Below are 72,089 nucleotides of genomic sequence, written 5' to 3' on the forward strand. Positions count from 1 at the left end.
TAATTCTATTACCTGTTACTCTATTTTTAATGAAAAAGAAAGTTCACAAAACTCTGATCTTTAACGTTTAAATAATAAACAGGTATATTTTATAAAGAGGAGGTTAATCTAGAGGAGGTTAAGAGTAGAAGTGGAGGAATCATTTAGGAATTAGAATAAAAGGGGGAAAGCAGATGATGAGTAGTCCTGGAAGGATAGCTAAGTAAGTTGAGACAGATATGATAAATATTTTAAAGCAAATCCTCATAATGACCATACAAAATAAGTTAATCCATGAAATTTTTGAATACTCAAATGAATTATAAGTAGTGTATTTTTAAGAAGCACAGGCCAAGCTTTATATACTAAAAATAGTAATGAGATCTATTCAATTAAAAGGGGAAGAGAAGTTTTTTTCATTAAATAATAAGATTCAGTATCATAATATTTGAGCATTTATAATAACAGAATATTTACCCTGTTTGCAAAGACATTTTGGGGAAAATAAAAAATAATGGATTTTTAAGTTTTCAAAAATCTATTAAACAAATATACACAATTCAAAAACACACTTAAATGTTTTATAATCTCCATCTTATTCTCAAATAATAAACATACATTTTTAATTAAGCCAGAATCCCAGATAGTTTAGTAGAGTTAACTGACAATATAGAATATAACTTGGAATTAGACCATGATGAATATTTACATTTAATAAATATGCTGCTATTATACAATTGTGATTTGATATTGTTTTTTAAAATTTAATAATTGATTGCTTTTTACCATGTTCAAATTTTAATAATGCATTCAAAATTTTCTTTCTGGGCTTCTCATGACTCAAGATGAGCCAAATAAATTCTATAATTTCCTTCTAGTTTTTGCTGGAAATTAAAGAGTTCTTTGCCTTCATTATAGATTTTATTCCCCTTAAGCAATTATTGTTTCTGCTTTATAATTTCTTCATGTCCTGTTTGGTCATTTACAAGGGGATACAGTCACGCTAGTATAAAATCCCATTCATTTCTTATTTTGTTTTAAAGTACATAATAGTATATATTTGTAAATAATTTTTCCTTATAAATTTTCTGGACCCATTGAATAAAATATATGTATGTATCTTGAATTTAAAAATAATATCCAAAACATTCTTTTAATCCTTGCATTAATTCACTTCTTTACATTAATTGCCCAGCTAATGGTTCAAATCTTATATGAAATGTCAATTTCCAATGTCTGAGAAAGGGATGACATGTTATATACAAAATTTAAGGTACACATAATACAGAATGGGGATATTAAGAATAATTTTCAATGTTGCCCTCAGTTATAAATGAAATATATATGGATCACACAATACATTGATTCTTTTCAATTCTGCTTTCATTATTTTTTTAAGATAGTAGGAAGCTAAATATTTAAATAGCCCTTGATTGTTCAAAAGGAAAAGTTGGAAGTTTTATATTTGAAATTTTCATATATTTTCTAATGATAATATGTAATAGTGATCTCTGATATTAAAATAATGATATTAAATATTCTTGTCTTTAAATTAAATATGAATTAGATTTCAATCATAGAAGAAATGTTCCCTTAAGAAAAAAAATATATATATATATAAAATTTACATGTCTTATTGAATTTCAGGGATTAACTTGGCTCATGTCAATTTGTTCTACACAAACATGTACAGTTCTATTATGCAATATGAATAGTCACTAAAACCTAACTTAATATATAAAGGAATTCTCAACCATTATTATTTTTCACATCAGCTACAATGTCTGAATATCCTGTCAAGTGCTGATGAGAGTAAAATTTTGTGTATATCATCTGAATTTAGATCCTGATTTAATTTTATGTATTTTTTTCTTTGCAATTCTACTACTTATTACCTTTTACCAAAATGTAACTAACTACTTGAAATTTGAAACTTTGCCAACCCAGTTTTGTACTGCATTGTCAAAATGTGTGCCATTCATGGCAGGGCTGCTTGTGGCGCTTGCAACTGTGGTAGAAATGTTTTAGATCTATGCTGTCCCAAGTGGTGATACCAGTCACAAAAGCACTTGAAACATAACTTATGAAACTGAGGAATTGAACTTTAACTAATTTAATTTTTCATACCTGCATGTGGCTAGAGGATACTATAGTGAATAATACAGGTTTAAATAGATGAATATAGCAAGGAACAAAGTAACAAAGCACTTTTCCTCAGTAAATGATGATTACAACTTGTAAAATAATATACAGACATATGGTAGATCACTCTCATTTATTAACATATATGTAACATTCTAAATAGATGTTGAGTAATAGAATCCATACGTAGTTGAAATTATAACAAAATGCTTTAAGTATAATTTGTTTTATTATAGTAAATTATAATTAATATTGGTAAGTCTGCTACCATAATTTATAACATCAACAAATTGAAAGAGAAAACAGCATATGATTTTTTTTCCTGTGTGTGTGTGGTGCTGGGGATTTTACCAAGGCCTGTGTGTGCATGGCAAGCAGTGTACTAACTGAGCTATATCCCCAGCCCTAATATATGATCTTGATGATCTTATTAATGTTTATGAATATTTCCTAAAATCTGTCAGCATTGATAATATTATTCTAGATAAAATAAAATAGAAATTAAAGTATGATATTAAAATAATTTCTCTTGAAATTAAGAGCTGAACAGAATTTTCCATTATTAAATTCATTTGCATGGTTTGTCAGTATATTGAAATTTTTATAAAATGAAACAATCACCAAACAACAGATATTTTGCTTTTTTGTTAACGATTGTTTTAATACTGGAATTAAAACTAAAGTTTTATAATGAGATTTTTATATTAATTTACTATTATAATTAAATATTATTTTCAACTTTAGTAATAAGCTCACAGGAAAGGGAAAACATATATTGCAAAGTAGTGAAAATCTTTAAATTTAGGAAATACTATAGCCTATATAAAATTTTGTTAAAAATATAAAATAAGTTCTGGGGATGTAAATAAAATCCATGTCCTTATAAACAAAAAATGTATTAATTAAAGTTAAATAATTATGAAAATAAAATATACATCTAAGAATTTCAGTTGGGATACCAACAGAGTTGTTATTGATTTTAATTTTCTATAATTATTTTAATAATTTTATGTAAGAATAAATAAATGCCTATAGTGTGGCCAGATAAAAATAGGTCTAGATATTTTTATTCCTAGGAATACAATTATATATTAAATTTATCAATTGTATTTGCTGAGGGACCAAAAATAATTGAATAGAATAAGGAATCTGAAAAGTGAATGCAATATGTATTATAATTTATTATGTGGCAACGATGGTTTGGGGTCAGTTATAAAGAGTTATATTCCTCATGGCATAGGAAAGTACAAATTTATATATTTTGAAAGAAAATAAACTTGTAGCAATAATTTCAACATATATTAAAATAACTTACCCACAGTTTAAACTTAAATGTTAAAAATGATAACTAAGGAGACTATATGAATGGTAAAGGTGATGATAAGTTGACCAAGACTAGAAACTCAAAAGCTAAAAGGGGACCTATTTGATTAAAAAAATGTGAGCAGGGCAAAAATACCAATGCTAACATAAAAATACCTGAGTAGATAATAAATTACAACAAAAAATTGCAATGCTAAAAATAGAGTTATTATCTTTAATTTATAGTAGTACTTGATAAATGACATGAAGTGTGCTAAATATTAGAAAATGTGCAAAGTACTTGGAGAGGCAATTAATACAAGAACAAATTCTAATGAAAAGATGCTTGGATTCATTAGTTTTCAGGATAATGCAAAGCAAAGAAACAATGAAGGATCACATTATAGAAATCAAATGCCACAATTTAAAAACACCTTTAACTCCTATCTTTCTGGTAGAAAAGTATGTTGAAGGACTCAGTAATATATTGCTCATGTAAATATAAATTATTACAGCTTCTTAGCAAAGCATTTGGGAAACACATAAAGACATAGATATGTCACATTCAATCCATTAACATCATTGCTCTGGTTAAGATCTGAGGTGTCCCCTAAAACCTCATGTGAGACAATGCAAGAAGGTTTAGAGGTGAGCTGATTGGATCACAGCAACCTTAATCCAATCAGTGAATCAATCTCCTGATAGAGATTAACTGGGAGTTATGGTAGACTCATTTCTAATGGCTAGAGGAGGTGGGTCATTGAACATATGCCTTTGGGGTATATATTTTGTCCCCAGTGAGGGGAGTCTCTCTTTCACTCTCCCTGCTTCCTGGTGCAATATTCTGAGCCACTTTCCTCCACCATAATCTGCTACCATGTTGTTCTGACTCCCCTGGAGCCATGAGGAATGGAGCCAGCTGTTTGTGGACTGAGACCTCTGAAAAACGTGAGCCTCACAATAAATTTTTCCCCCTCTAAAATTGCTCATCAGGTCTTTGGGTTATAGCAGGAAAAAAAAAAGCTGACTTATACATCCGTTCTTGGATGATTCATGCCACAGATACCAAAATATCAATCTAGAGAGATCTGGGAGTAATTATGCTATAACATTGTTAAGAGTTACAAAGTATCTTGAAATAAAATGAATTTATATTGATAAAGGAAAAATTGTATAAATTATAATATTATAATATATTTATACCTTGTCATATTACACATCCACCATAAATGGTGAATTAGATTTTTATTATGTGATTTGAAAGAAACCATGTTATCATTGAATTAAAAATTAAAATAAATATGTTGATTAAAGTCCCTCTACAATTTTAACCAGCTCCATAAGATATGTATAAAATCTTAAGAACATAAAGAAAGATATGAAAGGAAACATTGTTTCTTGAGTTCTTTAGTATGTGCTCATGTCTATGTGTTGAGTGTGGGTGTGGGGTTATCTGTGGGTCAGAAAAGAAGAAAAGGGAGAAAGACAGAGCCATAGAAAAGGAAAGTAAAATTCATGAAATTAAAAAAAAATACTGTGTGATATTATGCTATGAATACAGAAGTAAATTATTATGTAAGTCATGCTTTTAAAAGGAAATGAGAGAAAATGAAAATTTTATCGAGATTTGAATTGGAATAGACTAAATGTGGTTACCTTCTGATAGTCCATTAAATGCTTTCAATATGCTAAAACTGCATAAAATAAAAAAAAGGAGAAACACATATACAGACTTGAGGTTTGGAAACATTTTATGAAGACAGAAGGTATATTGCTCTTTGTGAATGAGGCAGAGTGGTGGAAGTTTCAGGCCCCTGAAGAAATGAGAATGCTTCCTACTTGCTGCTAATTATGGTGAGAAAACATGAGAACAACTCTTAGGAGTATTTGAAGAAACTGAAGATACCGATATTAGAAAATAATTCTGAGAAACAAGAATGCTGTCTTTATCTTTTTGAGCAACTGTCCTGTGGGTTAATTATTGCTTCCACATATTGATTTTACAAAAATTGTTGATATCCAAATTGAATAAGACTAGTCAAGAAACCAAGTGTCAGAGGCAGTAACCATAGAAGTAGAAATTTATGTAAGCACTTGCCATTGGAACTACATGCATTGGATTTCCCAAAACCCTACCATCTGAATCCTATGAATTACTAGAATTCCAATATTTTCTTTCATTTAGTGAAACCAAGAAACCAAATCATTTGCATATGTACTTTCAAAATATTCACATAGCCCTTCAAAAGTGATTAAGATGTTTTATTGTAAAAATAGTTGAAATCAATATTGTTAAGACTAGTATTTACAGAAACTAAATGCAATCCATGTATGAACAATCTTATATAATTGAGGTATCAAAAATTAAGGAACTGGCTAATATATGGCATTGTCATTATGGAGAAAGTAAGAGATAAGACAGTTCTCCCAAGTATATCTTAGGTATTTTAAAGTCCAGTTGGGAATCTCACATATTTAAAAGAGATTTTTTTTTATTTTTATGTAGGGACAAGAAAGAAAACAAAACAAATGAAAAACAAAATAAAACTCATGAAAAGTAGCATGCATTTCTTCACCTCTGTACTTTATATTAATGTATAAGTGATAACACTGAAAATGGTTGAGTTTCAATTATTATACTATCACAAATTCCATTTACACAGTGTGATTTCATATTTCCTAAAATGTCCAAACACGGACCATGTGGTTTTATTTTATGGCATATTGAATAAGTATTTTTAAAAAACAAATATGGTTTTACAATTTTAAAATAGATTGTCCAAGTACATGTAAAGTGATTACTGAAAAACAAGGACTTCATGGAGATAATATTTAGCATCTACATGGGTACTAAAAAGGGGAGGGAAGAAACTGTGGTTTTGCTTTGGATACAGTTGAGAGCATATTTACCTTTATGTATTTATTTGCTTTTGCTCTTAGATTACCTTTTATCTTCTCTACTAATCTGAATTCCAGAAGATAAAACCAATGTATACATTCCTTTGTGTTTTATTTTCCCCTATCAAGAACATAGGAGGCCCTAATTGATATTTAATTTAGAAATACTAAACAAATTAATTAAAGGAGTTATAATGTCAGTTTGTTCAATAGAATGGTGTGAATCTTCATTGACATTAGTTATCAGAATTAAGTGAAATATATCAGTGTTACTAGAGTCTCAATAAGTGAATATTTTAAACATGGTTACATGGTTGCTCCTTTACATTTAGTCAAATAACCAAAATGTGCAAGAAATTTCTGCATATTTAAAGTTATTTTTAAATGGAATACAGATTCAGAAAGCTAAAAATAGATGTTAAGTAGGAAAGGAATCAAACTCTGAAACTTTTGAAATCAACAAAAGTTTTAAAAGGTTTTTTAAATTCAAAAGTTTCTTAAAGTTGGCAAAAATGTGGTTATATAATAAAATAACAAGCATAAAGCTAAAGTAAAAGGGTATGAAATTGAGATTAATCATTACTAACATTTCCAGCCATAATGAGATAATTTTGCTGCATGATTATTGATAATTTATTAAAATATAAACTATGTAAGTTCAGGGATATTGATCCTCTTGTTTTTCCTTTTTCTAGAAACTACAAGAAAACCTATTATGCATTAAATACAGGATAAATATTTTTGAATCAATTAATTGCACAGTTTTGTATATATTTTAGTTCATTTCAAATTACAAAAAGAAACACAAATAAATAATATATATTTTCATATGCATACGTGGATATGTATATTTACATAAGATTTAAGTATATATAACTTTTTATATAAATATGTAGCTTAAAATTACAGCCTAATATAATTCATTTTCTTAATTATAATTTTTAAAATCAATACATTTAAATGTTATTTCTCTATTTAATCTGTGTTATACTAATTTCATGCTTTTAATGTTACAGATTTTGTTTACCACTCTATGGATAAACTATATGAGTCAATTAATTCTGTTTCAACATATATTTTTGCTCCCTTGGGCAAAGAAAAGGATTAATGATGTATACTAAGAAGATTTCAAGCTATGAATTCCAGTCAACATTACACATTAAGAAAACAAACATTAAAATCTGCATATCACGAAATATCAAATTTTATCCCATAACTATTGCTTAATAAACACAAGTAAAACAACAGAAGGGGTTTTTTTTTTTTTGAGCATATGGGTTGGTTCCATATCTTGGTTATTGTGAGTTGTGCAATAGTAAGCTTGTGCTTGAATCACTATGGTATGATGATTTTAATTCTTTAGGATAAATGCCAGGAGTGGGATGGCTGGATCATATGGTGGTTTCATTCCAAGTCTTTTGAGAAATCTTCATGTTGCTTACCCAAGGGGCTGTATGTATTTGTTCCCCTACCAACAATGTATGAATGTAATTTTTTCCCCACATCCTCACCAGTATTATTTGTATTCTTGGTAATTTTTATTGGAGTAAGATGAAATTTCAGTATAGTTTTGATTTTGATTTTAGTTTCCCTGATTGCTAAATATGTTGAACATTTTTTTCATATATTAATTGGCCATTTATATTTCTTCTTTTGAGAAATGTCTGTTCATTTGTTTTGTCATTTATTGAGTGGATATTAATCCCCTATTAGAGGAACAGTCAGCGGGTTTCTCTTCAGACTCTTGTTTCCTTTGCTGTGCAGAACTATAGAACAGTGAAGAAAGTAATTGAGGAGACCCTTAGCAGATAAAAAGACCTCCTATTTTCTTTGATAGGCAGAAATAATATTGTCAAAATAGCCATACTACAAAAAATTCTGTACAAATTCAATGTAATCTCCATCAAAATACCTTTGGCATTTTTCAAAGGAGTCCTAAAGTGATTTGGAAGACCAAGAGACCAGAATAGTCAAAACAATCCTGGGCAAGAAGGAGGAATCACAATATCTGATCTCAATTATGATGCAGAGATATAAAAATAAACAGCGTGGTATTTGCATCAAAACAGATATGAAGGCCAATGGTGTTATGGTTTAGATATTAAGTGTTCCCCTAAAAGCTTGTGTCTGAGACAATGCAAGAAAGCGTATAGGTGAAATGATTGTGTTATGAGAGCTTTTATCCAATCAGTGAATTAATACCTAATGGGCCAATGGGAATTAACCGAGTGGTAACTGAAGGCAGGTGTGACTTTAGGGTTTATATTTTGCATTTGGACAATGGAGTCTCTGCTTCTTGATTATGGTGTGAGTGGCTTCCTCCTTCACACTCTTTCACCAAGATGTTAAGCCTCACCTCACACCCACAGAAATTGTTTGCTGTCTATGGACTGAAATTTCTGAAACTGTGAGCCCCCAAATAAATTCTTTCTCTTTAAAATCGTTCTTGTCAGGTCTTTTAGTCACAGAAGTAGAAAAAAATAAAAGCTGACTAAAGCAAATAGAACAGAGACAAATCCATATTGATAGTCATCTGATTCTCAAGGTGCCCAAAACATACATTGCAGAAGATAGTCTTTTCAATTAATGATGGTGAGAAAACTGTATATCCATATACAGAAGAATGAAACTAGTTCCTTCTCATCCCACATAAAAGTCAACTCAAAATGGAACAAAGACCTGGGATTTAGACCAGAAACTTTGTGACTTACAGAAGGACACATAGGCTGAACTCACCAACATTTGGGACAGGCACAGACATCCTTAACAAGACCCCTAAAACTCAAGAAATAAAAGCAAGAATCAATAAGTGGGAAGACACCAGGCTCCTTAAGATTTCATAAACACTGAGACATTAAGGAAAAGCTTATACTAAGTTTATAGATTCTGACTCAAAGTAGATTGAGACTTAACATATTCTAAAAATTATTCTAATTATTTTTTTCTCATTTTTCATCATTTTTTCTTTTTGTCCTTTATTGCTACTGGTAGTGTTTTTGAGCAGATTTTAATCTTGAGATTACATTCTTAGGAAAGCTTATTAGCCCTATATAGCTGCTGTTTGTTCAACAACTTCTGCTGAGATGATTATAGTGATAACTCAGGATGCTACAAGTTTAAGCTCAAGTATCCTAACCCCTCAAAATGAATTCTGGCTCCAAATGAAAATTAATGGAGGCTCCTTGCTTACTTCATTTTGTTTTAGAAACACCTTCAGCTCTATTTGTATTCATTTAAAACATTTTGCTGACTTCCTGTACCAAGTACTACACAGTACTCTACCAAGTACTGTATTTAGTGTTAACTTACCAAGATGAGTAATAAAGGAAAAAGAAAACAATAAAAAACAAGTCTTAAATGCAAGAGCTTATGCACTTACAGGGGAAAACAACCAGGAAACACTCCATAATTTACTAGAGTCAGTTGTAGTCTCTTTTTCTTTTTTCTTTTTTGGTGGGGGTAATTTGTTTGTTTGACTCTAGTAGAAAGTGATGTACTTCAAGTTTTGGTCAAGAGAAGAAGAACTTAATGGGACAATAAGAAGTTTGAAATCTTGAAACCAAAGATGAATCTGAGACTTCAGAAATGAGTACGAAATAAACTGGCATAAAAAGGAGGTAGAAAGAATTTATTGGGAGAATAGATGAAAGAAGGAAAAAAATCAAAGAAAGGAAGAAAAGAAAGAAGGGCATTGTATGAGTGTATGTAGGGTAAGGATGTTAAAAAACATTCAGTTGTGTAATATTGATATATAAAACATAAAGGATTAGCAATTAGTGATTCTGAGGAAGCAAATAAACTGACACTAAAATGGTACAAATAATTAATCATTTAATATGATGCTAACTGAATTTATACATTTGTCCTATATATATATTTGTCCTTCCTTAATAGACTCATTAATTGCATTTAATACTTTAATTGCATGAAATAATTTGTTATTTCATTTATTATTAATTTCAATATTTTATTTTAGTTTATTCCCTATATGTTACCATCTCCTTTCCAATATATTGCATGATATAATTTAATTATCTGTACTGTGTCAGGTTACTATATAGAACACTTTAAGCAAATATGAAAAGTCAGTCTTGATATGACTGGTTGCCTTCATTTCACAAGACCATAGATCTTCTTTGATCTTTTCATCTCTAACACAAGTTTGCTTCATACAACATTCTTTTTTTTAAAGTTTCATAGGTGCTGAAATTCAAGAGCCAGAAACTGAGCAACTTACCATATTTATAGGAAACAAGAAAAAAAAGAAACACTTTGTTCTCTTATGTCTATTTTCTCTTTTCTCCTTTCCCTTATGATAACAATTTCTTTGCTTCTAGTGCTAAGGTATCTGAACTCCCAGACATTGTTACATCCTTACACATTTCTAAGGAACAACACCTAGTAGAAAATTCATGAAGTACAATCTAAAGTTTCCATTATTGATAATAACAATGTCTAACTTATGAAGACAACAAAACAGAAAAAAGAAGGAAATGAAAAGTTTGATGAAAGGAAATTTCAAGGCATCTAAAATGTATATTTAAAGTTCTTCTAATTAGCAATTTGGGTACACATTTCAGTGGGTTTGACAAATATGTACAACCAAAGAACCACCATCATGCATGTCCATTGTCCTAAAATGTCTCCTTGCATTCCTTCTCAGTTTTCTGCCACCCATCTCTAGTCCCTGGACACCACTGAACTGCTTTCTTTCAATAGTGTTTTGCTTGTTTTTTTTTAAAAAAAAATTCTGTAAATGAACACATGCACTATTTGTAACTGTCATTTCATTTAGCACAGAACTGTTGAGGTAGTCTCTAGTGTATTGACCTGAATGTTGACCCCAAAATACATGTCCGTGCTTATGGCAGCCCCCTGTGAATATTATCTTACATGGCTAAAGAATAGAGTAATGGGGCTAATCCTAGATTATCTATGTGATCCTGAATTGCAGTTATATATAGTCTTATAGGAGAAGGTAGAGGGGCTATAGAACTAAACACACAAAGAAGAGGGCAATTGAAGATGGAACTGAAAGGCTCCATAGCTAGAAAAGCCAAGGAATGGATTCTTCCCTATAGCATCTAGCAGGAGCAAAGCCTTGTCAACACCTTGATTTTGGACTTCTTCTTTCCAAAACTGTAAAAGAATAAATTTTTGTTGTTGTAAGCCAAAATGGTGTGGCTTAATTAATTACAAAAGTCCTAGGACATTAATACATCCACATTACATACACTACAGTTTCATTCCTTTCTACTGCCAAACAGGTTAAGACTGCATTGTGTGTGTATATAAGTTTGATGGACACATGGTTATTTTCTGTTTTGGCTATTTGAATAAAATTTGCATGAGTATAAATCTTTTATGGACACCAATTTTCATACCTCTTGGGATTATATAGTGGAATTGATGAACCATGAGATACATAAACGTTTAACTTTGTAAGAAACTACTAAAATTTCCACAATGACTAAAGAATTTCATAACCTTCTTAGCAATATAGGAGAGCTTTTGCTATTCTGAACTCCTAACAGTACTTCATATTTTCAAGGGTATTAATAGTTTTTACATTTATTTTATGTTTTCACAGTTTTATTGGGCAACAGTATCTAATGTTGGTTTTACTCTGCATTTTCTTATAAGAAATAATATGGAACACAGTGTGATGTAGCTATTCATCATTTATCTTTTCTAAAGTATGTATTTAATCTTTTGCACATATTTTAATTGAATTTGTTTATTTATTTTATCAGGAATATAGTAGCCAAATACCACACTGAGTGGCTTAAATAAGAGAAATTTGTCATCTCATAGTTCTGAGGGTTAGAAATTGGGATTTGAGTGTCAGGAAAGCTGGTCCTGTCAGAGGCTATGAAGAAAAAGTCAATCCATGCTTCTTCACTTGCTGTAATATTTATGAACAACCATTAGAGTTTCTTATCTTGTATAAGTATCACTCTGATCTCTACCTTCTTCTTCACATGACGTTTCTGTGTACATATATACCTTTAAATTTTCTCTTTGAACAAGGACACGAGTCATATAAGATTATATTCTAATGACAGTAATTACCTCATTTCAACTTGTTTACCCTGTTTATACCCTACCTCCAAATAGGTTCTGGGGGTTAGGAATTCAAGATATGATCTTGGGGAGGACACCAATAAATGTTATGCAATCAATGAGTTCCTTATCAGAGGTGTTGAGCTGGGGTTCCTCATAATGGCATAAATATGTCCAGGTGACAGTTGATTGTATATAGGCAGAAACTGAAGTAATTCAGTCAAATTTACCTTGAAAAGTTATCACATATATTTCAAAAGAGAATCTATAAAAGTGAGCAAAAAATTACCATGAGTAATGAGAGCGAGACAGGAGGCTGGTTAGATTATTTAAAGATGAACTGAGAAATACATCTGTAAATAAAACCGATAAGGACAAAGTTCAAAAAGACATAGGACAGGGCTGGGGATGTGGCTCAAGCGGTAGCGCGCTCGCCTGGCATGCTTGCGGCCCGGGTTCGATCCTCAGCACCACATACCAACAAAGATGTTGTGTCCGCCGAGAACTAAAAAATAAATATTAAAAATTCTCTCTCTCTCTCTCTCTCTCTCTGCCCCCTCTCTCACTCTCTCTTTAAAAAAAAAAAAAGACATAGGACAGCCAGGTCCTTAATCCCAGAAGCTCCGAAGGCTGAGGCAGGAGGATTATGTGTTCAAGCCAGCCTCAACAGAAGTGAAGTGCTAAGCAACTCAGTGAGACCTGTCTCTAAATTAAAAAATATATATATACAAAATAAGGCTAGGGATTGGGTTCATTGGTCAAGTGTCCCTGAGTTCACTCCCCAATACCACCCCACATACACAAAAAGACATAGGGCAAAGAAATAAAAAATTAAAGGTTCTTCCAAAGATATAGTTTATTATGGCTAACACTATTAAGAAATCAAATAAAACAAAAATGTGTCTTCTGGAGGACTTGATTGGTGAGAATGATGGAAGTACTTTCTATGGAATGGTGGGGTAGGATCCTTAGTATAATATGGTAACAAAGTTTCTTCTATGTTGGAAAACTCCTGGCATCATGAACTTAACTCTTAGAAGATAAGATATTTGCAGAACAATTAGCCCAGAGAGCTCTGGGCAAGTAAACAACTACAGGAAACCATTCCCATCCTCTGATTTTATTTTTTCCTATTTATTTACAATCATTTATGAGGAAAGAGTCAAGACTGGTTTTGGGAATACACAAAACTGTACCTCAAAAACCTGATATTAAAGTCAATGGCAAAAAACAATAATAAATTACAGACAGGATAGAATTGATGTGACTATGTTGTACCTGAAGGCTCAAACTTGCTTGGCAATATGTAGCAGGATAAATTACTTAACTGCTAGCCTACAACAACACAAATTTTCTCAGTCAATTCAACAAATAAGGAATATATAATGTAAAACTCAGCTAAGTTTCTGTTGTTCCTTTTAAAATCTGTACTATGATATTGTCTTAGCTTTATAGTTTTCCTCCCTTATCCATGAAGGTCATGCTCCAAGACCCTCAATGAATGCAAAAACCAGAGAGTCTTAACCCTTATATAAGTTATTTTATTTTTAATTTTTTTATAAACAGGTTACATTCACTTTATTTTTCTCTAAAAAACTTATATTGTAGACACAGCTGGAGTAAGGATCCGTCCATAGAGAGATTGTGATGTGAGTTTTCACAAGATGGTCAGTGAATTCCTGACAGGGAGATTTGATGAACACAGTATCTTTTCAGAGATCAGGGGTCAAGTAGCTGTATGTCTTGGAGATGGCATCAAATGTGACCTTGGCAAAATTGCCCAAGGTAGCAGTGCAGCCCCTGGTAGAAGTGAAGCAGTCATCAATACCAGCCATCAGCAACAATTTGTTGGACATAGTGGTTGAGACAATGCCAGTACCTCTTGATGAGCAACACTACCACAGAATCACAACATGCTGTCACTTTTCAAGGGACAGTGTCGGGCTTGCTAATCTTGTTCCCTCAGTAGCCTCTCTGTATAGGATCAAGGGAGAGCTTGGCCAGGATGATGGCCCCTTGGATAGCAATGGCTACCTCCTTGGAGCACTTAACTCTTAGGCCAACCAACCATTGTAATCATGGATAGCTACAAATGCCTTCAACCTGGTCCACTGACCAGTAAGAGTCTGCTTCTATACAGACATCATCTCTAAAACCTCATCTTGAGCGATGTTCCCAGGAAAAAGTCAATCATCTAAGATTCCTTGAAGTGCAAAGATAAGAAGTAGATCTCCCCCAGGGACTTGATCTTCATATTCTTGACCAGGTAGCCCAGCTTGGTGACTGATTGATCCTCATCTTTAGTATTGCCTCTATGAGCTCTATGGCCATGGCTCTGACCCCTACTACGTCTGCAACAGTGGCCTTAGAGATGGCTACTTAAGTTTCTGAGGAAGTCACCATGGCTACCCATTCCAGAGCCCCCAGGGCTTCCACACTCTTCCACTGCATCGGTGTTCTCTGCCATTTAGTGTTTTCCCAGAGAAGAAACTCTACATGTTATAGTTTTCCTGTACATGCATAATTTGATGTCTTTCCATCTCATCTAAGCACATAGCTTGTGGTGGCAACTTTTGCAGTTGGAAATGTGACTGCCTAAATAAAATGCCTTTCTTTTTCCATCTTAACTTTCATGGATAGATGATTAATTCTTACCATTAATCTTAGTAATCTCAGCACATCATTTTACCACCTTTCATTTACTAAATTAAGAACTTTTCACTTAAAGGGAGCACTTTACAGTTTATTTTTGGCATGTCTAAATTTCCACATCACTACCCTTGGGGTTTGGGGCCATTCTTCAATAAAATAAGGATTGCTTGAACACAAACATAGCAATATCATGTAGATTGAACTGAAAATTGAGGCGGCTATTAAAAGTCTAGTAAATGGGTAGCATATGCAGTGTGGACCTATTAGATAATGGAAAGATTCAGTTCTCAATATGGTCAAAGCAGGTTGATTTCATCATACTGTTCATAACAGTATGGAGTTTAAAATTTATAAATTGTTTATTTTTAAAATTTTTCATTTAATGCTTTTGGACTATGATTATTTGTGAGTTTCTAAAATCAAGGAAAGTGAACTCATGGATAAGAGAAATATTGTATTTCTCTTTAGAGTTCTTCTCTCATCTGTATCCTGATTTGCTTGTTCATATAGTCAAACCTAGATTTATTAAGTGCTGAAAATATATTTTCTTTGATATAATATGAAATACTCTTTTTAAAAATAATCTTTATGAGATGCCCTTCTCAGATTTTTTTGGTGTGGTCCAAATCAAGATTTCTTTTTAACTTTATTCTATACACAAATTCATATACCAAATAAATTACCAGTGGCTCTATATTTCACTCAGTTCAAGTCTTCTGTATTCCATGGACCATCTCCTGATTAAAACAGTCACCCATGTACTTTTTAAAGTTATTGCATAATGCAATTGTAAGGGATCTATAGCCAAAGTCATTACAACTTTAAAAAAATATCACTTATATATTACATTTGTGATTTGCATCATGTAGATATATGAATAATATATGAATCTCTTCCTTGACAACCTATTTAAGATATAAACTCAAAGTCAGCTTTTTCATTTTATAAACCATGACAAATTGCTCAGTGCTTAGGTGATCAATAGTTAATGTAAAATTATTTATTAATTTGCTAATTGAAGAAGTAGATAACAATACCTTTCATTAAAACATATTTGTTGTACAAATAATGAAGTTTGCCTTTTTTCATTCTGAGGTAAAGTGAAAGATTTTTCTTTTCAATCAAAAGATAAATATCAGGCAATTTAGTAGAGCTTATAAAATTATTCACTAATCAAATTATTATTTACAAATTCTCATGGTGGATGCACTCATTCTACACGCATTTACAGAGTGCTTACCCTGTGTCACACATTGAGCTGGCAGTATTATTAAAGCACTAAACAAGGCTGACAAGGCCCTGCCATGTTGAAGACTGCATTATAGAGAGAGTGACAGATAATACAATAAACAAGTGACTCAATCATGTTTAATGGGAGTGGAAGTTTAGATTCAGCAACACATGCTGGACCTCAGGAGCCCTGCCAAGCCAAGGTCTGAAGCTGGATATCCCAGGTATGGAAAAGGACAAACACAGCTCGTAAGGCAGCAATATTATGCATTAGCAGCAATGCCTGGGTTTTAACATGCATCAAAACCACATGGAGAGCCTGTTAAAACCTAGCTGCTTGCCCCACATCCAGAGTTTTTGAATCACTAAGTCTTGAGAGATACTTAATAATTCACATTTCTATAAATTCCCAGGTGGTATATATGCTGCTGGTTTGGGGACCAGGCTTTGAGGATGATTTTAGAAAAGACCAAAATGTTAAGTTGAAATAAGCCACAAATAGAAAGAAAAATATTATATGACATTATTTATATGTGCAATAAAAAAATCAAATATAAACTGAGACAACAAAATAGTGTTTACCTGGGGTGAGGGAAGAGGGGAGAGAGGATAGGAGAGGTATGCCTGAGGATATAAAGTAGCATGATGTAGAATAAGTGGATCTACAGGGTAAGCCTATAGATAATAAAATTCTATTGTATGTAGGATTCAAGCTCAATTAACTTTTAGCTGTCCCTTACTATTTATTTATTTATTTATTTATTTATTTTGGAGGTCCTTGGGATTGAACTCAGGGGCATTCAGCCACTGAGCCATATCCACAGCACTATTTTGTATTTTATTTAGAGACAGAGTCTCACTGAGTGCTTAGTGCCTCACTTTTGCTGAGGCTGGCTTTGAACTTGCTATCCTCCTGCCTCAGCCTCCCAAACTGCTGATATTAGAGGAGTGTACCACCGAGTCTGGCTTCCTTATTATAAAAATATAGGTAACGAGGTAAGATGATGTGTTTGTTAATTTGTTTTACTAAAACATGGTTTTCATGATCTATATTTGTCCCATAACTCCATGTTGCATATCTTAAATATAAACAATAAAATTTACTTTTTTAAAGGTATCAATGTGACTAATATATGTAGAATAAATTTATTTTCTGAAAAGAAAAGGAGTAATTGTATTTTAAAAATAAAATAAAACAACAACAACAAAAAATTCAACTTTACATGAGTGTCAGGTCATGTACACTGACCAAAATAGAAAGTTTGAATTTATTCTAAGATCAATAGGAAGATATTGAAGGATTTTTAGTATAGGAGTGTTGTGATCTGATTTACATTTAAAGTATTACTCTAGTTGCTATTAATACAATGTACTCTGGTGGTAAAAGAGAGAATATAGAAGGATTTGTATAATGTCACTGTAGTAGTCTGCATGAGAGAAAATGTTTTTTTACAAGAAACATGTCAGACAAAATTGATTTGCGGAAAGAACAAGTGTGAGTATTTAGCAAAGGGAGAAATCAAGGATGACTTCAGATTTTGGATTGAGCACCTGAGTGCCTCTTTTAATAAGGGATGAATAATAACTGAGAAGATCAACTGAAGTTGTTCTTACATTGTGGATTTTGCTGTGCCTTGTCCCATGTTTTGAATAGCACTGATGTAGAGGTTGTAAAAAGGACTGGGAAGATGATTGATATCTTTGACAGGAAGAACCTTAAGTCAGTGACATGGATAGAAGCCTGGTTTTATAGTGGTTAAGGAAAGGGATAAGAAAAGTAAGTAGTTGGAAATGACAGACAATTACAAGACTTTTCAGTAGGGAGGGCTGGTAACTAGAAGAGATTGTGAGTCCACTGTAGATTTTTACATTAAGAGTTACCATAATTAATTTCTGTATTTATGGAATGACTAGCAGAGCAAGAAAAACTGGGGATCTGGATAAAAGAGTGAATGAAATCTGTGTAAAATATTCAGTAGAAAGGAATTTAAACATAAGTAGAGAACTGACCTGTGATAGAATGAAGGTTATTATTTTCCTTGTAACTGAAAGTCAGGGAGACAATATGGTACGAATTGATGCAAGGTTTGCTGAGAAACTGAAATAAAGTTTCTATTTCTTAAGAGGAATAAAAAGCAAGGATAGGAGCTGAAAGGAGGCAAAAAAAAGTTTGAAATAAACTTGAATATTAGGTGAAATTATTTTGTAATCTTAATAGGACTTCATGATATTGACTATTTGACCAATTCATGTATGGTATCATGCATTTATTTTTTTAATCAGTATTTAACTTACCCAAATATTCAAATATTGAGATGAATTCCTACAGAGAAAAATAATTGGTTTCAAAAGGCTAAGTGTTGCCAGGCGCAGTGGCACATGCCTATAATCCCAACGGCTCAGGAGACTGGGACAGAGGGATCTCCAGTTCAAAGACAGCCTCAGCAAAAGTGAGTCACTAAGCATCTCAGTGAGACCCTGTCACTAAATAGAATACAAAATAGGGCTGGAGATGTGGTTCAGTGGTAGAGTGCTCCTGATTTCAATCCCAGGTACAAAAAAAAAAAAAAAAGGCTGTTTTGTTTATAGTACAAGAGAAGAAATAAAGGAAAGGGAGTTGAAATGTATGGAAGGAAATCATATTAACATTGTACTACAAAATATAAGCTGACAAGGTGAGAAATGATGGAAAGAATAAATAATTAATAGTACAAGAAAGGCCAATGAATGAAGGGTCTGCAGGCAGTTGAATAATTGTTACAGTACAGACAAAGTGTTAGTGATCTGGAAAGCAATTCCTTTTATACAGATAAGCTGTTCAAAAACTATATTATTTTAAAACTAATTGTTCCCTTTCTAGAAGTTTTATTGAAATGATCCAACCTGAAATTCAAAGGTAGCACACAAACAATGATGAAAGCTGATGATTATGAGAGACAGATTAGTGCTAACGAGAGAAGAAAAATAGAAAGATAGAGACAGACTTTTTGTATTCTAACACCATATTTTCATGTTTATTTTATCAATTAATATTCACTATATATTTACTATTGTACTCTAGATAAATCTTTTACCAGTTCCCGTGGTGTAGATAGGAATTAATGTCAGAATAATACTATAGATAAACATAGGTCTACTATTTATCATTTACTGTGTTTGGAATGGGGCTGAAAAGTTAACTGTGCTCATTCCATCCATAATGCAAGTTGTGATCTCAATGATCCTCCTTTCTTTTCTCTCTTAAATTCTAAGATGGTTGATTCTCTTGCATTTATTTAATATAGTTTCTGAAAAAGATTCAATACCAAAATTAAAAGGTTTGTGAGTAAACTGTTAAACATTTAATGCTAAGTGCCTTGAACCATTAAGAGTGATATTATATATTTGCAATTATTTACATAGAAATAGTTGTGATGTTTGAGAGAAAAAAAACATATCAGGTCGAAAAAATAAGGTGGCAGTATAATATCAATCTTGCAATATTGAAGCTATTACTGTGTATGAATATACATTTCATGTAGGGAATACTCTAGATGTACATACTTAAATTATGAACAGTAATTATCTTTAGGTAATGCAATGTTAATTATATTATCATCCCTTTCTTCTGCATTTTCTATTTTCTCCAGTGAATACATATTACTTAAATAATTCTGTGTTTTCTTTTAAAACAAGAAAAGAAAGCATTCTAGCATCAGCCTAGTTCTTTCCTTCACAAGAAGCATCTGTTTTCCTCCCTTCACTTTGATCTCCATCTATTAAACTGGATGTTTCTTCCCAGTTATGCTAATCAACAGTTTCTCCAACACATGGAAAAATATAATATGATTTAACATCATTAAGTAAATGTGAATATTTCTCTGTTAAGGAAAAATATATTTATTATGGGAAACACTGTTGTATACGAACACTTTCAATTCCATATTTCTTGTTTAGCTATCAAAATTGTCTTTAGTATGACTTTTTTTCTGAAACACAATGGGATCCATAGGATCAAGAAGGAGAAATACTAAGGATTGAGATGAACCAAATTATGTTTTTTGTTTTTTGAAAAGATATTATCACTAAGAAAAAATAATGGATTATACGAGAGAAAAATAGATAAAATAGAACACCAAACATCATGATCACTCCTCAAAGAATAAACATCAGGCATTCTGGTAACCACTTCTATATAAATAAAATATATTGTGCTCTGCATATTTCTTTTCCTTCATTTCACTGCATGTTTTCTGATTTTTCTCTCTTTTTGATTATATCCTATTATCACTTCATTTTCTCAAGTAATTGACACCTTATATAGAATTATTTTATAAAGAATTATGATCTACTACGGAGCTACACCCTTAGCCCTTTTTCTGTCTTGAGAGGGTCTCACTAAATTACCCAGGTTGTCTTTGAACTTGCAATCCTCCTGCCTCAGCCTCCTGAGTTACTGGGGATAATAGGTATGTGGCACCTAGCCCAGTACCAACCTCCTGTATCTTCATTCTTTTATTGGTATTTCATGGTCACAAGGGAAGGCCATATGCTGTGGGTTGTGGAAGGATCCTAAAGGGAAGAGTGGGGATTGTCTATGCTGGGGCCCTAGTATTCCAATGGTCTTCAGTTCAGCGAGGACTTGGCGGCCTGCCTGCTTAACTAAAAATCAAGTGATTATTTTTTTTAAACATCATTTTCTTATTTCCTATGAAGATGAGCAGCAGAATCTGTCCAGCTGAGATCCAGGCGGGCGCCCTGGTTGGTCTGCAGGTAACACTCCCACCCATAAATGACTGATATGCTTTGGACTTTATGATCTGCATTCAGAATATTCAAATAAAACGGCAAAGGTGGGGAAGATGCCCTAAGATGGCTAAGGGTGTAGCTCTGTGGTAGAACACCCTTGGGATCAATCCCAGTACTGCAAAACAACACAGAGAGACAGGGCTGCCAGTGAAGATCCTATGGTATATTTGATAAATCGAACGATTGTTTTCTCTTAGAGATGGTGGGTGATAAAAGATGATCTAGAGCTGGCCATGGTGGCACATACCTATAATCCCAGAGACTCAGGAGGCTAAAGCATGAAGATCACAAGTTCCAAGCTGACGTGGACAACTTAGATCCTGTCTCCAGAAAAAAAAGGACTGGAGATGTAGCTCAGTGGTAAACCCAGCTCCTTGGGTTCTTTCAGCCCCCACACAAAAACCATCTGGGAAAAGGCTGAAATAAGCATGTCAATCCTTGACAAGTTTCTGGAAATATATGTAGTCTGTGAAACAGTTGTAAGAATGCATCTATTACTCTGGGGGAACAAAAAGAATTATGATCATCCTCTATCTGCTTATTTAATACCAAAGTAACCTTATGTGATTGGCTTTATACATACAATTTCAATATAAACTATTTCAATGTCCACTTTTGGGCATGGACTCTCCTATCTTGGCTCACAAGGTAAACCAAAACGATTTGATTTTCAAAAGTCATATAACCAGTATTTGTGGCAATATTTTTAGGTAAAAATCACACCTATTGAAAAATCAATATTTTTGAAAATGTTTTTTTATTTTTAGTTATACATTATTGTGGAGTATAATTTGACTTATTTATACACACATGGAGTACATCTAACTAGGATCTGGTCTTGTGTTTACATAATATAGAAACCACTGTGGTATTTTCATATATGTACATAGAAAAGTTATGTCAGAATCATTCCTCTGTCTTTTCTATTCCTACCCCATACCTTCCCTTTATTTCCCCTTGTCTAATCTACTGAACTTCTGTTATTTCCCTCTCTCCCTTGTTGTGTGTTAGCATCCACATGTCAGAAAGAATGTTCGACCTTTGGATTTTTTTGGAGATTGGCTTATTTCACTTGGCATGATATTCTCCAGGTCCATCCAATTTCCAACAAAAGTAAAAAAGTCATTCTTTTTTATAGCTGATTAATATTCATTTGTGTATATATACACATTTTCTTTACCCATTCATTTGTTGAGGAGCATCTAGTTTGGTTCCATAGCTTAGCTATTGTGAATTGAGCTGCTATAAACATTGATGTGGCTGCATTACTGTAGTATACTGTTTTTAAGTCCTGTGTATATATCAAGGAATCAGATAACTGGGTTAAATGTTGTTTCTTTTCCAAGTTTTCTGAGGAATCTCCATACTGCTTTCCAGAGTGGTTGCCTAATTTGCAATTCTGTCAGCAATGTATGAAAGTACTCTTTTCCCACATCCTCGCCAACATTTATTGTTAATTGTATTGTGGCCATTCTGATTGGAGTGAGATGAAATATCAGTGTAGTTTTTATTTGCATTTCTCTAATTGGTAGAGATGTTGAACATTTTTTTCATATATTTGTTGACAATTCATATTACTTTTCTATTAAGTGTCTGTTCACTGTTCAATTTCTTTGCCCATTTATTGATATTTATTTTTTGGCACTATTTTTTTGAGTTGTTTTATATCCTTGAGATGAATGCTCTACCTGAGGGGCCAGTGGCAAAGAATTTCTTCCATTCTGTAAGTACTCTCTTTGAGCTCTTGATTGTTTCACTTGCTGAAAATAAGCCTTTTAGTTTGATACCATCACATTTAATCATTCTGAAAATCAATATATTTTTTAAAAATCAGTAGAACCCTTTTTCAAGCAAATTCACTAGGATTTGGAATTTTATATAAAGAACCATTTTATTCAACAAACTTCATTTTACAAGTTCATATGTATTATATATTCAGTATTTCATCATAAGATTGACCTGTGATAGTAAATTTGATTTAAATATTGTCTGTGTCTATTTATCCTTTTATTACCTATAATTTAGGTAATGAGCTTATTATTATAGTCTCATGAGCTTATTATTATAGTAACCCACAAAGTGTTCTTTCACCTAGGATAAAATTATAAGGCAAAAATAACTAAATAAATAAAACAAACAAACACACATACACATAGTATCACAAACCAATCAGTTAAAAAAAAAAGTGAATGAACTGGTGTTCCTGAATGTTTTAAAAGTTAACATACTATACGTTGTATTATTTTTTAGAGTAATTTTTAGTGAGAAATGTAAGCTTTAATGTTTACCATGAGATGATGATGGGGTTTTACATTGTATATCCCAAAATTAACAAATAAGCCAATATACCTCATTGATCCACCAGTGACTGCTCTTTCCTTATCAAATTCTCACTATTTGTCAAATATTTATTCATTCTAATTATTTGAGCATTAAGTTTGGCCTACCTTCTGCCCTCACACTTGTGTGCTTAAAAAGAAGGCCAGAAAACTCTTCACGTAAAATCTGGATAGCACATATTTCTGGTTTTGTACACTGTATGGTTCTTTTTCTAACTGTTCAACTCTGTTCTTATAGTGCAACAATGGTTGTAGAAAATTTGTAAGTAAGTGGAATAAGTGTCATTTAAGCTTTTATTTATTTATTTATTTGAGTAGGAAGAAAAGTTTATTTGGGGCTAATGCTTTCAGATGTCTCACTTCTTAGATGGCCAATTCCATAGCTCTGGGCCAAGGTGAGGCAGGACATTATGGCAAAATGGTATGCCAGAGGAAAGCAGCTCAGAACATGACAAAAGGAATCAGAAAGGTGGTGTGGGGAAGAGAGAGAGAGAACCCTGTGTTTCTTTGCCTTAACAAAAAGACCTGAGAAGAACAATGTAGAGGAGGGAATGTTAATTTGGGGCTCAAGGTTTCATAGGTCTCTGCCCATAGATGACTGACTCCATTGCTCTGGGCCTGAGGTAAGGCAAAACATCATGGAGGAAGGGTATGGCAGAGGAAATTAGCTTAGGACATGACACCAGGAAGGAGAGGAGAGATAGAGGGGGGAGAGAGAGAGAGAGAGAGAGAGAGAGAGAGAGAGAGAGAGAGAGAGAGAGAGAGAGAACGCACAAGCACTATCGCTTTTATTTAAATATACTTACAAAATCAGATGATGAATCTAGTTACAGACCAACATAGTAAAGAATCTTTTGTTTTCTCTTCTAAATACAGTTGAATACCATATAAATCATTTAACCCATAATGGCTAATATACCTTAAAAGCTGGAAAGAACAAGGATTGGCTAAGAAAATTAACCCTTAAGGAATAATAAGCAGTTTTGTTCCTTCAGTTTTCTTTTTATGCCCCAAATATCCTGAACTGCTCACTGGAGTGTTCTATAATCTGGAACCAACATTAGGAACAAAAAAGTAAATAAACAAATAAATAGATAGATATAACAAACAAGAAAGGCCTACTCTCTTTACTTAAAGGATTGGGAATGTAAAGAAACAACACCTAATTCACAAAAAAAGATATTGGTTTATTGGTTCACTTTCAGAGCAGCTTTAACAGTCCCATGTACTGAACCACAATGAAATGAGTAAAAATAGAGATGAAATGTAGCATATAGTCTTTCAAATCATCAATTTCTTTAAATTATATTTTATGACTAAAGCAAAAAGAAATTATCAAATTCTAATGTGTTCAATGTATATGGAGAAACTATTTTGACATTTAGAAGTAATGAGAGTAAAGTCACTCAAATTAAAATGAGGTTTCCTTATCAATAGTGTTATCATACTATCTAGAAAAATTGCTAAGAAAACACAAATCAACATACCAAAGTTATTATAATTGAATCAAATGAATTTGTAAAGAAAATCAAGTAACCAACCGGAATTGAAGGCATAAAAATCTGAATGTTTTTTAAAATTTTTATGCATGTGACAATGGAATGCATTACAATTCATATTACACATATAGGACACAATTTTCATATCTCTGGTTCTATACAAAGTATAGTCACATCAATTTGTATCTCCATAAACATACTTTGGATAATGATGTCCATCACATCCCACCATCATTTCTAACTCCCTGCAACCTCCCTTCTCCTCCCACCCCTCTGCCTTATTCAGAGTTCCTCTATTCCTCCCATGCTCCCCGTCCATACCCCACTATGAATCAGCCTCTAAAAATTGTAGTATTATGTTTTGGATATGTAGTGGCACCCCAAATCTCATGTATGAGACAATGCAAGAATGTTAAGAGGTGAAATGATTAGATTATGAGATGTGTAGACAGATCAACAGATTAATTGACTTGAATTGATTAACTGATTGGTAACTATGGGCACATAGAGTGTAGCAGGAGGAAGTAGATCAGTGGGGGTGTGTTTGGGGTTTACATTTCCTTGCTACCTCCTTTCAGGTTATCATGACCTAAGCTGCCTTCCTCTGCCATGCTTTTCTGCCTTGATGTACAGCTTCACATTGGGTACCGAACTATGGAGTTAACCAACAATAGATTGAACCTTGAAAACCATGAGCCAAAAACAATTTTTTTCTAACTTGCTCTTGCCAGATGTGGTGGCCCCAGTAATGCAAAGCTAACTAAAACACAAAGGAAGCTGAAGAAACAGAAAAAAAAAATAATGATAGCATTGAAGAGGTAAGTCATCAGATATCTGTCAGTATTTACTTTAAAAGTGAATGGTCTAAAGGTACCAGACAAAAGAGAGATTTTTCTGGTTAGATTCAAAGAAAACAAATAACTCTTGACAATAAGCTGTCTACAAGAAACTCATGTCAAATTTATTAACATCAATAGATTAAAACTAAATAGGTGCCAAAAATATTTATCATGCAAAAACATTTATAAAAACGATAGTAACTCTATTATTTAAAATGAAAATGGACTTCAAAGCAGAGATAATTGCTACAACAGTCATAATAACAGTCAATATATCAAGACGGTATAGCAGTCCTAAATAGTGGGTGCTAAACAAAAGAACTTTAAGCATCTTAAATAAAAACTATCATAAATGAAAAGGTAAATATACCAGTCTATGCTCACTTGGGTACTCCAGTACCCGACTCTCAGCAATTAATAAAACTACTAGACAGAAACTCAGTTAGGGGACACTCAACAACACCTTCAACTAACCAGATTGATTTGACATTTATAAAATCTATACTCAAGAACAACTGAATACACAACAATTTTCAAGTGCCTGTGAAACATTCACCAAGAGAGATAATATCCTGCATCAGAAAAGAAATGGTAGAATTAAATAATTAAAGTCATACAGAGACAGAATATGTTTCCTGACTATAATGGATTAAACTACAAATCAATAATAGAAAGCCATTAGGCAAATTTCCAAATGCTTGAAAATGAAGCAACATATTTCTAAAGAATCCAAGGGTCAAAGAGAAAACGTCAAAGAACATTTAAAAATATGTATAACAAAATGAAATGAAAACACATTCAGTATCTATGGAATGAAGCTGAAACAGTAAGAAAACTGATAAAAACAAAAAACAAAAAAAATGTTATCACTGTAAGATATCATGAAGTTTACAACTTTTACAAGAATGAAAAGAAATTACCCCAAAGAATGTACACTTAGAGATTCAACAAAATAGAAGAAGCAGATCAATTTCTTGAGTGCAACAAGCTACCAGAACTAAGATCAAATGAAATATATAAACAGAATGGCATGTAACCATTTAAGAAATGTAATTTGTATTTTAAAAGCTACTGAGAAGAGAAAAGTCGAAGACCATATGGTTTCACCGTGGATTTTACTGAACACTGTAAAATAATTAACACCAATTTTATACAAGATTATCCAGACAAGAGAGGAAAGAACACTTTTCAACTCATGATATCAGTGTAATCCCAATACCAAAATAGACCTACAGCTTTACAAAAGAAAACTAAAGACCAATATATCTAGTAAACTTGATGCCAGAATCTTAAAATATTAATTTACTAACATATAAATGTAATAATATATTATGACAAAATTTATTCCTGGAATGCAGTATATAAATATCAGTTGATGTAATCTACCATCATCAGGCTAAAGACATATAACCGTGTTAATTGATTCAGAAAAATCTCTGAAAATGCAATATCCATTCAAGATAAAGATTCTTACTATGCTGGAAATAGAGAGGGACATCCTCAGGTTGAAATATAAGATTTACTAAAAAGATAAAATGTGCAGCTATGATCATACATGATGAAAGACTGAAAGTTTGCCCTCTGAAAACTAGAAGGAGGATATGCTGCTAAAAGAAATCAAACAATACCTCAATAGTTGGAAAGTTGTGTAATGCCGACTGACTAGAAGACTCAAAATAGAAAGAGAATATATTCTCCTAAAATTTCTATCAAAATCTTAGCATGAGCTTTTGAATACATATACAAGGTTATTTTAAAACTTATAGGAAAAGGAAAAGGTCTTAAAATAACCAAAGCAGTTTTGAAAAAATAATAAACTGGGATTAGTCACTCTCCTGAATGTTTAAGGATAATATATATATGCTGTATACAGGATAGTATGGTACTAACAGAGACCACACTATAACATTAATGGAAAAAAATAACAAGCCCAGAAATAACCACAATGAATATTCCCATAATTTTTGACAAAGGAACAAAAGCAGTTCAATTGAAGAATACCAGCTTTTTCAAAACCTGGATATTCTAGGCAAAATGTCATTGGTCATTACAGAGGAGTAATTGGAAACTCACACCCTTCAAAAGATAAACCTCAACAAAAAGCTTCACATCTTATACAGAAAGTAATTCAAAATGAATTACTTAAATTTGAATATAAAGTTATACTGTCTAAGGAAAAGATGAGAAAATATTTTCTACCTAGGGCTGTGCATTGTGTTCTTAGATTGGACATAACTTGTAACTCACAAAAGAGAAAAATAATTTGTTACCTGGACTTAATCAAAATTGAAAAGTAAACTGTTAAGAAGATTACAAATAAGAAACTGGAAAAAAACATATTAGTAAATTTTGTGTCTGACAGAGACTTTACATCTGGAGTAAATACAGAATACTTAAGACTCAACAGTTAGAAATGTGCAACGGAAATGTAAAGACATTTCACGGAAGGATATAAAGAAATCAACTAAGCAGACAGAAATATATAAAATCATTAGTCACTAAGAAAATGTAAATGAAAATCATAATGGGACATTACTAAAACCATAATGATCTATTACTACACATGTATAAGACTGACTAAAATGAAACATAGTTACAATGACAAATGCTGGTGAGGATGCTGAGAAAGTCAGTCACCCATACATATATTGACACATATATTGCTGGTGAAATCATAAAATGATATAACTGCCCCCCAGAAGAATTTTGTAGTTTATTTAAAAAGTATATATACAACTACTATATAAGTCAGTATTTGCATTCTTGGGCATTTATCTCAGAGAAATGGGAATGAATGACCACACAAAATCTATACTTGATTGTTTATAGCAGTCTTATTTTCTCACAAATCCATTTCAGTTTGCATCTTGATATGTGAGTCTATGACTAATTATGAAAAACAAGGGGAAATATTTCTTTTGCAGTTTGATGATAGGTATGACAAGTATCAGGGTAAGTCACTGAAGTCTCAGAGATAATAAGTTGAACAATGGAGACTAGGAGAAATTTCTGTGCTCATTCTATTATATCCTACCCTCTTCATTGAGTGAACTATAACATAAGTAACAAGAGAAATAGCACCACATTATATCTACTTCTCTCAAGATTCAAACTAATTAGTGATTATATTGCAAAATTTGGCAAATTTTGCTAGTTCAAAAGCCTTATTTGTTTTCTGTAATATAGATACAAAAGATTGACTCACCATATGACATGAAAATGTTAAATAAAATATAATAACTCAATTGCTATAAGGTTAGAGAAAGGATAACAGCATAATAAAAAAACAGCATACTTAAAAATCATGCCAAATCATCATTTAAGTGACCTCAACTTAGCCCATCTAATGATTCCCTGACTTGACTCATATATAATTTCCCAGTGATGGTGATGAGTGTCTTATGTTTATGTAACTTTCTTTCAGAGGAGGTCAGAACTCCTTAGACTCAATCAAGTCACTCATGAGAACACATATTTACATATGCTCTAATATAGCAGGTGGCTTATCTAAAATAATATCAATTACTACAGCCCTTCCTCTTCTACCAGCTTTGACACATCTGGTAGACAAGCTGTGATTCACAGCTATAGATATGGTGTTCTTGTTATGTCACTGTTTCTTTTTGTAATTTGGGCAAAACTAGTTTTGGAGAGGAAAGCATGAGTCTCACAAAATTGAATGAATTGTGACAGTTTGCAAAAAATTTTTATCAAAGTTGTAGTTATTAAAGTTTACAGGTCACCTATCCTTGAGCCTAGGAAACTTTGTAATTAACTAATAGAAAATCCAATAAAAAAGCTTAGATTTCCCATTCTCTTCAAGAATCATAAAACCAAGTACATTCTGATACACATGCAGTGTTTCAAAACGATATTTTTTAAACAATATACTGTGGTTTCACAGTATAATATGAGCTTTTAGGAGAAACTGTGGTAAAATTTTGATAGCAACATATTATTAATGTGATTATTATACTTATTCTGAAGTCCTTAAGTAGAAGATTGAATAAAACACATCTGATGGAAAATTTACCACTCTAGCAATTTTACTGGAACACTGTGATCCCTTTACAAAGGACCTTAAAAATGGAACTTATAAAAAGATGAGTTCAAGGAAATGTCATTCCTTCAAAATACATTTCCTTAAGTTGCCATTCTGTAAGTAAATTAGTTTTACTCACTTGCTCTTTCTTCTTCCATTTTACATCAAGTACTGTAAACCTGTATGCTAATGATCACCAGTTATATAAATTATAAAATAACGAACCATTATGTGACAAACAAATAGCAGTGATGGTAGCTGGTGACTAATGTCAGCGATTATATTCTATTTGCTGTTCCCAAAGTGTGACCTCCTAACAGAACTTCTGGAAATAAGTTATCATTTGGGAGGTTAATCACACGCTAAAAGCAATCCTTGGGAGAAAACATGATTTGGGTACTACAACTTCTTATACTGCAAAAAGTCTTGGAAGTATTATAAATTCAAGTCAAAATTACACAAGGCTATGAATTACATTATCATTAGATCTACTGAATTCTAAGAGCTGACCCATTTTCAAAGTGGCAGAGGCAACAATTCTTGCATTTTCAAGATATTTTCTTGTCTGTCAATTTGCCATTAATGGTTAATTCTTAGCTTCGGTAATTTAGCCAAGAAACATAGCTTCATTTTCCTGACTATGCCTTCACAGACTGCCTTGACAATGAGCATTTAGTCCCTCTTATACACACCGTATAATTTGTGCTATCAAAAAGAAGTACTACATTCAGCAAATTATAGTAAGTTGAGCAAAAACCACATTTATTGTCTCTAATATCAGTAAATTTTATTATGTTTTGAAGTAGAAAAAAATGCAGATGATCCAAGACAAAAGAGAGAAAAATGTACACATTTTAAAAGACTGAGTACAGGGGTACAAGATGAACAAATGAGGTGTTGGTGACTTAAAAATCACAGGCATCCATTTTTGTTCAGCTTTCAGGTCAAGATTAGGGGCTATACCTCTATAGAGATTCCCAATATTGGATAACATTTATTATGATTTTTTTTGGGGGGAAAGGTGGTGTTGATCCTTGAATTAATATATTGGGTCCATTTCTTGTTTACTGATAACAATTTAAGTCCAAAATCTGAGTTACCCTCAAAAATTTATAGAAGCAAATATTTATGTTTAAGGCATGGAAAATAAAACATTAAAGTTTTTCTCTCTAATATTTCAGATTTAAGAAGAGGAAATAAAATTAAGGAAGTCAAAGTAATAATCATTTCTTTTTTGTATATGTACATACATGTATGTGAAATTTTATTAATGTAAACTAAATAAAAATATTCAAATTGCAAATGAATTTTTTTTCAACCTTAATCTGTGAACCTCTCCATTTTCTTACCCAGGAAAAAATATGATAACTCTTATAATCTGGGCAAGATCCTCATGCTGGTCAGCCACTTGAAGCCCATCTCAGGGGCTGTTTTTATGACACCTCATCAGCAATGTTCTAGGAAGGAAAGTACACAGGCTGGGATTTACTACCTCCCCTCTACTGCTCTGGGTAGATTTCAAGGATTTTGCTTTCTTGCTGTAGCTTTGATTCTTTACATTGCTGAGGAACAGTGCCCAGAGCTTAATCGATGGTTGATGATCCATTTTCTCTATGGAGCCAAGCTGTTCTTTCCCATCTTGATTATTTTTGAGGCAACCAAAGCAGACTCTGACCTGCTACTTTTTCTTTTTTTTTCTTTCTCCTTTCCTTCCTCCTTCTTTTCTTTTCTTTTCTTTTTTTTTTTTTTTGTGGAGAGTCATGGAAAAGATTAGTTGGATGGAATCAAGCCCTCTGCTTCTTCTTTCACAGAGACAGGCCCATCATTCCTACACCTCCAGATCATCATTTTGAGTAAAATATCTTTTTAAAAAAGAGTAGGCCCAAAAGCTCACTAAAACTTTGCATTTGGATTTAACTTAATTACAAACTTTATGTTTAGTCCATGTTTCTAAAATATATAACTGATTCCGAACCACTGAACTTAAATTGATATCAAACACTGACATTCCTTCTAAGTAAATGTAAGCAAAGAACACCAGCCTACTTTTCATCCTCCTAACCCAATATAACATAAAAAAACACAAAGTCATAGAAAGGAGCAGTCATAGTTTGATATTGTCCAGTGCATATCTCTCAGCTTCAGAATGCTTCTTCTTCCTTTAGTTCCAGCCCTTGGTTGTGATCCACTCTGAGAAAGTCAATTCCTCTGTTAAATCTTGCACATAATGAGACAGGATCACCAACAGCCGGGGGAGTCAAGGATCCAGATCCATCCACAGACAAGGTGAAAAGGCAAGCTCCAGTATCTTGGTTCCAATATTCACCTTAGAGTCATGCGATAAGACATTAATCTCAGGCACTAAGGCCAATGCTCTTAGAAGAAAGACACAGGATGCAATTGTCTGGAGAGTCACTTATACTCACATATTATACTCTTTGCCTTACGTCCCACAGTGTGGCTTCATAGCCTTCACCTCCAAAGCCATTGCTGCAGGAGATATACATGTTTCCAATCATTTGACTTCACAGTGATTGTGAATGTGCTTTTTTTGTGGGAAACCTGTGAGCCACCCACAACCCCTAACCATTCCATAGTCAGATGGTTTATTTTTAGAGGACAGGAATGTATATAAGGACCCAGCCAGCACAGGTGAGTGACAGGTTCCTGGAAGCAGATGCTTTTTCCATACACTGTCCACTTTCCACATCCCACAGGAGCAAGGTGGTGTCCCAAGAGCCAGTGCAAAGCTTTGACATGTCTGGGTTTATAGAAAACCCAACAACCAAAATTGTAAGGTGGGATAGCTGCTGCCTTGCCTGTGAGGAATCGTGTAAGTCCTACAACAGGACCATCTTGAGAGGCACTGAAGAACTGATGTGACTGGGGAATACAGGGTACCTTGGTGATTTCACATTCATGTCCTTTGAACCTTTCCACCACTTTTCCAGTTTTTCAATTAAAGGCCACAACTATCTGTTTTTATAAGTTCTGGGTTTGAGTTTGCTCTGCATTTTCCCCCTTCATGGCACAGAACCTACAGGAAGCCTGAGGAGGAGGAGTTTATTTTACGTGGCATCTGAGCAGCAGTATTCCTGGTAATTGATGGAAGTTGTGTTCCCCCACACACACACCAAAAGGATCTTCTTGGTTAGTTTCTAGATGTAATTATTTATAATATTTATCCTTTGGAAAACAATTCAGGAAGCCACTTCCTAATCTCCATGGGCTTGTGGGGCTGGCACTAAGGGTCCTAGGAATGCAGAGCTACAGAACATCCACAGCCTCCACTGTCTCCCATGCCTCCTCCCCTAGCCAGTGGTAATTTTTTTTCTAATGGGAAAACATATTATTACCTTATGGTACAGAAATATGCAAAACAAAATTAGAATCCCAGTCCCCTTAAATGTTCATATCCCAATTTACCAGGGAGATCAGACATTGTAGTAATATGTCACTATGTCATAAGATAATTTACATGGCTCAGAAAGTCAATCAGGAAGATGCAGTGCAAGTCTTTTATTTTTATGAATCAGAAGCCCAAATTTAACTGAATCATTGGATTACTATCTAGTAATCTAAGGATTAAATTCAACCTTAAGATGATGGAATGAAGGAAGAGTGCAGACTTAAGAAGCATATCTAGACATTCAATTTGTCTTTATTTTCTGTAAAGCAAATCTAGCAGAAGAGCTAATGGACTTAGAAGTCACATTTTCATTTCCAGTCCAGGCTGGCTTCTCAAAGTTCTCAGCTCACTTGATAATTGTCTTCTTGAAAGCTGTTTTAAATAAACCTAAGTCAAGAATGAAAAGAATATGTCTCATATTGTAGAGAAAATCTGTTTTTAAGCTGAGACTTCCTCGGTCAATTTAATCTTGATATTTTTATTTTGTTTTTAGGAAACATGTATAAAAAGTCCATTATCTCTTTAGCTAGGTTATATAAAAAACCTGTGCTGGGCCTTGATCCTGGAATTTCTTCCATCAGTGAGGTTACACTGTAATGAGTGAAAGTGAAGAAGAGATCAACACACAGTGTGGCAGGTACTGTAATAAAACCAGTATAGATCTAGAGGATCATGGATGGACAAATAAGGTAACATATAAGCTCCAACCCTAGAGATGAATAGAAAACATGACAGTGATTTTAGCTTTTTTGTTAGAAGACACATAATGCGAAATGAACAACTAGAAACATGGAAATTTCCTAACTAAACAAATTCTTAGTAGAAAAGGCACAGAGAAGTGGGTGAGCTAGGAAGGTAAGGAGAGATTTGATCATTGCAGATCTTGTAACCTCTGGTACAAAGTTGAGACATTTTTCTAAAACTTTGTAGATCTGCTAAGGTTTTTGTTTTGAATGAAAGATAAAATTTTACATATTTACCATATTCACATATGTTTTAAAGTATATATACATAGTGGAATAATTAAATTTAGTAAATTAACATATGCATTACCTCAGTATCGTTTTTTGTGGTAAGAGAGTTTATGTTCACTTTGTAAGCAATTTTCAAGCTACGAATATTATTAATACCATTAAAGTTCTTTAGGCAGTGGAATAACCTGATGAGATTTGTTGTTTTTGAAAGATAATTCCTTATGCTGTGGAAAAATTAATTGGATGAGAGAAAAAACAAAGCATTTGCATATTGGTAATTGCAGTATTTTAGGAGAGAGATAAATGATGATAGTCTGAGGAAAAAGACAATGAAGGATAGGAAAAATGAATGGATTTGAATCCTATTATGCAGGTAGACTTGGAATGAGCCTGTGATGGATTGGATGCAGAGTATGAAGGTGAGAGAAAATTTAAGAGTGATGCTCAGATTTCTGGTCTCAGAAACATTATTAATATAAAATGGCCACTGTTAGTTAATCATGGTAACTATAAACACATTTTTAAGGTATAATAAATCTACTGAATATTAAAATTTCATAATAGATTCAGAATGTTCTTTAACAGTATCCACATTTTAAAAATAGACATCTTTATTTAATACTTCATACAAATTTGTAATCTATCTCTCTCTCTCTCACACACACACACACACACACACACACTCACACACACAAATTTCCAGTAGGACAACAGGGTATTATCCTCTCAAGTGCTTTAAAACAAAACAACAAAAAGATTACTTTTCACTCCATTTTTATAGTCAACTAAATTTTCCAGAGGAAATAAAACTATCCTGGCAAATGTAGTCAGATTTTCTGTGTATTTTAATTTCACAATTGGACTATTTTTGTTCTTGAAGATTTTTCCAAGAATAAAAAAATGGGAGATTTATTCTTAAGAATAAATTCAATACTAAATAACCTTTCTTTGTTTTTATATGACATCTTATATTATATCATATAGCAAACATAAGAGTAGCATTATGTAATAACTATGTCCCCCTAATATTATAAGCTGCCAGTAAGTCAAAGCTTCTCATTTATCTTTGTATTTCTAGTATTAAACAAGGTTCTGGTAAAAAACAAATAAGTGTTCAACATATAAGTATTGACATAAACCTAATTATATAAAAATGGTATTTTAAAGCCACATTATATTATTAATTACAAAAGATCCATATTTTTACGTAACAATTCAAAATAACACAGGAAAAGTTTTCAAATTCTAGTAAGAAATTTGTAGATAAAATCTTAATAGAATTTTTGAATAGCAACAAAACTTTGTAGTCCTCTAGACCCCAGATTTCTTTATTCAAAATTCATTGATGCTTTTTGAGTCTTCCAACTTTTTTATTGCTTTTCCATAAGTAAAGACAACAAGAACTAACCTCATACATTACTGGAAAAACCCTCTTCTTGAACTTGGTTACTAATAATGAGCCAAAGTATTTCCCCATACAAATGCTACCTAGAAGTGTGATACAGTGTTCTACTTTCACACTAAAGCTCTTTTCACCAAAGCTCTTTTCACCCCCTCAGATCATTTTAATGTTTTATTGACATTTAATCAACTAATATTTCCATGTCTATTTTATATTTGCTAATGTCAGTACCAGCATACTGTATTCTAAACAGACAGATGTGTATGTATTTGTATGTGTGTTCATGAGATAATGCATGTGTGACACATTTATGCTATCATATAACATCACCTACACCACTCTTTTGTAAAATTTTAAAATTTGCAAAGCACTTTCCGGTTATCTTATATTCTATATTGTCCAGGTTCTAGTTACAGATAAAAGTGGTCCACAGAACAATACGAAACCAAAGCTACTCCAGGGTACTTGCATTCTAGTGTGCTTGAGTATAAATTACTTATCCAAATATACCACGCCAATTCACTGCTATCAGTCTTTGCAAAATAGTAATGGAAATAATTTGTGTGGCCAAATAAAAATATATTTGTATATGAGATTGTCCTTCATTTCTCAACTGTAAAAACAAATATTTCAAATATATGAATTGAGAAATGATCATAAAATTACTGTAAAATATGTTTCTTTGTAGTGTATCATCAGTGGGGATAATGAAAGTTGTTAAGTCCTTGCTACATTCTAATTATAAAGAACTTTTGATTAATTTTTTTTGAGTATTTTTTCTATATTCAAATATTTCCATGTTTATTTAGGTGTAAAATCCCACCAAACTGGGTCTTTCTCACCATATATTGGACTGTCTCCCTAGAGAAGGTTTTATTTATATATTAATCTTACACTATTCGTTCATATGCTTTAAAAATGTTTGACAGTCCCTACTGAGTATTTCAAATATGGTAAACTCAAATTTTATAATAAATTATGAAACCTTGTCAAAACTGTTTTATAAATTCTGGAGCCATTTTTTCCCCTTTTTCTCATATTAGGAGGGTAAAATCCTGCATGTCAACCACCACCAAGTAGCCAAAACCCAATTATTTGATTTCTTGCTAGAAATCAGAATTTTCTTACTTATGATTTTGATTTCCACAGATCCATAGAGAAATATGCCCCCTCAAATATGCACACACTTATAAAAATACACAACACTTTATATTCATACTCTTAATGTTTACTCAATGGGTAGGTGCACATGTGCAGTTAACATTTCAGTAAGGAAGAGTATTTTTCCCTTCGAAAATTGCTTGGAAGAAACCTTCTAAATACCATAAAAATAGTTACTTAAAGAGAGAACAAAAATTCTTAACAATCTCTTGGTGTCTCTTTTAAGTATTTGATTTTTCCTCAATTACATGGCTATAATTTAAGTAGTTCATTAATTAAATCAGTAATACCACTTTACATCCTCTTTCTTTAGTGATACATTACTTCTATTTCTACTTTGAGGTCCTTGTAATACAATGGTTTAGGACAAAATTCCTGAGAGAACATTGATGGCTAAGCCAATGTTGTGAAGATACACTGTGACTTTGGCTTCACCTGATATATTTTCACAGCTTTCCCATCATATAGTTTTAAGGTTAACATAAAAATATCTTTGATGGAAATGGCAGAGATTGCACCACTTTTTTTACAGGTGAAATCTTCAGAAAAAGAGAAAATGAAAAGATTAAAGAAAAGAGACAAGGACATGTGATCACATCAAAGGTTGTGAAAGACCAGGGAGGCAAAAAAAAAAAAAAAAAAAAAAAACTTCCATAATAATGTAAATGGAAGCTTAGTACTGCTAAGAGATTGAAATTCTAAAGTTCTGGCATAGTAGAAGAGAAACTGACATTTATAGACTTTATCACAGAAGGTTTTAGTAGCAATCTCTTGACTTTAAACTAGCTTCATTATTATGTTGTGACTGCATATTTAATTTATTCTGAGTAATCAATGTAGATATGTGTATGAAAAGTGTGTATTGAAAAGAATATGACCAAATAAGCACCAGTATAAGTAGAGATTCATAAAACAGGAACACCTCCAGATTTGTACATAGAAAATTTCTCTTTTATATAATGCTAAGTGATAATATTACCTTGAAAAGGATTTACCTTAGTCTATCAAAAGTAAAGCAGTCTTGAAGTAAATGTGGATTAAATTCCATATATATATTATTATTACTAACTGTTAAATTTCATAGCAAAAACAAAAGCAAAAACATACTTCTACATTTTAGATCCCCATATTTAACTTGATTACTGTTGCATTTTGCATTTAGACTATTTTCAGCCCAATTTTATGGTTTAAAGTGTTTCACAACTTAATGTACTACTTGTCATTAGGAGCTTGTCATTGAGGAATAGTGAAAGGCCAATAGAAATAATATTAAAGAAGAAAATAAATTTAAAGAATGCCCAGTGCCTCGCTTGATTAAAAAAAAATATCTGGAGTGGTACCCTAATATAAAGGAACTATATAGAAATCATGTGCCAATTTTTCATCCTATAGGGTTTTCAGGCAACTCCATATGAAAATAATCTAGCTTACACAGATTCTAGATTAAGTAGATGAATGAATTGTTACTAATATCTTTATTAGCAATTAAGAGTTCTGCATTGCTGCAGTCCAGCTGCAGCAAAATAACTGGGGGGTGACGAGCAACTTGTGTACATTGATACAGCAGGAGTGGGAGCTGTTTATTGTAGGACAGGAGGGGTATATATACATTCCACACAGCTTATCTTAATTAACATAAACTAGATACAGCAGTCAACCAATAAGGAATCTCCACACTTAATGGCTCACTGGCGTTACTTCACAAACCACTCCCTCTGGCAAAATGCCAGGCACCATTTTGACTTGTTTACAGACCCTAACATTTCCCTCCTTGTTTAATTTAAATAACGACCATAGTGGTTTTTACAGAAACACCATAAATAATCTGCTACAAGCAGAAGGGGAGGATACAAAATACCACAATACCAAGCCAATTGATGCCTCCATGCAAGAAGCCCTTGGAAAAATTATACCAGCAATGACACTGTTAGCAAAGATACAGTTTGTTGTCTCAGTCCAGGTAAAGTTAATCTCAATAGATTAACTCACAGTCCAGGTAAATCAGAGTCCAGGTAAATTCTGCAGGCAGCTAGTCTCGTCCAGTTCTCAGCAACACTGGAAATTCTTCCACCCTCGTCCTCACTGGCACTGGGATGAAGGCAGGAACTACAGCAATGATGTTAAAGAAAATCCTGTAGTATTCCAGCAGGTGCTAAGAAAACAACCTTCTGAACAATTTAGTACATTATCTCAAGGTTTTTTTTACATTTGAAATAAGCCTTAATAGTGCTTACTATTTATTAGCTTCCAGCTGTGGGAGAACCATTGTAGTTACTGGCCTTGGAAATGATCAAACTTCAGGGACACCGGCTGTCTTCCGCCTGCAGCGTCCTGGGCAGCCCCAGATGGCCCTTATGAGGAACAAACCTGCAACCTTGGCGTTATCAGCACTAAGCTCTTGTGTACATTGATACAGCAGGAGTGGGAGCCATTTATTGTAGGACAGGAGGGGTATATATACATTCCATACAGCTTATCTTAATTAACATAAACTAGATACAGCAGTCAACCAATAAGGAATCTCCACACTTAATGGCTTGCTGGCGTTATTTCACAAACCACTCCCCCTGGCAAAATGCCAGGCGCCATCTTGATTTGTTTACAGACCTTAACATTTGTGCCATTTTGACTTGTTTACAGACCCTAACACTGAATATTAGCTGAAAATAGCTAGGTGATTATTTAAAAACCTGAAAATATCAAGGTACTACATAAATGCTGAATAACAATAAGCACAAATGTTATGCTAATAACATCACAGTAACTGGGGATGTAGCATTTTTATTTTTTTTTAATTTTTTTAAAGAGAGAGTGAGAGAGGAGAGAGAGAGAGAATTTTTAATATTTATTTTTTAGTTCTCGACGGACACAACATCTTTGTTGGTATGTGGTGCTGAGGATCGAACCCGGGCCGCACACATGCCAGGCGAGCGTGCTAACCCTTGAGCAACATCCCCAGCCCCGAATTTAGCATTTTTAGTTTGATATTTTAATTTATTTAAAAGACTTTATTAAATAATTTGATGTGTTTCTGTTATAAAAACAGTGTAGGATAGAAAGAGGATATTAAGAGAAAATTCTCTGATTTTCTGAAGGAGGAAACATTGACAATCTTTGAAGAACCAGAAATATCATCTAAAAAAAGAAGAAAAAGAATGTCAGTGAGATTAGAATTGCTTATCCCTAAATGCAAATATTGCAGTTGACCCATAGATTCCTTATGGCAAAGAAAGTTTTCTTACAAAGATGTACAAAATAAATCTAAAACTACTACTTGGATAAATGTTAACTGGTCAGGTATGTGCAAAAATATACAGTAGTAACAATATTATCAGAACAGAATAAATGTAAAGAGTACTTGCTCATGAGCAATTTAGAAAAAAAAAAACCTGTGTATTAGTCAGACCAAAATACCTGACAAAAACAACATAGAGGAAGAAAATTTTATTTTGGCTCACAGTTTCAGAGTCTCAGTCCATGATGATGTGACTCCTTTGCTCCAGGCCTGAGTCAAGGAAAAATAATGGAGGAAGTACATAGTGGAGAAAAGCAACTCAGCTTATGACAACTGGGAAACAGTGAGAAAGAGAGAGAAAGAGGTGCCAGAGACAAGATATAGTAAATGGCCACACCCCCAGTGACTTACAGCTTCCAAACACAACCCACCTACCCCAAACTGCCACCCATAGTCCATTTAAATTGTTAACCCACTACATAGACTAATCTACTAATGAGGTTACAGTACTCATAATTCCTGCATTAACAAATGAGATTTTGGGGGACATTTCTGCCCCCAGTCCCCAAAAGCTTTGTATCAAAATATAAGATACATTCAGTTCACCTGAAAGAGTCACCATAGTCTTAACAGTTCCATCATTGCCCAATGTTCAGCTCCAAAGACTCCTTTAAGGCAAACTCTTGGTTAGTGCTCCTGTAAAGGATCAAAAGCAATTTACATACAGCCAATAAACAGTGGTACAATACATTTCTGTTCTGAAAGGGAGAAATAGAGGCAGAGAAGAAAACAAGACCAAAACCCAGCCAGGCAAACATTATGCCCTGTAATTCCACATCCAGTATCTGAGGAATATGGTAGTGAGCTGTGATATCCAAAGGGCTTGGAAGTCCAGTTCATCCTTATTTGATATTTCATAATCTAGGAAGTATACTTTAATTTTATATATCTTAGATGAAAAATGTACACTTTACTCTGCAGAAATATACATAGGTGGGTGGACAAGTACATCTTTTTAATTAGGCATCTTTAAAATATTTGGAAATTAAATTATACATATAAAGACATGTAATATGTAACATAAGTATGGACACACACATATTCAGGAAAATTTTTAAAATAAAGTACTACTTTGTAATTATCATCATTTTGAGTCATAAAACTGAGAGAAATATTTATTTTTGAATTCATCAAAAAATATGTAAGGTTTTCATTTTAATCAATTTTAGTTTGTATTTTGCCCCTGTTTCACAGCATTAGGGGTGTTTATATTCTACCATTTTATATTTCTATAATTGTTAAAAAATAAATGACTGTAATACATTCATCATCATATTTATACTTTCCCTTAATTAATATGAGATAATAATAATTATTATGAGGTAATAATAATTAATATTACTGCGATGAACATCCACCAAGATATCAAGTAAAATCAGCATTCATCTAGATTCTTTCAGTACTCTGGTTATAAATCAAAGTCAAGAAATTATGATCTCCCAGGCTGATTGAGGATGGCTACCACTCTTCTCATTCCTCCTGAAAATTACTGATCTTGCCACAGAATTGGCTTATGATTTTGTTATACTTTCAATAAATGGCAACCTCCTGTTTAAGATGTATAGCCTTGAGCAAAGATCAGAAGCTTTCATAATGCTGGAGTAATATAGGATTCTGTTAGGCAGATCTGTCTCTTAACTTATAGCAGGAACCAAAAAATCCCAGTTTTTAAGAAACTTTCTAGCAGTGACTTGACTAAGTCCTGTACTAAACGTAACAAAAACTGAAGCAGCAACAATGACAGGTCAAAAAACCCTGATGTCCAAGCAATGAGTGGAATTGGAATGACCACATGAATTCAGCAGAAATATGTAAGAACTCAGGGTCAATTTGATGTACTAGGTTGGAACAGGTCAATCAGTACAAGGAAATGGATGATCTATTTGGTTGATGATGCCTATAATAAGATAGGCATTCTCAATCCACTCAGTGTTGTTGGAGTAAAGTGAAAAGAGGCAGAAAACAGAAAGCAGAAAGTGGAAAAAGCCTTGTGAACAAAACTCACAGTACAGCCAATGGTGGAAGCCTTGAGCAGACAGTGCGGGAACGATTACCAGAACAGATTGAAGTAGCATCTTTGAAACTACATAGATATCAGTGATGAATGGTAATTACAAATGAAAACAAACATACTTTGGTAAGCAGATAAAAAAGTAGCCATCGAAAAGAAACTGAAGAAAGAAAAAGTTATAGTCTACATGGGGACAAAAAGATCACAAAATTACTCCTTAATTCATGACCTGAGCTAAGACCACAGAGAGTTCTGCTCTGTGGACAGGTGAATCCTGATGTTCACACATGGATATCTCCAGGATAAAATTGCTGTGCATTTGTCTAAAATTTAGAATCACGGAGAAAATCCTTTAAAAATTATGTATTCCAATTTCAGAGATTCTGATTTAATCAGACTGGTTGTTCCCTGAGGTTTTCAATACAGTTAGAGTAAGAACAAGTGGGCTAAACCATCTCATCTTATCTACTATAGATTTAAATATGTCCCTACAATCACCAAAACAGCATGTTATGATAAGCTAAAATGGGAAATGTAGAATTCTTGGGTACATTTTTAAGAAGACATCTATTAAAATATTTAAATGTATGCAGGGTATTTCCCTCTTCCAATTTTTTTTTCAATGACAGATTTTTGGATAACTAGCTTTATTGTAATTTATATGATATTTGCATATATTATTTATATTCATCTAGTTATTCTGTCTTTAGTTTCATCATTTTACTTATGGATTGGAAAAGTTCAAAAATCCTTATTTAAAAGTAAGTATTAAGATGAAGTAAAATTTAACTTGAACGTAAAGTTTCCATGTCATTTTTTCTTTGAAGTTTTTAGATACTCATTTCCTATATTATTATTAACTCTCTTCATTTTTCTTTTAAATAACCTTTTATTTTAAAAATCACAAATGTAGCAAGAGTAGAGTTATCATATACCGCAGAGTGTCCCTATAATTAACATCTTTCATTAATTTCTATATTGGTCACAATTAGAAAAAAATTATCAATAATTATTAAATGAAGTCAATACATTATTTAGTCTTACTTAATTTTTACTCAATAATCTATTTTCTGTTTCAGGGTTTCAATTAGTATCCCACACTACATCTAGTTTTCATGGCTCTATACGTTCCCCTTGGCAGTGATGTTTGTCAGATTTTCCATGTGTTTTCGAACCACTGGTCAGTTACAAAAGTTTCTTACAGAGATATGTCTGCTATGTTTTCTTCCTTCCTTTCTTTCTTTTTTTTTTACAATTCAATTTATGTTATAGATTTTTTGTAGGAAAAAAACAGAGAGGTAAAGTGCCATTCTTATCATATCATATCAAAGGTATATAGTATAAACTCCAACTTACCACTGTTGATATTAACCTTGTGTTTTAGTCAGGGTTTTCACTGCTGTAACCAAAAGACCTAACAATAACAATTTTAGAAGGGGAAAAGTGTATTTTGAGGCTCACAGTTTCAGAGGTCTCAGTCCATAGATAGCCAGCTCTGTTCCTTGGGGGTTGCAGGGAGGCAGAACATCATGGCAAGAGAGCGTGGTAGAGGAAAATGGCTCAAGACATCACATCAGGAAGCAGAGAAAGAGCTCTCCTCACCAGGACAAAATCCAAATCCCAAAGGCACACCCCAATAGACCCACTTTATCAAGTCACACACTACCTGCCTATAGTCACCACTCAGTTAATCCCCCTAATCAGGGGATTAACACGCTGAGTGTGTTATAGTTCTCATAACTCACTCATTTCACCTCTAAGCCTTCTTGCATCCTTTCACACATGAGCTTTTGAGGGATACCTCACATTTAAACCATAACACCTTACTTTCTGAATGAGGTAGTTACCAACTTTCTCCATTTTAAAGTCACTGTTTCATCCAGTCAATTTTCTATACTATACCCTTTGGAAGGCATTTAAATAAACTAAAAACAAAAATACAAACAAAACAATGGGGAAATGTGAAAAAGAATAGGACTCATTTGCAGAAACCCTTACTGGCCAAATCTAGAACAACTTAAAGAAAGAAAAAAAAAATCAATAAGTTAATATTGGACTATAACAAAATAATAAACAAGTATTGGTGAGTACATGCTGATATAAATGATTGAATAAGTAAATTAAAAGCAGGATAATAAGCAAATATGCTACGGAGAAGAATTCTGAGGGAATTATGAAGACACATTATTCTCAAGGAGATGGGACATAAATCCATGCTATGTAAGTGGGGGCTGCACATGATTATTTTTAAAACCCTATTGAAGGGCAAAATTTAAAAAATATACATAGCTTAATAGTTTATGCACATAGTTCCATGACTGAAATATAATTTTAAATACATTGTTAATTCAAATGTTCATAATTTTTTTTAAAAGTAAATTAATATGTCTGGAAGTACCAATTAAATACTCATAAAACAAATGTTAGTCTCTATAGCAGTGTCACCTCTCTGAAAACAGAATTGAAATCCTCAAGGCTTTTAATATATTTATCAAACATATAAAATGTCCAATATATCGATATACTTTTGAACACACATCAAAGATAATAAAATTTTGTTTATTTGGGAGTTTTTCATTGTAGAACTATATTCATGATAAAACATTTAAATAAAATGTGACTTAAATGAATAAATTTGATTTTTTATCTAAATTATTTGGCTACCATTAATTAGTATAACTAAACTCTTTCAAACACTAGCAAATAAGCATATTCCATGGAAAATAGCACATCATTTCAGTCTCCTGATCTAATTAATGTCCTTTTATTTCATTTCAAATAATGTTTTCATTTTAAAATTCACATTATATAATAAGATGCTTATATTACTGTTATTTCCCTAGAAAATATAAAAACAAGTATTTATATCTAATTTTTTCCTACAATTTTAATTGTATTTAATCACTTGATTGAATGAATTTTACAGAAGGATGGAAAAAACAGAAAGCTAAAAATTGTTTTGCATTAATAATTAAATATATTCTGTTGACCTACTTTCACCACTGGGCAATAAAATCTCAGGCAGTTTTTTATAACTGATTCAGTCACTTTCAGATAACAAATGAGTAAGTAACTTTTCACATATAAAGTATTCCAAGCTAGTATATATATCAAAGTTCCAAAGTTTCATACAGTTCATTTTCCCCCTCCCTCAGATTCAGCTAAGAAACCTACACTGGGGAAGTAACATGGTTACTTTCTTCTCTCATTTTCTTTCAGTTACTCCTGTGACACTCTAGATGGTGTTTTAGGTACCCACATATTTGAAGCAGGGAGAATCTAGAGAGGTAAATAAAAGTAACATTTAGCTTATTTAATATAAATTTAACTTAGCGATTATGTCCACTGTGCACATAATGTTATCCATTCTCTCATGGGGGCTTCTGTAGGCTTTTAGGATTTCCTTATTCTTTGAGAACCTTCAAAAACAGGAGAAAATCCCTCGGATTTAAAGATTTCTCTTCTTAGTCCCAGTTTCTGAATTTGTTTTTCTGTTGAGATCACCCAAGCCCTCAAAAAAGCCTCTTACACATTGTCCCTCTCAAGGCAATGCCATCCAACGCCCTTCTTCAATGCTTAACACTGGCCAAGAGTGCCTCACAGATCCTTTGGTCACCAAAGTGAACTTACTTGTCATTTTGGAAGCAGTCACTTCCCACCCCATTGTCCAAACTGACCAGTCACATTGTCTCAAATTTAGACTCTTTGAACAGGAATCAGTCTGGTTTGTGAAACTCCCAAAAATAGAAGATTGAAGACATGGTCTTGAGTGTCCATTTTCAAGCCCTCCTCATGTACCAGAAAAAACAGGTAGCCTTGTGGTGGGAGGTGCAGAATGCCCAGCATATAAGCAACTCTCTCTGAGCCAGGAGTTAGGTGAAGAACTAATACTGGCAGTCTACTATTCAGCTTATGACTGTGTAAATCCTGCAGAAGTGATCTTGGGCATTGCTTTGGGAAATGACAGTGTCACCTAATGTTCTCAGTTACATCGACATCTTGTTCTTAAACAGGTAGGGAAACATACATATGTGCGTATTACATTATTGCTGATGTTCTATAGAGTTGCACATATATTTTATACAAAAGTACCATCCACAAATAATAATGTATTAAACACAATGTACTAACAGGAGAATATAATTTTTTATAGTAAACATGATTTTACAAACTATAAACAAGATCTAGATGTTACTTTGATAAACTTTGCTAAGGATGAGTCTAATGTAGATCAATGAAATGATAATGATAGTGAGTGAGGCATTTATTTTGACCACCTTTAAAGTTGACATGAATCACCCCATGTTATTTGATCACTCATTTTGTTATTTGGTAATATCTTACATGAATGCGTATGTTTCTGAGTGTGTGAATGTGTGAATAGGAACATATTTACAAAGGAATGCTCACAAAAGCTCTTCCTCTGTCCATTATATAAAGTGTGGGTTTTACTGCTCAAGTTCCCGGGTGTTTGCAGTTTATAATCAGGGTAATTAAACTAAGCAGAAAGAATGAGAGAAACCAGGCCACTTTGATCTTTACTGAAGCATAGAGTTATTGGTGGAAAAGATTCTAAAGTCAAAAGGGAAAGACAAGAAAGTGTCAGCACTGAGTTAGCATGTAAAGGAAGTTTTGTAAAGTTTGGGTTGACATTAAAAACTTTGGAGTATCTGTTATGATTATGAGATGTTACAAGGAAGAAAAGAGATAAAAGAAAATTGTAACCGGGCTCGGGGGTGCATGCCTGTAATCCCAACAATTTGGGAGGCTGAGATAGGAGAATCACAAGTTTAAATTCAGCCTTAGCAATGGCAAGGTGCTAAGCAACTCAGTGAGACCCTGTATCTAAATAAATACAAAATAGGTATGGGGATGTAGCTCAGTGTTTGAATGCCCCTGAGTTCAATCCCAATCCCCAATAGCCCCCCAGAAATAAAATTGTTAAGTTTTGCTTGTGTTGTGTAGGGAATCACATTAGGCATTTCTAGGATGAATCTTAAAGACTTAAATTGACTGTATACCATAGAAGTTTTTGTTGTTGTGTATTTTTTTTTTACATGACTCCTAGGCCAGAATAGCCACTTGGAAGCTAAATTGAAGATAGGTTATATTTTATATCTATCCTCTTCTTATCTTTTCCCTCTATTTTTATATTGTTTCTATTTTGAAGGACATTAATTTATAGAAAATATGCAGGTAGATGGGTAGATGAGCACATAAATGTTTTCATCTCCATAAACATTTCATATTTATTTGATCCAATCATGATTTTTACAAGCACATCACTAGTTTTCCTAAATTAAAAATAAATTGTTATTCTTCTCTTTACCCTTTCACTAGGTATAAATTTTTTTTAACAATTTCTTCTAGCTTGTAAGCACTTACTTCTTTTTATTTTTTTTTAAAGAGAGAGTGAGAGAAAGAAAGAGAGAGAGAGAATTTTTTTAATATTTATTTTTTAGTTATCAGCGGACACAACATCTTTGTTGGTATGTGGTGCTGAGGATCGAACCCGGGCCGCACGCATGCCAGGCGAACGCGCTACCGCTTGAGCCACATCCCCAGCCCACTAGGTATAAATTTTTAAAGAAAACTTTGTGAAATCAACTGTCACTTAATGTCAGTTTTGCAAGTGTGTGAAAAATGTCTACAAATCAGATTTTAGATTTCTCTATCACCCAATGTAATCAATTGAAGAGGGAACTGATTTAACATTCTTTTATAGGGGAAAAAATAGCTGAGACTCCTACTTTCTAGATTTCAAAAAAGATAAATGGTGAAATAGAGTTATAAAAGTTTTCAGTTTCTTTCTTTCTCGAATCGTGTTATATCAGACCCTTCTTCAACTGATTGTACAGCATCGATGAAAAGGTGGACCAATTTTAAAGTTTTTTCCTATCTTTTAAAGATTCTCTGTGAGCCAGCTGCTATTTTTATTCAAACCATAATCAGGAGTTAAGTAAGTTATTATCTTAGACTGATTTTTGTTGTGTTATGTTTCATTACTGATTATCAACTACATATTTTTTGATTCAGAGCACCATTATTTTCAACCTATTCATAATATATAATAAACATAATATATATCCCATATTAAATAACATTATTCATTGTATGTTCCTAGATATAAATATATATATTTCCAAAATATTAACCACCTAATTAATGTTATAATGAATCTCATAAGATTTAAATTGTATAATACATTTTTGCATATCAAATATTAAGTTGTAGAAATTACACATATCCCATGTTTCTAAATGCACACTACTTTTGATAAATTGTATTGATACAATAACATTTATATTCCATTATAAAGAATTTAAGATATTTCTAATAAATATATAGAAAATTTATTATTATTCTGTTAAGGAAATACATAGTAGGGAGTACCTTCTCCTCTATCTTATTCAGATAAAACATCGTAAAGTGATCCTGATTTTCTCTCACAAGTTTCATTATTCACAAGTTGTCTTAATTTACATATATTTTTCTAATCAACCACTTTTTTTTTAAACTACCATTTATGGAAATCCTCCAGACACCCAAAGACTTATGAAATTACTAATAGAAGTTGTACAGTTTGAATTTAATTAGTTATGTTTATTCTGCATTATTATGTATTTCTTTGTATGTTTGCTCTACTTTCCCAACTATTTCGAAAAATAAATGCTCACTTTTATCCTTTGTATTTCATCTGTCCACTAAACTTAGGTAATTTCAAATATACAGCTGCAAATTTTTTTCAGCAATAACTTCTGAAAGATAAAACTAAGCATTTATATCTCAATGCTCACTACTATTTATTACTAAGGAATGTAGTGAATGGAAATAAGAGAATGAGTCATTTACACTCACCAGAGAACTTGGTATATGCTTTACCCAGAAGCTGATCTCACTTTTATGTGATGATGAAATGCAGATATAATATCCCTGCATAGTTATTTTTTTAAAAAAAAACACTATTTGAATGTGGTCAGAAACTTAATGTGCCACTAAATGAGCCATTGCATTGAAACTTGTGCAAATCGTTTTTTTGTTAATCTAAAGGCATAATTAATGTTGCCAATTTGCAGTCACCAAATTTCTAAAAAAATACCTACACCAATGACCAATGTAAATTCTATAAGAACAGCTGAGTAATGCTGTTTGGTAGAAATTCAGAAAGCAGCCCTGATGACAAAGCAATAAATCATAAATGGCTTCTGTTAGTTTGGATCACTGATATCCCCTGAAAAGCTCATATATTAGGACATGTAGGAATGTTAAGAGGTGAAATGATTAGTTTATGAGGGCTGTAATCCCACCAGTAGATGAACCCATTTGATTAATTAACAATTTGGATGAAATGCTGGGTAGTATATGTAGTCAAGTGGGGTGTGGCTGAAGAAAGTAGGTCACTGAGGTTGTGGCATTGGGGCCTATTCCCCACCCACCCATCTCTTCCTCCCTTCTCCCACCCACCTCTTCCTCCCTTCCTCCTATTAGGCTTCCTGGCTGCTAGGAAGTGAGCAGCTTTTCTCTGCCACACCTTTCCATCATGATGTTCTGCCTCACCCAGGGCCCAGAGCAATGGAGGCAGCAGAGAGCATGGCTTGAACCTCTGAAACCATGAGCTGATATAAACGTTCCTTCCTCTAGGTGGTTGTTGTCAGCTATTTTGATTACACTGACAAAAAGCTAACACAGCTACCAGGAAGATGTCCCTCACGTAAGAGTCTGGCTGATGAGGAAAGGATTGAGGGAACCTAGAAAAGAACTGTCTCCTTTGGATAGAGACTCAGTAAAAAAACTACATTTCTGTCATTTTTTAATTTTTGTACTTCATTACACTTCTTCAAACCTCTAAGAGATAAGTAATCCAGAGTTACATCTACACATATTTATTAGACATAGACCTTGTGACACTGGAAGCCTATAAAATTATTTAAAATAAATACATTTTTAAAAAATAAAATATAATTATCAAGTTTGGGAAACTAGAGATACATAAAACAATCAATTATAAAAAATGTGATATTAGAATGTAAGTACTAGAGAAATATAAAAACAACTTATTCTAAGTCAGGTGATCTTAACTGATGTCTAGGAGAGGGTGATTCTTGAATGAGTATAGAAATGAATGCTAATTGTTTTAGTCATCTTTTCCATCACTGTGACCAAAAGACCTGACAAAAATTATTTTAAAGGAGGAAACATTTGTTTGGAGGCTTATGTTTTCACAGATCTCAGTCCACAGATGGCAGGCTTCATTGCTCTGAGCCTGAGGTGAGGCAGAACATCATGTCGCAAGGGTGTGATAAAGGAAAGCAACTCAGAACAATACACCAGGAAGCAAAGAGAGACACTCTGTTCACCAATGACAAAATATTTAGTCCAAAGACCTACTCCCAATCACCCCTTGTTCCAGACATACCCCAATGGCCTACAGTTTCCACCCAGTTAATACCTATCAAAGGATTAATTAGGTTAAGGATCTCATAATCAAATCCTTTAACATATGAGCTCTTTCTTGCATTGTCTCATACATTATCTGTTTGAGGATGCCTAATACCTAAACCATAAGACTAATAATTTATTAGTCTTTCCTGTGGGCCAGCTGTTGTTTTAAATGCTTCACATATATAACTTTTGAAATCAACACAACTACCCTCTGAAATAGAATCATCGATCTCAATTTGCTAGTAAAGAAGTAAAGATCCACATAGGTCTTTAAAAAAATATCAAAGATTTTTAGGAAAGAATTCTAAATTTTAGTTAAAATTACACTTTTTATTAATAGTATATTTTATCTAATCTGATTGCTATGAATAACTAAAGTTTACATGTAACTAACTTAAAATAAGTTTTAATAAATAGTAAAGTATTATTTAATAAGTATTATATATTTTCATGATCGTTATAATTATTTTTATGTTCTTGATGTTTTGACTGTTTGGACTTAAACCGAGGATATTCATTTGTCAATGAGAACAGTAATTGAATGAAAATGCATGGGGTGAAGAAAAAAGTCTTATAAGGGAGCACAGAATCAGTGGTGTGAAATGCAGGTGAGTGAAAATATTTGAAGTTTTGAAAAGTTATGAAAATGTTTTAATTCCAATAGGATTTAGGGAACCAATTATGAGATTTAAATAAAATTAGTGTAATTACTGACTGCTTAAAAACATAATTCCAATAATATTTTGAATAGTAACTATAGTGGTATAGAAATTAAATGAGGATAAATTATTTAAAAAAATAATCCAAATAATCCACTTGCAAACCAAGTGTTTGAACTAGAAAGATATCATGAACATATAACAACAAAAAAGTAGCAACAACAAAAAACTAAACAATAACTCTTAAGTTTCTAGCTTGAGTCATGTTAATATCTTTAAAATTTAGAAGAAATAAAATAATGGAAACCCACTCTCAAGGGAGGAAAGGTTTGATTTAGATATATTGAGGTAAAACCATAAAATCATCATGTGAAGGTTCTAAACTAGACTAGCAGAAGTAGAATGTAAATATAGTTGAAGTTACTTTAGTAAATATAAGTGAAAAAAGCAAAAGAAAAATATAACATGAAAAAGAAGAGACTGATGAGGGGGAAGAGGAGTTAGAGATGAAAGACATTTGTGTACACATGATAGAAATTTAAGTAAAATAGTTTCTGTTGATTTGGAAAATATTTCCTGGGGATTGGAGATGCCCATTACATTTTCTGTTTCTTTTTATTTTAAATTGTAATTAGGTATATATAACAGCAGAATGCATTTTGATTCATTTTACACAATTGCAACAGAACATTTCTATGGTTGTACACAATGGAGCATCACACCATCTGTGCGGTCATACATGTACCTAGGGTAATGATGTGCATCTCATTCCATCATCTTTCATACCTCATTCTTCCTTCCCACCCCTACCTCACCTTTGCACCTTCAAAGTTTCTCCATTTTCCTCTTGTCTCCCCCATTATGGAACAGCATGATCTCACTTATCAGAGAGAACATTTTTTTTTTGAGGGGATTGGCTTACTCCATTTAGCATGATATTCTCCAACTCCATCAATTTACCTGCAAATGCCAAAATTTTATTCTCTTTTAATGCTGAATAATATTCCATTGTGTATGTATACCACAGTTTCTTTATCCATTCATCTAATGAATGGCATCTAGTTGCTTCCACAGTTTAGCTACTGTGAATTGAGCTTCTGTGAAGATTGATGTGGCTTCATTACTATAGTATGCTGATTTTATGTCCTTTAGGTATAAACCAAGGAGTAGGATAGCGGGGTCAAATGGTGGTTCCATTCCAAGTCTTCTAAGGAATCTCCATACTGCTTTCCATATTGGCTGCACCAATTTGCAGTCCCACCAGCAATGAATGAGTGTGCCTTTTCTCCCACATTCTTGCAAACATTTATTGTTGTCTGTATACTTGATAACTACCATTCTGACTCACATGAGATGAAATCTTAAAGTAGTTTTGATTTACATTTCTCTAATTACTAGAGGTGTTGAACATTTTTTTCATATATTTGTTGATTGAATTATCTTCTGGTAAGTGTCTATTCAGCTCCTTAGCCCATTTATTGATTGGATTGTTTGTTTTTTGATGTTAAGTTTTTACTGTTCTTTATATATCCTGAAGATTAGTGCTCTATCTGATGTGCATATGACAAAAATTTGCTCCCAAAATGTAGGCTCTATGTTCACTTCATTGATTGTTTCTTTTGCTGAGAAGAAGCTTTTAAGTTTTAGTCCATCCCATTTATTAATTCTTGATTTTATTTCTTACACTTGTTTAGGAAGTCAGGGCCTAATCTAACATGATGAAGATTTGGGCCTACTTTTTCCTCTTTTAGGTACAGGGTCTCTGGTCTAACTGCTAAAACAAAAAAGAATCAGGTGACGAGGCTATGTTGAATTCATCTGTTCAAAAACAATGTCTTTGAACATAACTAGGGATAACAGGAACTTACCTTGACATTGTAAAAGCTATCTATGCTAAGCCTCAGGCTAGCATCATTCTGAATGGACAAAAGTTGAAGGCATTCCCTCTAAAATCCGGAACAAGACAGGGATGCCCTCTATCTCCACTTCTATTCAATATAGTTCTCGAAAAACTGGCCAGAGCAATTAGACAGACGAAAGAAATTAAAGGCATAAAAATTGGAAAAGAAAATAGTTATTTATGCTCTTGAGTAATAATTATTACAATTAACAATTAAAATAATATTAAATGTATGCACAGGACACTTACCAAAAAAAAAATTGGAAAAGAAGAACTTAAATTATCACTATTTGCAGATGACATGATTCTATACCTAGAAGACCCAAAAGGGTCTACAAAGAAACTACTAGAACTAATAAATGAATTCAGCAAAGTGGCAGGATATAAAATCAACACGCATAAATCAAAGGCATTTCTGTATATCAGTGACAAAACTTCTGAAACGGAAATGAGGAAAAACACTCCATTCACAATATCCTCAAAAAAAAATAAAATACTTGGGAATCAACCTAACAAAAGAGGTGAAATATTTATACAATGAAAACTACAGAACCCTAAAGAGAGAAGTAGAAGAAGATCTTAGAAGATGGAAAAATATACCCTGTTCATGGATAGGCAGAACTAACATCTAACATCATCAAAATGGCGATATTACCAAAAGTTCTCTATAGGTTCAATGCAATGCCAATCAAAATCCCAACGGCATTTCTTGTAGAAATAGATAAAGCAATCATGAAATTCATATGGAAAAATAAAGACCCAGAATAGCAAAAGCAATTCTAAGCAGGAAGTGTGAATCAGGCAGTATAGCGATACCAGGTTTCAAACTATATTACAGATCAATAGTGACAAAAACAGCATGGTACTGGTACCAAAACAGGCGGGTGGACCAATGGTATAGAATAGAGGACACAGAGACTAATCCACAAAGTTACAACTATCTTATATTTGATAAAGGGGCTAAAAGCATGCAATGGAGGAAGGATAGCATCTTCAACAAATGGTGTTGGGAAAACTGGAAATCCATATGCAACAAAATGAAACTGAATCCCTTTCTCTCGCCATGCACAAAAGTTAACTCAAAATGGATCAAGGAGCTTGATATCAAATCAGAGACTCTGCGTCTGATAGAAGAAAAAGTTGGCTCCGATCTACAGATTGTGGGGTCGGGCTCCAAATTCCTTAATAGGACACCCATAGCACAAGAGTTAATAACAAGAATCAACAAATGGGACTTAATTAAACTTAAAAGTTTTTTCTCAGCAAGAGAAACAATAAGAGAGGTAAATAGGGAGCCTACATCCTGGGAACAAATTTTTACTCCTCACACTTCAGATAGAGCCCTAATATCCAGAGTATACAAAGAACTCAAAAAATTAGACAATAAGATAACAAATAACCCAATCAACAAATGGGCCAAGGACCTGAACAGACATTTCTCAGAGGAGGATATACAATCAATCAACAAGTACATGAAAAAATGCTCACCATCTCTAGCAGTCAGAGAAATGCAGATCAAAACCACCCTAAGATACCATCTCACTCCAGTAAGATTGGCAGCCACTATGAAGTCAAACAACAACAAGTGCTGGCGAGGATGTGGAGAAAAGGGTACACTTGTACATTGCTGGTGGGACTGCAAATTGGTGCAGCCAATTTGGAAAGCAGTTTGGAGATTCCTGGGAAAGCTGGGAATGGAACCACCATTTGACCCTGCTATTGCCCTTCTCGGACTATTCCCTGAAGACCTTAAAAGAGCATGCTACAGGGATAGTGCCACATCGGTGTTCATAGCAGCACAATTCACAATAGCTAGACTGTGGAACCAACCCAGATGCCCTTCAATAGATGAATGGATAAAAAAAATGTGGCATCTATACACAATGGAGTTCTATGCAGCAATAAAAAATGACAAAATCATAGAATTTGCAGGGAAATGGATAGCACTAGAGCAGATTATGCTTAGTGAAGCTAGCCAATCCCTAAAAAACAAATACCAAATATCTTCTTTGATATAATGAGAGCAACTATGAACAGAGCAGGGAGGAAGAGTAGGAAGAAAAGAGTAACATTAAACAGAGACATGAGATGGGAGGGAAAGGGAGAGAAAAGGGAAATTGCATGGAAATGAAGGGAGACCCTCATTGCTATACAAAATTACATATAAGAGGTTGTGAGGGGAATGGGAAAATAAACAAGGAGAGAAATGAATTACAGTAGATGGGGTAGAGAGAGAAGATGGGAGGGGAGAGGAGGGGGGATAGTAGGGGATAGGAAAGGTAGCAGAATACAACAATTACTAATAGGGCATTATGTAAAATTGTGGATGTGTAACCGACGTGATTCTGCAATCTGCATTTGGGGTAAAATTGGGGGTTCATAACCCACTTCAATCTAATGTATGAAATATGATATGTCAAGAGCTTTGTAATGTTGTGAACAACCAATAAAAAAAAGAAAAGAAAAAAAATATCAGTCTGAGCACACAAAAAAAAAAAAAAAAAAAAATGTCTTTGATCCAAAAAGAGATGACTGCCTGGTAGTTAGTTTTATGAACAGAACCATTGCCTGGGGCCTGGGTGCTTGTGCAAACAAAATGTAATATTATACCAGGCAATGTATTCAATAGAATTTTATCAAAAATATTGGTGATGACTATTCCTCACACAGACACTTAATAAAAGAAAAACTATTCAGTCTATAACAAAATTAACATGTTCTGAGTTCAATAATATCTTTAGGGAGAGACCCTTGAACCAAAAGAGCAAAAACAAGAGCTGGAATCATGGGAAATATGGGAAATATGAAATAGGTAAATATACCAAAGACTGCAGCCATGGGAACTTTTAGTAGGATTAGGAAAGTGATATTTGAAAAAACAAGTCACCAAAAAATTATACAACCTACAGGTATTTATGTTTCAATAACAACTCTACCATAAGTAGTTTTTCTTTTTCATTGCTTTTTCGCCCTCATGTCATTCTTCTTATAATCTGAGTGGTTTAGATTTTTTGAATAATTGCTATTATCCTTGAAAATCCTGCAAAACAAAATCTAGAATATATGTATTTTTCATGGAACTCTTTAAACCTAATGCTGTTAAAATATTGGGAGCTAGTAACACAAAAATTAATTTTTCCTTCTTTTTCTCCTTTTGTTTAAATTTTAGAGATGGAACCCATGCCAGGCATATGCTAATCAAATTATTTTAATCTTTAAATATTCCACTTTCAAATTAGTCATTTTAATAAATATTGACGTGAGATTATACTATCAAATAGTACTATGCCTGATGAAAATCTTAAAAAGTTCTAGTAGGTAAATTTTGGAGATTCTGGGTTTTGTTTTTGTTTTTTGGTTAATTTATATAAAACGGGAACTGTGACAGAATTCTCAAACACTATATTGACTGACAAAAGGTGAACTTCAGAGAATTTCTTTTATGAAAAGACTTCTTAAATATTATCTAAAAATGAAGAAAAATAGTGATAGACTGAAGGTGTAGATTCTGTAAGCCACTCTGATTTCAGACTGCATTTTTCAGGCATTGCACTATTCTTAAAAGCTACTTATTCATTTTACTTTATATTTAATATCTGTAAAATCATATGATATCATTATAACTAATGAGACTGTCAATATGTTATCATCGTAATCTTTTGGAAATTCTCAAATAAGGACTCAAATTCGTGACACACAACAGTGTAATCATGTTTCCTTCTTATGTGTGACTAATAGATTTTGACATTTTATTAAAGGATAGTGGGCCAGGATCCCTTCAATATTTTGTGAAAGATGAGCTCCAAGTACTGTTAGAAATGAGAAAAAAATTATCTAACAAATCACTTGGTAAAAATCCTGTTCAGTTTAGATATCATTTTGTGTTGTATTCTTGATTTTTAATTTTCATATGTACATTGTGGTGAACTTTGTTATTTTTTTAAATAAAAAATAAAGCCAAAAGGAGCTTTAATTTAAATTCCAAGGCCTATTATTTTATATTTTTCAAATAGGCCACAAATTTGAAATGCAGCTTTCTCTTCAATCATGTCTATTTAACTGGATGGTGTATTTTTATATTGTTTGATTTCAAATTTCAAACGTTATACAAATGACCCCTGACTTCCAAATGCTTTGATTTATAATTTTTTTTGGCTTTGCATTAATATGAAAGCATCATGTACTCATTAGAAATTCTATGTACATTATTTTATGCATATAAGTATGAAACATTTGTCACAAAAACTCCAAGGAAGGGACATGGTAAAACCATCAATTTCTCTCTCTTTTGTTTTCTTGCATTCCTGCCTTCTCCTTCCTCCCAAGAATGGAAACTGGTGGAGCTCAGCCTAAGTTCTAATTACTAAAGGAATGTATTAAGATATTAAGACTGGAGCTCAAAACACCTTAGATGACTGGTGTCATTCACTGTGAGGGACACATGTTGAATATTGTTTGGCAATTGCATTTGACAGGTAATGAATGATTTATCCCTGTGTCCTGTGATAATCATAATCAAGAAAGTTCTGAGTTAGAACCCTTCTCTAAAGCATTCAGTAAACCCCAAGTATGAAAGAAAAATTACCATTTTCTTTCCAACACCTCTCCATTTCATTTTCTGAACTAGTCAATGGGGTAGTTATGTTATTAGCGAAGACTTTTTTTCTATGTATTTTCCAGAATAATAAAATACATGCCTATATGAATACTAGAAATAGTATATATAAATCTTTGTTATATTTTAACAAAAAGATGATAATATAAATCTTATGTTGTAATTTGCATTTTATCAATAACCTTAATTTAGAATAGTTTTAGATGCACAGAACAATCGCAAAGAAACTACAGTTTCAAATATCTTATAACTTATTGCCATATTGTTAATATATTAGCCTAGTACATTTCTCACAACTAAAGAAACAGAATTGAGACATTATTCGTAACTAAATCCACACTTTCTTGAAATTTCTTGAATTTCCTCCTTGTGACTCATTTCTATTAAATGACACCACCTAGAATACTGTAATACATTTTCTTCTCATGCCTCCTCAACATCTTTCATTTGTGAAATCTTCCTACATATCATCATTTTTTAAAAAGCTGGGTTTCTTTTTCTTTTCTTTTCTTTTTGATTTTCAATGGACCTTTATTTTGTTTATTGATACATGGTGCTGAGAATTGAACCCAGTGCCTCACACATGCTAGGCAAGCACTCTGTCAATGAGCCACAACCTCAGCCCTATGTCATCATTCTTAATGACTCTAAATTTTGTGGGTTATAGTCAGTCACTTTGTGAAATGTCCCTCAATTGGAATTGTATTATTTTTTTTCTTATGATTATGCTGAGATGATTAGATATTTGTAATAAGCTATTGGCAATGTTTATAGATCTAAGACCAGATATCCTGAGTGAATTCTATATCTGCCACCAAATAATTATCAACCATAAACAAATTATTAACCTCTCTATACCTCAATTTCTGTACTAGAGTGATGATAGCTCATACTTTCTAGATTCTCTTTAAGATTTAAATGAGTTAGTATTATATATAAATTTGCTAAATAAATGATATTTAAAGATAAAATTGAAGAATGTAAAGTTGCCTAAAGAGGGTGGTATTAAAACCCAGAACATATGGAAGTATGAAGACATGAAATTAAACATTAAGTAAAAAAGACTTCAACATTGAATATACACAATATGTATCTATGTATATTCCCTTTGCATGATAATTTCTTTTTTTATTTAAAAGATGTTTTTTTTATTGGTAGCTCAGGAGCTGCTCAATGACTAGTTAGACACCAAACTTAAGCAAGAATTAGCAAGTGATGGAGAAGGTGATGCTGAAAACACTGTCACAAGTAGCACTGCTATGCCAGAAGCCAATGGCCATTTGAAATATGACAAGTTTGATGGTAAGACTTTATATAATTGTTCTACGCTTTAATGTTGTTAGTCAATTGTCTAAGAAGTCTTTTAAACTATTTTGAATAATAAACAAAGTCATTCTACTTATCTGTTTTGTTTGGTTTTATTATTAGCTTTAATTTTTCTTGATTGAATGTAAAGTCCTTATGCTATATCATAAGTAAATTCATGGTGATTTTAAAATTTAAAATATTCTGTTATTTGCTGGGCATGGTGGTATATTCCTATAATCCCAGCTACTTGGGAGCTGAGTTAAGAGGATTGCAATTTCAAGTCCAGCCTAGATAACTGTCTCAAAATAAAAAGCAAAAAGGGCTGGGGCTATAACTCAGTAATAGAGTTCCCCACATTCTATCCCCTGTTCTGTAAAACAAAACAAAATATTCCATTATTTATAATTTTGCTTATGATTATAATAATAATTAAAAGTATCTCTTAATCCTATGTCATGACTATTTACTTAAGTGGAGACTACATTTAAGCATTCATTTATTATTATTATTATTATTTATATATAACAGTGGAATGCATTACAATTCTTTTTATATACAGAGAGCACAATTTTTCATATCTCTGGTTGTATACATAGTATACTCACACCAATTCGTGTCTTTATACATATACTTTGGATAATAATGATCATCACATTCAACCATCATTAATAACCCCATGCTCCCTCCCTTCCCCTTTCACCCCTCTGCCCTATCTAGATTTCAAGAAGAGAGGTTTTTTTCCCCATCATAGACACACATGCACATATTACAGAAAATAAAAGTAAAAATTATACTCACTTGAGAGGGTAGAGAGAAAGTCCATATGTTATTGGTGGGCATTCAAATGTAAATGATTTACTTCCTCTGGAAAACAGTTTGCCAATTTCTAAAAAAGATGAATCCTACTTACTATGCATTGGCAACCATTGTCAGAGCTGCCCCCTACAAAAAAAATTATCCACTAATAGTCATAACTGTTTTATTTGTAAAAACCCAAACTGAAAATTAAAACGTCCTTTTGTGGGTAAATTATTAAACCAACTATGGTATATTCATACCATGAAATACTACTCAAGATGACCTATGAATACACAACAATTTAGATAAATACCAAAGGCATTATACTGGGTAGAGGGAAAAACAGTCTCAAAGACGTGGAAAGAATAGTTGTTCATTTACAGGGCCTTCAAAAAAAAATTGCAAAGATGGAAAACAGATTAGTGATTGCCAAATGTAAATATTTTCCAACAGTAGCAATTTAAAATTATCCATGGATTCGGATCCATGTTAATAAATGGATAGGGATTCACAGTTGAATTTTAAAAAGTCACCTCAAATCTAAAAAATTTTATACTAAGTAAAGTAAAGTGCTAAAAACACATACACCTAAAGTTGTGTGTAGCTTAATTATGGGAATACTTTTTTGAAAAAAAATTGTGTAACTGGGTGCTTTCATAAATATTATTAAAAATATCTATAATATGATCTTTAGTGTATATTGGACAACCTTAAGAGTTTATGTATTGACATAAATGCAGGTACCAAATATATAAAATGCTCATGATTTGGTGAGGAAATTATGATAGACAAACTAAATGGAGGCTTGGACTCAAAGAATTAAGTGATTCTGATCTAACACATTATTTTCAGAGATTATATTTCCCATAAATCATAAACTAGTAAAAGCTATTTTAATCAGTTTTATTTAATTCAGGTAAAACACAGGCAATATATATGATGTGCTTATTAGCTTCCTAAGAACCTAGAAGAACACTGTTTTAGTTTACTTTTCATTACTGTAATGAAAAGACCTGACAAGAACAAGGTAGAGGAGGAGAAGCTTATCTGGGCTGATGGTTTTAGAGGTTCAATCCATGCTCATCCATCTCCATGGCTTTGGGCCTGAGGTGAGGCAGAACATCATAGAGGAAAGGCCTGGTAGAGGAAAGTAGCTCAGAACATGGCAACCAGGAAGCACAGAGAAGCTCTGCTCACCAGGAATAAAGTATAAAAATTCAAAGTCAGACCCCCATTAACTTAATTCCCCCAGTCACACCCTACATGGCTATAGTTTATATCCAGTTAATCCATACAAGTGGATTAATCCACTGAATAGGTTACAGCCCTCATAATCTAACCCTTCCACCTCTGAACATTTTTACACTGCCTCAAACATGAGTTTTGGGACAGGGCTGTATATCCAAAGTATAATGGATACAATGAACAGTGAAAGATAAAAAATTATTCTTTAAATTCATTTGAAAGATAAGACATACTAAATATATAATGATATAAAAATATTGTAAAATTATAGTTCTAATAAGTAGCATAAAAATATAGAGTTTCTCTATCAGAATGGTACCTTAAAGCTGCTATTGTTCTTAAACTGAGTCACAAGAGGATCAACCTTCCCAATTATTCATCTAATAAGCATGTGCTCAATGGAAATTCTAAGATGTTCCAAATGTTGAAAATTTGAACTTTATAGAAAATTTAATAAATTATGGGTATTTACATGTTTTATGTTCTACTTTACGTTTTTTTTTTTTAATGAAAATAAAAAGGAAAATCAAATCAATGTATTTTGGCCTTGTTTTATTATTATATTTTCTAAAAAAAGTTACATAGTAATTAGTTTTCTATTCTCAAACATATAGTTGAAAAGTTGCCCCTATTCTCATAAGAACTGAAACATAATAAATAAATAAGTAAATATAATTGAAAACAAATAAATTTAAATGATGACACATGATATTCTAACTTTTATCTAAAATATATAAAATAATGGCTGGTTTTCATATACTGGTACTGCCATTTATTAAAAAGTTATTCAAATTATGTTTACTCTGATGTGTCTGTGTTTGACATTTATTTTTTTCTGAATTATGATTAAAAATGAGAAGTGGTTCACCATCAATTAAAGGAAATAATTAAGCAAAAATTTAAGGTTCATATATGTACATTTAAGCATTTCCTTTGAACTTGTAATTAAGGAGATAAATTTAACTACACAAAAGTTTGAAAAGCATTTTCACACAAATAAATTGACAGACTTCAATTGCATTTCCAAGGCGTGATTCATTATGTTGCTTTGTAAGGAATTTACACTAACCTCCCAACTACAGCATTTATAAGCAGCATGTCAGCCTCTCACCAGCAGCGAGTGTCGCTAAGGTAGCGCTTTTGTTGTCATGGCAGTGATGGATCATCAATGTTCAATGGAAGACCTGTAATTTGCAAATTGAATGACAGGCAGCATTGAAAATGCACTGCAGTGGCCTTTTCTAGGTAAGTTGGAAGCTTGTGGTGTGACCGTTTTCTCTCTTTAAGTCGTGTTTTATTTTAGTCTTCACACCAGGTTTGACATTTAGATTCGGAGGGTATAAATGAGATCTTCAGGTTTTGAACTTAAAATAAATTCTTGGTGTAATAGAGCAATAAATATTTTACTGTTTTCAAAGGACGCTAAGACTCATTTAATCAGGATATGATTTTGTCTTCATTTTTTTCTAGTGTAAGCTGTGGTCTTTTTTAATTAAAATCTGTATCATTATGTTTTCCTATTTGATATATCTAAAGAACTGAACAAAAGATGAAGAAGAAAAACACAACATTTCTTAAGGAGCAGTATCTATTTTTTGTCATTACTTTTCTTGCACAAAGTCGATTATTCTCTAGCCCGGAATTGAGCTTCCCTCTATTCTGTGACTATTCAATTTTCAAGATTCAGCATTGAAGGTTCAATATACTCGTGAATCTTCTATGGACCAAAAAGCAACCAAGTCTCTCAATAGTGTTTCTACTATTAAGTTGTAACTTGACAGAGCATAGAATCCTGTTTCATCCAGTGGGGAATTCCATTACTAACACATAGTAGACATTCATTAAATATGTGTTCAATTATTAGGTTAATTTAAAAACAAATACTATCTTTGTTACATTATAAAACTACTGGCTAATCATACATCAATTTAGTTATTTAATTCTCCCATGAATGTATGTTCTTAAATAGAGGGTGAACTCACAAAAGTGGTGAGAAATTATCTATACATATATGCATTATGAATAGCAAATTAAATATCTTATATTTAGTGCTTCCCATAGAGTCTACACAGTATCATACACACATAGCACAACACTTACTACATAACTAATACATGATATTTACTAATAGAAATAGTTCCATCCATAATTATTAAAAAATAACAAATGAAGAAACCACATAAAAAAAGAAAACATCAATTCCACATTGCTACATTAATTTGCATTGGCAAAACATGATATACCCTCTAGCAGCTCTTCTCGTTTGACAGATGTGTCCCTGATTTGAGTGGAACATTTCTGTAAAGAACAATGTGTGAGTCCTATTTTAAATCACTTTGTCATGGACCCTGAAGCAATCATAATTTTTAGTTACTCCAGTTTTCCCAGCTCTAAATGTAAGTAGCAATTCCTGTCATCTGTACAACTTATAGCCATGTAATAATCGTAATATACTGAATCTAGTTATGAAGACATTAGGTGTGGCTAAAAGTCTTTCAGCATGTTCAGGACAACAATCTTGTGTCATTTTCCGTTAGGGTCCTTGACTAAAAAGTTAATACATACTTACCTACCACTCATTTATTCATTCAACTAATAAATATTGAGTACCATTTCCTGACCTGCTGCGCAAACAAATGACTCTAATGCAATTCGAATAGATATTGTACTGTAGGTACATAATAAGTTCAACAAAAGCACTAAGGAAGGAACCACACAATTTTACTGGGGGAAGTTAACTGGGCTCATTACAACTATGGTGTATTTTTGTTTCATAAAAGCATTATGAATGCATTTATGACTGCTAGACCATAAATTTTGGAACATATATTGGATGATATCAGAGAAAAAGAAATTAACATCTGATTTAATATCCTCATGTAAATAATTAGACAATGGCCATCATCTGATTGCCACAAGAATCTATGCTTGGCTACAGTTTATTATATTTATTTTTCAATTATATGAATTATATGGTCTGCTTACTAAATTTATAGGTGACTCAAAATTGGATAATGTTACAAATAATTTTTTTTTTGGTACCAGGGATTGAACTCAGGGACACTCAACCATTGAGCCACATCCCCAGACCTATTTTGTATTTTATTTAGAGACAGGGTTTCACTGAGTTGCTTAGTACCTTAACGTTGCTGAGGGTGGCTTTGATCTTGTGATCCTCCTGCCTCATCCTCCTGAAACTGCTGGGATCATGGGCATACACCACCACGTCTAGCAACAAATAATATTTGGACAGAATTAATTGTAGGCAACATCTTAAAGGGCTAAAACAACAGACTGAAATTAAGAAAATGAAAATCAACATGGTTGAATATGTTGGCCTTCAGTGCCAAAAATAAAAATAAGGAAAGAAATACAAGGTAGAAAATATTTAAAAGAAACATTTTTTAATAATTTTTTTTAAAGAGAGAGTGAGAGAGAGGAAGAAAGAGAGAGAATTTTAATATTTACTTTTTAGTATTTGGCAGACACAACATCTTTGTATGTGGTGCTGAGGATCGAACCCAGGCCGCACGCATGCCAGGCGAGCGCGCTACCACTTGAGCCACATCCCCAGCCCTAAAAGAAACATTTTTGGCTGAACTACTGTGGGTGAGTTAGGTGAGAGAAAGCTTAATTAGGCACACACTCTTACGTGTCTCTTTAATGTACACATTTTTTCTATACACACATACACATATATATACTATCCTGGACAAGGCATATAATATGTATTTTCTTTTCTAAATCTACATATTTTATACAAATCAAAATTTTGTTTTTGGTAAGCTACATTTTAACTCATCACTGAAAAATTATAGGAGGGCACAAAGGAGGCATGGAAAGAATAAACAGGGAGTAATTCAGAAATCCTGGCATCTCAGATAAAGTTGATGGTTGGAAATGGGTTTCAAAACTATGTCAAACAAAACACAATTAAAGGACCTGGTTATTTCAAACTGGAAGAAAATGAATTAAAGGGAAACATCAAAACAGTTTAAAATATTTGAATAGCTGTTTAAGAGGCAATTGTTAAATATTAGTATAAAAGGAAAAGTGGATAGAAGATATAAAGAAAATTAGTTAAGACATTGACTCAGTATAAGAAATGCTTGAGGAGTGAGATTTTTATCTGTTATATACAATAATCTTCCCTGACTGATATAATAAAGGTTAATCTATCAAAAGAACCCTACAAATATTTTCATTAGATGAATGTATGAGGAGGGAATTTATAAAATTCTAATGTGATAAAATACAGAAGGAGGTTTCCCAGTAAGTAATTATTGTTATCAAAGCATAACTAGTGTTAGAAAAAGACAATTGCAATGCCTTTATTACAAAATTGAACATTTCATTGTAAAGTGAGAAAATTATTTTATTAAGATTTTTTTTACAACTAAAATTATCAAAGTGGAAATTTTACCTGATAGTTAACCAATTTTAAATTGTATAAATTTTGAATTCATTTAAAATTAGTGAAGTTTTAATGCATGTCACGTGTGTATGGAATACTTTAAACCAAGTTTTAGAATAGTATAAGATGATATTTTTTAATTCATGTTGGACCTTGACAATGTGAGTGTGAAGAAGATTATTGTTGAGACAGAAATATATTCCAGCATTATTAAGGTTTCACTTTTAATTCTTTGATATTGAAATTGTTCATTTTGGAACTGTTTAGCACCCCATAGTTAATTTTCTAAATGTCTTTCTTCAAAAATTGGTTGGTTTAAATGCCAGATATTCATTTATAAAGGCTTTGTCTGCAACACAACCATGACCCATCACCCCTTCATCATTTTTTAGTATGAAATCCTATATTTTTAAAAAGATTTGAATTTGGCGAAAAGTGGAAATTAAATTTCCATTGCATTTTAATTTATGATTAACATATATAATACTTAACAATTTATGAGAAAATTTTTAGAATATAGAAAGTCACTATAAGGTTGGAAATAGTTGCTATTCTGAATGCGGACAATTTTATAAATGACCTTCTAAGTACAATATAAATTTACATATGTTATTTATATAAGTAGTCTTATAATTGTCATACATACAATGCATTTTATAAACCTATGATCATTTTCATGTCCCTATAGAACTTTATATTGAAATTTATATGTAGAAGAAAAACCCCAACCACTGTACTAAGTCATGAAATTACTGTTCTGAAAAAATTTCTTAGATAATTGGAAGATTTGACTTGATGATATATAATATTGTTTCAATTTTTAGGTATGTCCTTGCCACATACACACACTTGCTATTTTCAAGTCAGTCTTACGACTTGGTAATAATATAGTTTGTTTTATGCATTTAGAGATATCCAACTACTAGCATGTTAGATTTTATATGCTGTTTAATTATTTTTATATTCTGATACAGAATTTCTTAGAGCTTTCAAATTTATGTCATTCAAACTTTTGAACAAATAGAACTGAAGACAAAAATTTATTAATCCCATTTAGCAATGTTCCCACTCTTACTCTGTTTAGAAACACCTAGTTACACAATCAATCCTTGAACTATCTAATTATTTTCAAAGATTTTGGCATAAGACTTGATAAAATTCAGATACATTTTGTTTGACACACTGATGAACTTAGGATTTTAGAAGCTGAAGGGTGAATTGGTTTTTCTTTTGTATAAACATATATTGATTGCTAAGGGTCAATGTTTATTAGTAGAGATTTTTAATCCATCTATTGAAACATCATTTCCAGAAATTTTAGTTGCTTGCAAGAAGGAACACTCATTGATCTTTAATTTTCCAGTGAGCATTTCATTATCTCCAGTTCCTCAAATATTGGCAACACTGCTTTTATAGTACTTCTGCAAGTTCTGCCAACTCCTTGCTGTATACTTCTGGGCTCAGTGATATGAATTCATATAGAGCAACTAAATTGCTCTTACTATCTGTTCATTTATATTATATTTCCATTCTCTTTTAACAACCTCCTCTATGCTTCCACATTATATTTTTTGACAGAGATGATTGAAATATAAGTCGGAAGCTTTGATTTAGCTCATGAATTTCAGTTGAGCCCTCTATCTCAAGTGAAAGATAGATGATACGTTTAGTTTTGTGAACACATTCAGAGAAAAATATTTTTTATGTTTTCTTTACTCTTTTATAAAAGCCTGAAGTTTTCTGAGAAAGTCACTGTTTTTTTTTTTTCCCCTCTCCTTTTTTACATACTGACTGGCTTTTTAAGAACAAATTCCAAATCGATATTGTATAGCATCTGGCACATATATTTAACTTTGTATATGTCAGTTGAAGAAAGATGAATGAATGAATTTTACATAGTGATTTGTTAACAATAAAAGCATAGGTAGGCAGTTATCTTTGTCCTAGCCTAAAATTAGGACTGGAAGAATGGTTGCCATTCTAGTCTGTTATTATGTACATTCTCCTCTGTGGTTATATAGTAGATATTGATGAGCAATTATCTCAAAGAACTGCAAATTAGAAAGAGTTGAGAAAAAAGAATAGACTTCTTACAAAGTGTTTATTCATATCCTACTTGGACTGAGTTTCTCAGAAACAGAAGATAGAAAATGCCTCTGCAGTTTTTATCTTGAAGGAAACTTCTAGTGAGTGCCTATGATCTATTTCATTTGTATGGTGTATACTTCAGTGTCTATATTTTTTGCTATTATATTTGCTTGTATTTTATATATAGCAGGAATAAAATAATAATAGAATTAGTTATTACTTGTCAAACACCTATTTTTTCAGACATAATGACTTTCTATGATAGTTCATATATATATATATATATATATATATATATATATATATATATGATTGTTAATATTTTCTAAAAGTTTCATTTTTTCAAATTTACAAAACTAAAGATTAAAGAGATTAACCTGAAAACATCTCCCAACTATAAAACCAATATCCTAATCCAGTGCTATTAGGTTGGAAATGCTATTTTTTTCCACCATAACACATTATTGCTCTTAGCTTTCAATGGAAAGATTAAATTAGATGGGAACTAAACTTGACCAAATTTGAAGGCAAAGACAGTTCTTCTCTTACATTATGTCTTTCCACATATTTTCTAGAACCTCATATCTAATGACAGAGTTCAATGGATCACATCTAACAGGAAACTAACTGCCATTGCACATGGACTCATGTTATGTTGGAATTAATATGTCTCTTTTTGTGGAATATTAAGACATTACATTTGAAAGAGACATACCTTTAAACATTTTATTTATTACTTTTGGCAGTCAGATCTGTAGCCAAATGCCTGTGCTGTCTTTTTGTTACATTTATAATATGACAGAAAGGACAATGGGGCACCTGGATAGGATCCCACATTTTGGGATTCTGTTCTATGCAGTTTTATGCTGCCATTTTGGATTTAAAAAAAAAAAGGACCTATGACAATAGTTGCAACAGCAGATGTGATTTTTATTTGCTGCCAGTATTTTTCCTTCTGTAAAGGTAAGTAATAGCTAAAGATGGTACTAAAAATTTAAAGACCAGCATGCCAATACAGAATGTGCCATCCCTAAATTCCCTTCTGTTTTATTGTAAAGGAAGGTTTTTAGAATTTGAATGAAAGCATAAACATTTCATTTCAAAAGCAATACTTGCATGTAGAAAAAAATTAAATGAAATTTCCATACCCAAATAAGTAAGGAATATAGTAAACAGAGTAACCCCCTATGATCTCATTCTTAATACATGCTTTGCACATTCATGGAAATGGAAAAATGTACCCTTTTGGTTTTAGTTTATGTCAATTTAGCAATTATTTATTAGATATACTATGCAAAAGTCACCATGCTGGAAGAAAGGCCACAGTTTACATTGTACGACCAAACTTAGATATCCATTATTATATGAGAGGATATACAAGGAATTGTAATGCAAGTGCCCACACCACAGAAGCATGTTGGCTTAAGAATTGAGATAATTCTGTATTTTCTTGATTTTTTCCTTACATTTTCTTTGAAGTATAGATAGAATATAATGGGTAAAATAAAACAGAGCTCATAAAATTGGAAATATAATCAGATACAGGGGTTAGGGTGAGATTATTAGTTGATTATTTAGCAGTTAAGAAAAAAATGTAAATGAGAGAGATGAAGACGAAACTGAAAAAGTAAGTAGGCAAATTTGAATGCCAGACTACAGTGTTACTTATTTCATTAAAAAATATGTAGCTAAAAAAAATTTAAAGCAGGAGAAATAACTAGTGCTGGATTTGAAAACATAGCAGTAATAACTAACTAGGCATTCTAGTAATCCAATTAAGAAAATGAACCCTAAGGTCATTGTACTTTATTCATGACCTCCCAGTTTAGAGCTATGTGGTATAGGAAACTTGCTATTTATTTCCTTTCTCCCTTGTGTTTGGAAAACCAAGGGAATAGTTGTTATATAACTACCTCACAGTATTGTTGTGAGAATTAGATGTGATGGTATATAAACATAATTAACACAGGATAAGGCACAGAGGAATCACTCCAAAAAAGTTGGCTGCAATTAGCATCTTTTGTGTAATAGTTTATTAGAGTTTCTAGGTATTTAGGAAAGAGATAAAGTATGGGAGTTAACTGCAAAGGTGTCTCTGGTTTCTGAAAAGTGTAGACAATGGAAATAGGTGAGAGTGGTCATGGTCAAGGTAGCTCAGACTAACTAGGATGACCCCCAATTGAGAAATGATAAAGCTATCAAGACTAAATCTAGTGGAGTTGTTGTTTATTATAAAAAAGACCAGTAGATATAACATTTTTTGAGTGTGAGATACTGAATTCATTTTAACTCTTAATGACAAATTTACAATTTTCACATTGCACTGTATCCGTTGGCTTCAGGTTTTCATTCAGCAAATTGTTTGTATGTTCTTCTAGAAAACAATTTTGAATTTAAATTATATCTATCTCTGTAGCATTGCCAGATTTTCTTTTGGAAAAAAATTAAATGAATAAAAAATGTTACAGTGAATGAGAGAATAAAACTTAAATGCAGAATCAAGAGTCTTTAAACTGGCTAATGCCAATTAAAACAACAACTAATACAGAAGGAAAAGGAAAAAATGGCAAAGTCAATAGTATTGATTTTGGATACTTATGCAGTGTTTTGAAATTTTCAACATCAATTCATATACTTATTGAATATGATCTTTATCAGAATACTATGATATAGACTATGTACATATTGTAGTTTAAGGGTATGCAGTAAGTTCTATCCCTAATCTCTGTCAATATTTGGAACAAAAAGGAGAAATGGACTCAAAAACCAGAATTGAACATTGGTTTATGCAACAAATATTTACTTAGCTTTGATTCATATGAGGTGCTCTTAAAAAAAAAACAATAGTGATAAAGCAATGAATAAAATTTAAAAAAAGAAACCTTTCTCCATGAAACTAATATTCCAGAGGGTACACTGGTGTCAAAGGTGTGCAGATGTGTAAATGTACCATTCAGAACCTACTTCATGTCAAGACATGAAGCACGATGCACAGCCATGAGAAATATGGCTAGATGCCAGTCCCGGGTGTTAGCTCAGTCACCACGTTCACACTCTGAAGAGCAGCCTCCAGCCATGCCTAAACATGGATCCAGCTATTTCTGCCTAGCATGTGACTTTTGTAATGGAGTGTCTTTGTGTTTCAGAGTGGTGTGAGGTCTGCATCATGGTGAGACTGCTCCACCTGTCTAACGATGCTTCCTTAGTATTACCTGCCCCCAGAAAAATAAACAATAGGATGGTGTTGTACAACTAATTCTGTAACAGCATGCTTTTTCTGGAGAGTTACCTCAGATGTTCATAGAAAAATGAGAAAAAGATCTGACTGTTTTAAGAGAAAAAGCCTGTTGGTGAATGTGGTTTCAGATTTGATGTCAAAGGGATTAGCTTAGTCTTTACCTTTGAAGCATATACTATGCCTACACAGTCATGGGCAATATGGACAATTGTAGTGAGGTCTCTTTCTACAATGTAAAGAAAATTTACTGTGCAGTAGTGAATTTACCCAAATGATAAGGGCAGATATCACCAAGATGTGGTGACAGAATACAGAAGTATTGGTGCATATTGGCTCTTATTCAGACAATGAAGAATCTACTGGCGAATACAATATTGTGTGCTGAGGGTAAAAGAGCAATGAATAAGGTAAATGGCATTTAGGTCCTCAAATTACACCATGAAATAATTGATGGACTGAACAAAGGTGTGTTGTGTTGGGAGCACAGGAGGCAACACCTACTTTGATCAGGGTCAGGTGTACTAATGTGAATAGCTTCCCAGTAGAAGGAACATCCCAACTGAGCAACAAAGTATAGTAGGCTTTAACCAGAAGGGCAGAAAATGAAATTCCAAAAAGAGGAAACAGAATGTACAAAAGACAAAGGCCAAAGAGAGTGGATCATAATTTATGACCTGAAAAGGAGCACTGCAGAATACATTGAGAAGCAGGGACATTTAGTCAGCCGAAAAATTAATGATGCTCTAAGAAATAAAATTTGTTTACACTAGTTCATTATCACTCCAATAACTATTAATTCTGTACCATTACTTCTAAAACCCATGATTATTTGGGAATTTTTCTTCTTAATGCTTTAGACCAAAAAACACAAGGTCAATTACATGACTGTATATATAGTTGTTGGAAGGCTGCTAAAGCACCACAATTTAATAGTGATCATATAAACTCCTCAAATCACATGACTGCATTTTCATTTCATTAACTATAGCCTTTTCTGTTAGTTGTCAAAATGCAAATCCCTCTAGGGCCCTTAACATTTGAAAGGTGCTGGTGTGGATAGTTGGTATACGTGGTAAGTATAAACTATTCATATTTGAAAATGGACCAGAACACATAAAAATTAAGGTGGAGCACCTGTTTAATTTGTCAGAGTTAATTTTATTCCAATTTAAAAATAGGACAAATAATAGAGCTTACAAATCACAAGATAAGAAAGAGCACCTCAATACTAATCTCTTAAGATATAGGCTTTCTCATGTGTTTTAAATATTGTTTCTTTTAGGGTTATATGGAAAACTTATTTCAGCATTAAAGCTGAATCATTTATTTTTGATATCTCAGAATCTATTTACAGGTT

General features: G+C 32.7%; 2 pseudogenes across 2 annotated transcripts; both read right to left on the reverse strand.

Moving 5' to 3' along the window:
* Positions 1–14,052: 14,052 nt before the first annotated feature.
* On the reverse strand, positions 14,053–14,851 carry LOC308630407 (small ribosomal subunit protein uS5-like; annotated as a pseudogene). Its single transcript has 2 exons — positions 14,823–14,851; positions 14,053–14,735 (listed from the first exon to the last, which is right to left on the reverse strand). The product of its transcript is annotated as a small ribosomal subunit protein uS5-like (transcript).
* A 17,063-nt stretch (positions 14,852–31,914) lies between these two features.
* LOC308630906 (WD repeat-containing protein 31-like) lies at positions 31,915–32,728 on the reverse strand (annotated as a pseudogene). The gene has a single exon. The product of its transcript is annotated as a WD repeat-containing protein 31-like (transcript).
* Between the last annotated feature and the right edge of the window lie 39,361 nt (positions 32,729–72,089).

Source organism: Spermophilus citellus (genome assembly GCF_964194105.1).
Source record: "Spermophilus citellus genome assembly, chromosome: 1".
Taxonomy (NCBI): domain Eukaryota; kingdom Metazoa; phylum Chordata; class Mammalia; order Rodentia; family Sciuridae; genus Spermophilus; species Spermophilus citellus.